Source organism: Amblyomma americanum, chromosome 1 (genome assembly GCF_052857255.1).
Source record: "Amblyomma americanum isolate KBUSLIRL-KWMA chromosome 1, ASM5285725v1, whole genome shotgun sequence".
NCBI classification, from domain to species: Eukaryota; Metazoa; Arthropoda; class Arachnida; order Ixodida; family Ixodidae; genus Amblyomma; species Amblyomma americanum.
The window spans coordinates 228,566,439-228,637,792 of record NC_135497.1 but is presented as its reverse complement, the minus strand read 5'-3'; the positions used below and the strand labels follow the sequence as shown (position 1 = coordinate 228,637,792).

Genomic DNA, 71,354 nt, shown 5'->3' with positions numbered 1-71,354 from the left:
CCTGCCAGTAGCCGGAGCGCAAATCCAAAGAGGAGAAATACTCGGCTCCCTGTAAACAGTCCAAGGCGTCGTCGATTCGCGGCAAAGGATAGACATCTTTGCGCGTGATTTTGTTAAGCCTACGGTAATCGACGCAAAACCGGATGGAACCATCTTTCTTGGTGACCAAAACAACCGGAGAAGCCCATGGACTGTTAGATGGCTGTATGACGCCCCGGCGAAGCATGTCGTCCACGTTGTCAGCAATGACTTGGCGCTCAGAGGCCGACACGCGATAAGGACGCTGTCGTAAAGGTGCGTTTGTACCAGTGTCGATTGCGTGCGTAACGACAGACGTGCGACCCAGAGCAGTGTGAGGAAGGTCGAAGGCAGAAGTGAAGTTCTGTAGAAGAGCAGCGAGTTGATCGCGTTGTGCGGGTGGGAGATCTGCGTCAATAGCTTGTTGAAGAACATCGGGTGGTGTCGAAGCGGTCGCTGTATCGCAAGAGCTGAGCACATTAACGTCTAATGAAGTAGGCGTTGCAGGAAGAGTATTTACAAGCGCGGGATCAAGTTCTTCAATACGACCGAGACACTCGCCGCGTAGCAGGACGGACGGGCACGAAAATGGATTTGAGACGTACATTGCACTAAGGCCATCTTCGATCTTGAGGACCGCAAATGGAAGCAGGAGGCAGGGATGGCGTGAAGCGGCGTCGGAAGGTGTGAAGAAGACAGTCGAACTAATAACGCTTTCACAGGAGAGTGGAACGAGGGCAGCAGAAAATGGAGGAATGTCTGTGTCACTGGCGACGAGGAGTTTTGCAGGCCGGGTAGGGACGTCACACAAGACGGTATCACAAAGAGGTAAAAAGGAAACTTCCGCGCGGGCGCAGTCAATAACGGCATGATGAGTGGAAAGGAAATCGTAGCCCAGGATGATGTCGTGTGAGCAGCGAGACAGTACAATAAACTCGATGGTGTATAAGACGTCTTCGATGAGAACACGGGCCGTGCACGCCGCTGAGGGATGAATGCGCTGTGATGAGGCGGTGCGAAGCGAAAAGTCGGAAAGTGCGGTGGTCACCTTACGAAGACGACGGCAAAGAGCTTCACTGATGACTGATACGGCAGCGCCCGTGTCGACTAGAGCGAGTACTGCGACGCCGTCGACAAACACTTGAATTACGTTAGTGGGAGAACACCGAGGACTTGAAGAGTTCGAACCAAGCGCAGTTCTTGCCCCGGGAACTGCGACTGTTAGTTTCCCTCAACGGTGCCGGTAGAACGTCGGAGTGGGGACGGGGAACGGCGACGAGGGGAAGGTGATCGGCGAGCTGTGTACGTTTGATTGTCACGAGATACAAATTCGGAACTGGGCGGATTTCTCGGCGAGGGCTGGTCTGTATTGTAGGAGTAGTTCCATAGTTCAGGTCGAGAAGGTGGAAGGCGTTGGCGGCAAAGGCGTGCGACATGGCCCGGCAGCCCGCAAGAGTAGCAGATTGGTCGGTTGTTCGCGGTACGCCAAGGGTTCGTAGGGCGTTGGCGTACCCTTGGAATAGGGACATGGAATGCAGACCCAGGCAAAGGCGAAGGAAGGTTGGAAGGAGCGGCCTGGTAGGAAAGAGATGCTGATGGCATGAGCGGCCTGGCCGCAACTTGGGCGTAAGTCAGTGGTGCCGTTACTTGCGCTGGCACGGGGCTGGGCGGCAGCACAGGGCTGGGCGGGAGCATGGAGCTGGGAGGAAGAACGTCAGCGATGTGATCTTGAACGGCACGCCGTATGGTAGGGGCCAAAGACGGAGCCATGTCAGGAACAAGGCGGCCACTATCCTGTAACTGAGGGACCAGCGATAGCTGGCGGGCGACCTCTTCTCGAACGAAGGCTTTGATTTGCTGAAGTAAAGGGCTGTCCTCTGATGGGGTAGAACCGCCCAGCGCAAGTGTAGAGATGGCGTCGTCTCTAACACCGGACCGCCGGGTAGAAGCGCGCTTCTTACGAAGCACGTCGTAGCTCTGGCAAAGCTTGATCACGTCACTCACCGTGGCAGGATTTTTTACCCAGAGCATTTGGCACGCGTCGTCAGAGATGCCTTTCATGATGTTCTCGATCTTATCCGCTTCAGTCATTAGCGGATCGACACGCTTGCATAGGTCCACGATGTCCTCTATATAACTAGTGAACGACTCATCGACTTGCTGAGTGCGCTCACGCAAGCGTTGTTCTGCCCGGAGCTTGCGAACTGCAGGGCGGCCGAACACTTCTGCAAAATTCTTTTTAAATGCAGACCAAGATGGCAGGTCTGCCTCATGGTTGCGAAACCAGAGGTTCGCCACGTCAGTCAGATAAAAGATTACATTGCTTAGCTTGATAGCGTCGTCCCATCTGTTGTAGCTACTGACGCGCTCATATGCCGCCAACCAATCGTCGACGTCCTGGTCGGCTGTGCCACTGAAGAAGCACGGATCACGCTGCCGTAGAGCTCCAGAACACAGCACGGTGGTTGGGAGGGGCGACGATGTCGTGGCAGTGTCATCCGGCATGCTGGAAGCAGAGGGTAACGTGCGGCTTCTTAGTTCCAGGGTGGACGGGAACGTACCCAGCAGCACCTGCACCAATTGTAGGGGTGTGTTTATTCGGTGAACCCAGATGATTCCAGCCGCTCAGGGGAGACTCGCAGCGAAGCGTCAGGCGTGGCGAAAGAGCAAGGCAGCGAACAACTTCTTCGTCCTTGAGAGCGGCAGCACGCGACGCATGTCAGTGGTTATATCGATGAAGATTACCACACTACAATATATATATATATATATATATATATATATGAATTCAACGCAGCCTTCTGTCCAGCGCCTTCTCACGCCACAGCGAACGCTCAAACATACGCGTTACACCCCCGTTTTATTTTCTTGTGACTAAGTGTGGAGATAAGACTCCTAGGAGCCGGCCGATGGAAATTAAGGGGGGACGTCTTGAGGTAGGAGCCCTGGCGCGCCGCACCCATGGTACAGCAGACCGCGCGTGCGCCACAATACGGCATGGGAGGCGAGATCAAGGTGATCAAGGCACAAGTAATCCGGTGGGGGTGGGTTGGGAGTCAGCGACGCGAGCACAACACAAACTATACCGCTGCGACAGGACGGCAATGTAGGTAGAGCAGGTTAATCCATGGGCACTCGCAGCAAGAGTCTGGTGAGCTTCCGAAGATCTCTTCCGCCTATGACCGCAGTGGACGGCCACGCTGCCACCAACAACACGCCACAGTCGTCGGAGGCGCTGAGGGATGCAGAGTGCGCGCTAGGAGTCGCCCATTGCCTTGAAATCCGCTGCCGCGAACGACGCCTGTAAGAGCGCCATTATGGTGTAGGGCTGTGAAGCTGCACAAAAGACTTGCGATGCGCTCGCGCCGTTGCACCAGTTCCAAAAAGAATTGTATTGGCACGTCGAGGTGCGCGGGAAAGCTGCTATGAATCCGTAGCAACGAAGTTCACGACAGCCCAGTGATGAGAGCAAGAGCTGCCGCGCGCTGGGGCTTGCGCTTTTCTCTAAGTTTTTTTTTTAGCCTTTAGCTACTTTCTTTTTTTATTGCCTTTAAGCCCGGTAAAGCGTTGCTGGTCCGGGCTCCCTCTCTCTTTCATTTTTGTATTTTTTCTGAGAGGACCAATAAAAGGGTAAAAGGGCTTGAGCGCGAGCGGCTAGAGGCTGCGCGAATACGTGTGCGCAAGATGGCTTCCGTCCAGCGAGGAAGCCGGGCGAGCGACGGGAGGCCATTACTGCGCCTCTGCTAGACAGCGGCGCAACGAGGACTCCTGGTAGTTGGAGATGCCTGCAGGGACCGCCGCACCGCCGTGCTGAAGTTGGAAACACTATAGAAGACGGGCACGTTGGTGACCGCCGCTCCCGGCGGTGCGATGAAAATGCAGACCGCCGTCGCCTGCCTGCCTGCAGCCTGGAGCCGACGGCCCACGAGAGAGATGCGGGGTGAAATGCGCTTCCTTCGGCTGTTCGAACAAAACTGTCTGATCACTCAAAACGGCGAGTGAAAGCGCAAAACCTTCTCTCCCCGTAGCTTTTGGCGCGAGGGAGAGAGAAAAAGGAGCGAGAAGTCAATTTGTATTTTTTGTTGAAAAACACTGGTCCCAAAACGTTTTCCCAGTTACTATTTCTGGGACCAAAATGCTATGATTTGTTTTTGTTTCTGCTTAACACCCTCGAAAAAACGTTTCTAGGCTATTAATGGGCGCACTGCCCTTTTGCTTGTGTTTCTGTGTCCTGCCTCTACGGCCTGGAAATGTTCTATAAATGTTGTACTGGGACTGAGACATCCCATCCTTTCTGGGCGCACCTGGGGAGGTACGTTGTTTGCTGGGCATGGACTTGCTTGGCCCTTTTCCAACGTCAACGTCTGGAAATAAGTGGATCATCATAGCGACCGACTGAGCCGCTACGCCGAGGCGGAAGCCCTACCGAACGGAACAGCAGCAGAAGTCGCCAAATTTTTCGTGAGGGCATTCTTCTTCGCCACGGCGCCCCCGATGTGCTCATCACGGACAGAGGAACAGCATTTACGGCGGAACTCACGCAAGCCATCCTGCGCTACAGCCAAACCAGCCACCGGAGGACAACTGCATACCATCCGCAGACCAACGGACTGACCGAGCGCCTGAATAAAACCATCGCCGATATGCTCGCCATGTATGTAGATGCCGAACACAAAACCTGGGATGCCGTCCTGCCTTACGTCGTCTTCGCCTACAACACCGCAGTGCAGGAGACCACTCAGATGACGTCTTTTAGGCTCGTCCATGGCAGGGAGGCCACGACCACGCTAGACGCCATGCTGCCCAACGTTACAGAAGAGAACGTCGACGTTGCCGCCTACCTTAAACGCGCAGAAGAAGCTTGAAGGCTTGCCCGATTACGGATCAAAGATCAGCAGCGCTCCGACGCCAGACGCTACAACCTACGAAGACGCAACGCGGAATTCAAGTCAGGAGACCAAGTCTGGGTTTGGACGCCCATTCGCCGCCGTGGATTGAGTGAAAAGCTTCTGCACCCCTATTTCGGCCCGTACAAGGTTCTTCGTCGGCTAGGTGAACTAGATTAGGAAGTCATCGATCCCTGAAGCAATGACTGCATCCCAGCGACGCCGCGTACGACCAGAATTGTCCATGCAGTCCGTCTGAAGCCGTATTATGCGCGCTAAAGGACGCTGCATTTCCATACTCTATTTTCGCAAGATCCGTTTTATCTCTTACTAGTCGCATTACTTGTTTTAATGCATCGGGTCGATGCTTCTTTGAGAGGGGAGTAATGCCGCGAATATTTGCAGTGTTTGTTCGTTCTTCAAATCTGCCGCCACACCACTATATCGCTTTGTTTGCGACGCAAGACGCGACTAGATTTATCTCGATTGATCGCAGCCAGGCAGAGCTGATTCTACGTTGTTCCGGAATGTTCTAGTAACTTTGCAGGCTTTATCTCGAAAGTTCGCTATCAGCTTTAAATTGAGCACGGCCGACAGCGGCGGGCATTCTAGCTGTTCGACGACCGCCGAGCACGCTTGTAGCCGGCTTATCACTGCTATTCCTCATTTACATCAACGATCTTCAATAAACATAAATGTCAAATTGACTGTTCGTGGACGACTGTGTAATATACAGCCCCATTCGTAATCCCACTGATAGTCACCTACTACAAAAAGATATTGACACAATAGCCACATGGAGCGACAGATGGCTCATGCCTTTGAACCTGGACTAATACAAACTGTGGTTGTTCTCTCACAAACGCGCAGTAATTCATCATTCATACAATATTAACTCAGTCCCAATTGCCCCAACAATATCATATAGGTACCTTGGATTACATCTGACATCTTCACTATCTTCGGTAAACCATGTCCGAAGAATATGTTCCGATGCCTCCCGTGTCTTAGGTTATCCCCGACGCAACCTCAAGTCCGCATCTCCCGAAGTAAAAAAAACTTGATTACCTAACATTTGTTCATCCCAAACTTGAATTTCGCTCATCCATCTGGCATCCCTTTCAAGCATACCTCACCGCAGAATTTGAGGCCATCCAAAACCGCGCGACCCGTTTTATCACCTCTGAATGCAAAAGAAATTAGCATCACTGCACTCAAACGTTCTATCTCCCTCCCCACACTTGACACGCCGCATAATCTCACGCCTAGGTTTGCCTACTGCACAGCTTTTTCTACCATCCGACGTCAAAGCACCCCCTGCTGAAACCACCGATTAGAACTTCCAGTCGCCTTAGCCACAGCCAGCATCAACAGCCACACGTATACTTTAGCAATGAATAGTTTTTTTCCTGACGCAATAGGCCATTGGAATGCTCTGCCCAATGACATAGTTTCATGCAACGATCGCGAATCATTTCACGCAAAATTCACCAGTAATTTTCAGATCACGTGAACGTTTTGTTGGCCTGTATTTTTTGCTTACCTTATTTGTAATCACTCGATCCTCTGTTTTATTTTGTAGCATACTTACAGTTGCAGTGTTGCGTTCATTGTGCCTATGTTTTCATCATGCTTGCATTTACACAAAACCAATGGTAAGCCCCTCATGTAATGCCCTCGGGCCTTTGGATGAAATAAATGAAATGAAATGAAAATAAAAGGGAGGTGGCAGCATCGATCGTGGATGTAGCGAAGAAGCCTAAAGATGGAGGTTCGCCGTCGAGGTCACGATTTAGCGGTCAGTTTCTCGTCTCTCTACCTGCAAAAGTTGGCTAGCGTAGGTGTACATTCTTGTTCATTAAATAAAGAAATTCTGAGGAAACAGCTTGCACTGTTGCCCATGTCAGCCCTGCTGCCACCATTTTAAGTTGCGCAGGTGCAAATTGGCCCTCTCCCTAAAAGCCAGCTGCACCGTTGCGTCGCAGAAGAGCAGCTGTAATTTTTACGTGTTTGATCTTTGATGTCAACATAATCTTGGGAGCCGGCTATTCCTCCTAGCACCAAAAAAAATGACATGAAAAAATCAAGTAAGTCTAGTCTAGTCCCGTGGATTCTTTCTGCGCAAATGAATTATGGGCATACAAAACCTTCCCACAGAACACACAGTTCATGACAAATTTCAAACACTTGCACACTGTCTTAGAATTTTTGTAACAGGCAGTGTTTCTTTATTAGTCGAAGTTGTATGCATCAGTGAGCCTTTGCCTATGTGTAACATACCTTCAGTATAGTGTAGATGTGGGTGCCCTCCTTCAGCCTCCTTGCAGGAATATGTCTCAACGTCGGCACGGCGTATTCTGCTAAAGAGCTCCATATGAAACTGGTGCCCAAGTGTAATCTATGTATATCTTCACAGAGCAGCTGGTGCTAACTGAAATTACTGTTAGGGTTTTTGAAGACAAGCACAAAAAAGACACGTAGATGGGACAGGCATTAACTTGCAACTTTAGTAAAATCCACCACGTCGAATATATAGGAGGCAATCACCACTATCAGTCAATGAGCATGCGCAAAGAGCACAATCAAACGAACATGCACCGCTTGGAAAGTAAGAAAAGCACGGTGATGTGGGGACAAACGAACAAGGAGACAACACCTGCTCAAACTTATAATCACTGCTGAAGCGCACTTTTTGAAAGGGGCCCCGAAACCAATAATCAGTGCATTGTTTTGCCTGTTGGTTGCATAGAATGAGTTATAGTGATGCTATTAGCATCGGTCGTACCGCGTATACTTGTTTTTAATATTTTAATTAGCTTGCAAAAACAAATTCATGGCGCTGACGGTGTCACCATACAGTGGCGGTTTTTAGCAGTGGGCATATCATTGGGAGGGAGCTTGATGATTGGACAAACAGTAAATATATTGCAAATTGTGTCAATGATAGAGATACGTTTTGTCAAGTTTTGCATTTTATATTAAATCAACAAAACAAACTTGTTTGCCTTAGACAAAAAACGCTGTAAAGCAAGTAAAACAAAAATACACCACCAGAGGCTCTGGCTATTTTTTGCTTCCAAGGAGTTTGCGCCTCTCTCTACGCATCCTACGACCACGGCCGCTGGGTGCCTCGCTTTGCATCAAGCGGCCGTGCTACGACCTAGCACTTATGGCTACTCTCTATACGGCTTTGCCAAATCGATCCGATCGAGCCGTTGCACTCTACAAGCGTTCGTTTCAGTCCAAAGGAAGGATGAAAAGAAAAAAAGCTATTCGTTTCACATTTAGCAGTGCACATCGTCTTATGGAAGATCACTGGGCGGCGGCGCCAGATGGCGCTACGTTCCCGTCAACAGTAGTGTTACTGTATATTGGAGCATATACAGGAACACTAGTCAACAGCACACGCGCCTTGCTCGCCGTGACCAATCAGCGGATTTCTAGTGGCGGGCCATGGTCCGTGGTAAGCAGTAGCGGTATGCGCTACGCTAAAGGTATCTAGTATCTTGCGCAAGCCGTCACTCCATCGCAGTATCTCGCTCTCGAGTTCGAATCCGTAAGTCACGGAACGTCACTGATCAGTGTTCCCTTCTGCACCGTCGACGTGACGATGAAGCATCACTGGTTCAGCTGGGCGTTCACGTGGTTGTTGTAACCATGAAAATGACGCTACCGGCCTTGGCTAGAACGAGTTACAGCGATCAGGCAACAATGGTGTGCAATCTTCCGGCCGCGACGTGCTCAGATAGGCAGTTTTCATTGGTCCCGCCCAGTGTCGTCATTGGCAGAGTGAAATGGGAATGTTGATCCTAGGCTACTAATGCGGCAAACCCCTGTTGGAGGTACCAAAAACTCGATGCCAAAAGTAAGGGCATAGCAGAAAGCACAGAGAAATACTGCATGGAGATAGCTAACGACCCTATAACTACGACGAGGATAGGACACAGCGTCTGCAAAGATGCCACGCCTGACCTAGCCTTCTCAAAAAACGTGAATATCCAATGGGAAAATACAATTGAGACCTTCGGGAGTGACCACTTCATCCTTAGCTTAGAAAGAGCCGCAGGAGAAATGAAGAGATACCTAGAGACTGCTAAAATCATAGACTGGGAAGGTTTCAGAAACCACAGAGACGAAGCCACAAAACAGATAACCAACATAGAAGAATGGTGCACGGAGCTTACGAAGGCCAGACAAAAATACACGAAGATAATCGCTTGCACGGAACAAAACCCAGACGTAGACAGCCACCTTATTCACCTAAGGGAAGCACGAAGAAGTATTGTAAGGAGATGAAGGCAGCAAAAATACAACAGGAAACTCAGGCTGGAGATTGCCGAACTAACCAGGAAGGCATAAGAGCACACAGACAATATCGCCACGCAAAACTGGCAACAGTTCACGGAAACACATAAAGGAACACTAGGCATGGCCTGAACTTGGAATATACTAAGAGATAGACCCAACAAAAACCAAACAAAACGGAAAGCGGCAAGTCCATGAAAAGACTAATCCACACTTCCCTGGATTGGAAGGCCAACTAACACAGGCACAGAGGGAGAAATACTATAGCACAACCACGCACTCAAAGAAAGACCAAGAATGCACAGGAGAAGACAACCCCCGAGATGGATAGGCCAATCACCGAGGAGGAAGAAAGGGCAGCCATTGGGGAAGCCAAAAAGAATACGGCAGCCGGAAAGGACGCTACCATTAGAAACATATGGGACACACGGATATTGCTGAACTTACCAAGTACCTAAACGAAACCTGGGAAAAAGGAATCATGCTGGCGGAATGGAAACATGCAGAGGTAATTATGATACCCAAGCCGGGCAAGACTCCAAATCAAAAACCTAAGACCAATCTCCCTAACCTTCTGCCTAGGGAAGATTTACGAGAGTGGTCAATGAAAGGATCACAAACTACATGGGGGACAAGGAATATTACCCTGATGCCATGTTTGGCTTCAGAAGGGGACTGTCCACGCAAGACGTACTCCTATAATTAAAGGAGGAAGTCCTCACTGAAATACCAAGAACTGGAGAACACATAGTACTAGCACTCGACATAAAGGGAGCCTTCGATAACATGGGACATGTGGGCATCATGGAAGGTCTCAATAACATAAACTGCGGAAACAGCCTTTCGATATGTCAAAGCCTTCTCGATGAAACGAACAGCTACGATAGGCGTCGGAAACACGAGATCTGAGAGCTTCACGGTGGCAAACAAGGGCACCCAGCAAGGCTCAGTAATATCACCGCTACTATTCAGCGTAGCGATGATAGGACTCATGAAAGTGCTCGACGAAATAGAAAAAATCAGCTACGCAATGTATGCAGATTACATAACAATATGGACAACCACAGGCTCCCTAGCAGCAAAAGAGAGCGGCTACAAAGAGCGATCGACAATACTGAACAATACGCCAGGGCCAGAGGACTATCATGCTCAGCAGAAAAATTAGAATATGTAAGAATCAAAAAAGGTAAATGAAAATACGACTCCCAAATCACCCTGAAATGAGACAATACCTGAGAAAAAAGAAGTCAGAGTGCTTGGAATGTGGCTGCAAAACACAGGACGATTTAGCAAAACCATCGCCTCTCTTGACAGTACAACAGAGCAAGTCGCCAGAATCGTGCAAAGAGTCGGCAGTAAAAAGAAGGGGATGAGAGAACAGGACACCCCGAGACTCACAGACAGCCTTGTCACGAGCAGGGTAACGTACAGCTTCCCCTACCACAAACTAAACAAGGAAGAGACTCTACAAATCGACACCATACTACGGAAAGCGTACAAAACGGCACTCAAACTTCCAATGTCAACACCAACCGAAAAGCTAATGGCAGTGGGAGTATCGAACACCTTCAATGAACTATGAGAAGTGCAACACAGTGCACAATTAGACAGACTCAGTCAAACCAGAACGGGAAGACACCTAATGGAGAAATAAGGGCTACCCCTGGGACAAGGAACAGATTAATAATGAAGACAGAAACAACATCTGGGTAAGACCCATACCCAGACACATGGACTCCAATATACACAATGAAAGACGACAAGCGAGAGTCCAAGCACTCAGAAAGGAATTCAGCGACAATCCCAGTGTAGTCTACACGGACGCAGCAAAGTACTGATACCAACGCAAAATGATCGCCGTTGTAACAGATGAAGGAGGGAAAGAAATAACCAGTGCAACGATAAACAACCCAAGCATAGAGGCAGCTGAAGAAGCCGCCATTGCTCTGGCAATATCGCATGGCAACGCAACAGGATAAAACCTCACTATAGTGATGGACTCCAAACAAGCATGCAGAAACTACACAAGAGGCAGGATCGACAGCATCGCCAACCGTACATATTTTACACAGGACGAGAAGATGTGCACATAAACACTAAACATAGTATAGTATGGGTTCCGGGACATGAGGGGCAACGTGGCAGCAGACGAGCTAGCTCGAGGGTACGTCAACCGAGCAGACTCAACACTGCACCACAGGCACCTTTGACCCTGTTACCCCCACGTACTCAGACATAGCCGATCATTACAGGGGTCAGCAGAAACACTACCCAGTCCCACACAAAAGGTTAACCAAAGAGGAGGCGGTAGACTGGCGCAGACTACAAACCGGTACCTACCCGCACCTGCACAAACTACACAATATGTAGACGAATGTCCGTGGTGCCAGGGTAAACCTACACCAGACCATGTCACATGGACCTGCCGTAAGGCAGACTTGGAGCCTAGAATAGACCACCCGAGTGTGATGCAGTGGGAGCACTTGCCGGCCAGCCAGGGCGAGGAAGTGCAACGATTTCTCATGCGGCATCCTGGACCAAGGATCGACCACGGCGCCCAGTGACCCGTAAGGGTCAAGAACTCTTTAAATTTGTCACAAATAAAGCTTTTCCCATCCATCCATCCAAATGGGAATGGGAAGCCCTGCGAAAATCGAGTTGAGGGCAGCATTTTGTTTGCTTAATTGTACTTGGAAGTTGCTTCATTGAATAACTCCCGTTCCTGTGCATCAATTCCTGTAATTCTTTTTGAGTCAGCATCTGTGCGACATAAAGAATCCATCTGAAGTATAGCCGGCATCCGTTCAAGCAGTGTTTCGCAGCCCCTTTAAAGGTTTTCGTAAAAGTTCAAAGCCTAACAAATAAAGTGGCTAAAATGAAGATAAGAAAATTAGATCGAGCAAAAGGAGAAAGGCAAAAGGAGTGTACAAGGCTCCACGCTAAGGCAAACATGTGGGCAAGAGAGGTGGAATGACAATGGGGAATAGGAAATACAGTTTTGAAGGTGCAAAAACATACCTAGTAAAAATAAAAACAAAAACTGGAGTGTACAAGGCTCCATGCTAAAACAAAAATGTGGGCTGGAAGAAGGTGAAATTTAATTACCATGGGCAAATGGGTTATGCAATTATGAGAATAACAAGAGAAGTAAAAGCAAATAAAATGCCAGGCAATAAAAGCCTGAAAACGGGAAGGAAATGTGAAACCATTCCAGTTCACAACACCAGGAAAGGGTGCTTGTGGAACGCACTCTTGGACATATGGATAACACCTACAGGTTTGGTTTGGTTTATGTAGGTTTAACGTCCCAAAGCGACTAACACCTACAGGTAGCCATCCAGGAATTCAACCTAAGTAAATTAATAGAAGGCGTGCTGACGCACTCCTGCCCAGCCTTTCTTATAAAATACATCACTCTCCGTTTTTCCTTTAGATGCTCTTAAGAATTGTGTTATCTATTTTTAGATAGCACCTGTTCTCTTGCTCTGTTTCACATGCTTTGCAATGGTCTGCAATGTTCCTTCCTGATTTGTTAAGTACGCATAATCTATGTCCTCTCGCCCTCTCACTAAAGAATCTTCCTGTCAGCCCAACATGTAATGCAACAGTAGCTTGGTCCATGCAGTGATTTTAAGACCAGGCTTCTAGCTTTGACGATGGTGGCAGACATCTTGTGTTGTGCATGCAGCCCTCTGTAAGAGAAATGACATGTTTTATTTCCCCGATGGCCTGCATATGCCAAAGCATCATTGGAGTTTTTCCTGGGATACTGCAAATCTGGACACATTCAAAAATAAATTTTCCGGATTTTTTTGTTTTGCTTTTATGTATGCTTTCTGTATCCCTTGCATCAATGAACTATTACTCATCTTCGAGGCTTTTCAGTTTTCATTCTCTGCAGAAATGCCTGTGAACTGCTAATCCCAAAAGTACACACAAAGGGAAGTAAGACTACTTTTATGCTTCACTTAATTGTGCTATGCACCACTTCCGAGATAATTCCTCCAGCACTGTTCACCAGTTGAATGCGACAACTCATCAGGCTCAAGAAGCAGTACGTGTCCTTAAAAAAAAAAATCTTGTGCCACGCAAACAGCTGTAATTAAACATTCTTGCAAGAGCACTATAAATCACCCTGGAGGAGTGGGGGAGGTGTCTGGTGGCAAGTTACATGCAATGGTCAGATGCTTATATAGTTAAGACGACGACAAAGCTGGCAGTGGCGCGGTCTCTGCCATCGCGCCACTAACAGCTTCGTGCTATGTCATGCACCATCCTTTGAAACTGCAGGAAAAACAGCAATGTAGTGAAGTCACTTGTCACTAAAAAGAAAAGACAGCTAAATTAACAGCTATAAATTAGAAGAATTGTCCAAATGATAAGGCATGCAAAAGAAATGGTAGAATGAAACGAAAGCCAGTAACAACTGTGACACAGCTTCATGCCAACATATAGCAGGATCACCAGATGATAGAGGGTTGTCCTTCAAATAAAGTCCTCTCTCTCTTCGATGGTAGTAATAGAAACAGTACTGTGCCCCAGTCACCCCTGCAAGTTGCATCTGCATAACGTATTCAAAGTGCAACACACACTGCACAATGCAACGACTTAAACCGCATTAAAACATATTGTGGTTGCGCTTCCTTGAATTGCCATACAGTATTATTGTTTCACTGTCACTGATATAGTGCGCACAGTACAGTGAAATCTCATTAATTTGGGTTATTCAAACTGAAAGCGCGGTCCAGGCCGACGCCCATGAAAGTATATGGCGTCGGAAGCCCGTTAATTGGCATGGGCAGGCTCACACCAGTTAATGAGAATGACGGATCGCGTTGAAATTTGACCCACGCAGCCAGCGATTATCCAAAGACCTCCAAAACAAGAAATACATGAACGGTGGTGCCAACGCGCTTTAGGCGTGCACGCTATGGCATGCGCGACGACGAGTCCCCCATTGACAAAATTTAGTTACCCGCCGCGGTGGCTCAGTGGTTAGGGCGCTTGGCTACTGATCCGGAGTACCCGGGTTCGAACCCAAAAGCGGTAGCCGCATTTCGATGGAGGCGAAACGCTAAGGCGCCCGTGTGCTATGCGATGTCAGTGCAAGTTGAAGATCCCCAGGTGGTCGAAATTATTCCGGAGCTCTCCACTACGGCACCTTTCTTCTCTTAGTCCCTAATTTATTCCTTCCCTTACGGCGCGGTTCACGTGTCCGCCGATATGCAAAACAGATACTGCGCCATTTCCTAAATTTCCCCAACAACCAATTTCATTTAGCTCAGCCGCATAGTTCTGGTTTCGTATTTCTTGACTTCACACCATCCTCGGACTTCCGATGGGCACACACATTGGCCAGTCACGCCGTTTCACACGCAGCTTGGCACGTCACTGGTTTATTATATTGGACTGGCGTCATGCCGCTCTAAATATTTCCCACGTCTGCATCCACGTGCATCCTTCAGTCTATCAGTATGCTGAAACGCACTGTTCACAGTCCGTGCAGTGAAGCATCCTCAAAACATGAAGGGGTCGTTTGTGAAGAGGCACCACTGCTACAGCGTCGCACTGCGAAAAGGGCCGCCGTGGAGGCCTTTACGATTTTGGAGCAATTCTTTGACATTCTCGATTGTGTGCGGAAAGCAAAGCACTTGACGAAACCGCGAAAAATCGTCGTTGTCGCTTGGTTTTCATCTCAAATGTAGACAACCGTAGTCAGGTGTCGACTAAAAATTGTTGTGATGCAAACGGTTGTAGGCAATTTTTTGAAGGCCATTTGATAATTCAAACATTTTTTCTGGTTCCTCAAAGGCTAAGTTAACAAGATTTTACTCTACTGCATTTAACACAGCTGAATCTCAATGTTACAAACCATGATTGATCCAGTATCAAGTGAATTCTTGAAAAGCAACCCATTGTTCATCCCAGTGTTCGTTTTGCTGTGGTATTCTGGCTGCTGTGGGCATGTCGGGGTATTCATATACAGAGTAAATGTATGCTCAAGGGATTGTGTAATTGCCTGCAATGCACAGTCTGCAGCAAAAGTCGGATATGCGTATGCTCGGGGATCAAAATATTTGTAGCACTGCCTCGCAACCCGATCCCCTGGTATTATCAGCAGATGGAACATGCTGGTGCCCTCATACCTGGAGGTATTTCAGCCAACTGGCTTTGCTTGCGTGACATCAGTGTAATGCTTTTCCACACACCCACATCCCGAAACGTTTTGTTGACTGTGCTTTTTTTAGATGTGAATATCTAGTGTGCTCAGTGTACAATTTGCATGATATGGAATGTTCAACTCAAACTGAAGCCCCTTTTCAAGGCCTTTGGAGGTAAGAGATCACTGTTTCAACAAATTTATTAACATCATCAATGCTAACCTGGCTGAAATGAATATATAAATACAATACCAACAAAAAAGTGTCGAATCTGGCTTTTTACTCATTTTCTACTCAGCAAGCAGAACAATGGCAAGATCAGAGATCATACCAACATGTACAAATATTTCTTTATTAATCAAGGAGACCTTGTTGCTCACAGCTCAGGGCCACCACCACAATCTTTCAACACAGCAAGTCAGTCTCATGCAATGTGAAAAAGCTGGATATAATGTGCATCTCTTTCATTGCAGCAGCCCAACCTTTCACCATACCTCACTGAACAAGAAATAAACAACACAGTGTGTAAATAGAGAAATTCTGTACAAGCAGCAGCTGTCTACAGTCTATGAGATGCCCACAGACCCTTGATGCAGTAATCACACTTCCTCATTTGGCTCGCCAACCACGACGAGGTCTTCTGTCTCGCCAAGGTCACTGCCCAAATCGTCGTCACTCTCACCAAGATCAGGAACCTGCAGAGGTTGCACGTAAAACAGTGCAAGTGCAAAAGTGTTCCTAAGAGTGCTGCTTTGCACTCAGGCCCAGGAAGTCCCGATACACCTTGTCAAGACCTCCCTTCACACCACGATGCTTGGGTGATAACAGGGAGGATTGAAAGGGTCAAGCAGAAATCATGTTGGCACATCAAGAAGGCAAGTGGCACCAGCATACCATTAAATTTTATGTGGCCATGGTACATGAGACAGACACCACAAGCACGCTTGAAACTGAGAGTGTACCTCACTAATAGTGCCATTAACAACTTTTTGTTCAAACTGCCCTCCTCAGCTGCTACCACCTGGATTCTTTATAAGAACATGAACACTGAACACCTGCTTCACTTCACTCGAACACTTATGCTGGTAACCACCGCAAGTAATTCACATTACCACATTACATCTTTTTTTGCTATATAATGCCTTAATTTTGTTCCCTCAATGCACAGAACTGTGCCAAAAAAAAAAAAAAGTGAGAAGCACCGCAGCACCACATATCCTACACTAAGAGTGAAACGACGATGGGTTGCTCATCTAATATGAACATTGCAACTTGGAAAAGTTGCAGACTGCTTACAATATGCCTGCTTGGCTATCAGAAAGTGCTGTAATGGAATGGAGACAACCAATATTAAGTATTAAGAGAAATGCTGGCTCAGTGATGCAACAATCAGAAAACTGCGCCAACGCAAATATTGCACCTGCTGCAGCAAACAGATGCACACGATGTCAGTAGTAGTAGTAGTAGTAGTAGTAGTAGTAGTAGTAGTAGTAAACAAACAAACTATCTCTCAACCATTAAAGCAGTGGGACTGGCAGCAAACTAAATGAAGCAGTTTTGTCATTAGGGTCTGTTACAGGAAAAAAAGGGAAATGACCTGCAATGAGTTAACTCAATGCAAATAAACACCCAGAGCATGATGATGATGAATTTTTATGGCGCAAAGGCTTCTGCGGCCAAAGAGCGCCATGACAAAAGGTTCATATCTTCTACTCAAGGTGGGGTCACAGACCCACATCCCAAGCTTTTCACTCTAGATAAGCTGAGCACCAGGCAGAGGAAGCTTGTACCCATTGTATCACTGGTAGGTACCCAGCAGCACTGGGGATCGAACCTCACACCTCCCGCATGCGAGTCGAATAAACACCTAGAGCAGCAAGGAAGGAATGCTTCACAGCTCTATGCATTTCTTTCTCCTCAGTGGACTGTGCTGCATTCTTTAGCATGATGTGAAACACAGTTTAAGAATTTCACAATTTGAACAATATGCAACTGCAGAAAGCCACTTACTTCCTGGCATGCCACACCCTTCTCTTACACTGCTCTTATTTGCGCCTTGTCTGCAAGTCCAATACGGAAGGCAGCAGGGATTATTCCATCAATTCTCTCTGTTATAAATTGTCTCTTGAGCATGGCAGTACACTGAGATGCACATTTACCATACCATCCCCATGAGTGCTGCCTTTCCCTTGCAGTAGCTTTTAACCAGCAACAGTGAAGCCAGCAGGCACAACCAACTCGTGAAAGTGCACGTGAAGATTAAAACCTTTCAATGTAGCTAGCTGCAAACTGAAAGCACGACTATTCTTTTGACACATGCACAAAGATTAAATGAATAAGAGACCACTGTTCAACTGCCACAAAGGAGCGGCACCAACCGTTAACTTAAAAGATTATACAGTATTGCAGACCTTTATTATGAAGGCTTTTAAAAATTTCCCTGCCTCAACAGCTGGCTCATTTGTGGTGAAACTGCACACAAAGCCAGGGTATTATGGTAACTTCTGTTTTTTATTAAGTGTGACAACAGTACTTACTTGGTTCAACTGTGCATCATGCAAACCCATAATCGTCTGCGCGGCTGAAAGCTGCCAGCACCAGTTCGAAGAGCAGCGGTGAGAACCCGCGCACCTTGCAACGCTCACTTTGGCACCTTTCATGTCCCGGCACTTTCCTCAGGGGACAACAGTGTGTACCATCACCGCCCTTCAGCAAAAAACTCGGTGCTGGCGGCTTTCAGTTTGTCGATCTGTGTGCAAACGATTACAGGTTTGCACCGTGCATGGCTGAAACAGGCAAGTACCGTTGCCAAACTTGCTGCAAGACAAAAGTTACCACAGCACCCAAGCTCTGTGCGCAGTTTCACCACAAACAAGCTAGCGGTTGAGGCAGGAAAAATTTTTTAATTCTTCACGACAAAGATGCACAATGCTGCAAAATAAGTGAAAAACCTCACATAGCACCTCTCCCGTGAAAACGGTGGGGCAGGCACACCACCTAAACCTATGCCGCGACACTAAATACAAATGCAAAAAAAAAAAAAACATTCTCAGCATATGCACAAATATTACCTCAACACCGCTTTGCTAACTTAATTGAGCCATCAGATAATGGTGCCTGTGATGGTACGAAGCGTTCCAGACGCATGAGGCCAATTAAGCTGCACCAGACCACTTGCATTGTTTGAATGTGAAGATGTGCTCTCACTGCCTAAGAAAAGAGAAACAACAAGCTTGCTGCATCGCATGCCTTTTGTCATCATGCCTTCCCTTCACCACTGTGATCCCCATGTTAAAGGCACAACACTCACCACATCTGGCTCTGCCTGAAAGTTTCAAAAGGCAGAAGACAAACAGTCATTTAAAACTGAGACAGGAAACATTATACAGAAGAACACAGTTGGAAATTTCCTGGTTCGGTAGCAAGAAAGGATGGATGCACCAGAGAGAAGAGATTAAAAAAGCACCAATGCATTCCATGCTGTTAGTGCTACTATGGAATAAGCCATAAGAACCAATATATTCTACAAAATGACACCAGAAAATCAACTAATAAAAACTGACAGTGATGATTTTATATTAGGGCCTCCTAACAGTAGCAAAGATGTCAACAAATCCCTAAATAAAAAAAAAATTATTTGATGAGCATTCATAAATTACAACAAAGTATAGAGACTTGTATATATTAGGCGGCTGGACTTAAAATTCCTCTGCAAACACTACTGGACTATTTGAGCACAAACATCACACACATTTATGGTCAATCCATGAAAGTAGATGTCGAACTGTTTCTCAAAGAGCATTTATCATAATATGCCACTTTACGCAGAATGGTTGTACCCTACCAGGCCAGTAATTTGTGCAGAGGAATTTTTTGAAGTCCAGCTGCCAAATATGCAAGTCTCTGTAGACCCACTAATCCGGTGTCTACTATGAAACTTAAACCTTTCAGCAACCCGTGCAAAAAAATTCCCATAACCTGCAGGTCTTGTAACCAGAAAAACAGTAATTATGCCAAGAGGAATAACCCGTATATGGTAATTATTCTCAAAGCCCCACAGCAGCCACGGTAAACATCAATGAAGAACAGAAAGGTATCCAAGCAGGCAGAAGGCGCAAGCAGTTAAATAAATTGAAGGCAGAAGCACATGCAAAGCAGAGATTTTGAAATGATGTTTATGAGTCAATTTCCATGACACTATGCCAAGCCTATATTGGAAGAGTATGGTGTACCTCCACACCAAGCTCCTTGAACTTGGCCTTCAGCTTGGAGATTCTTGTGTCTTGCTCTGTAAGCATTACCAGAAGATCCTCTTGCTCTTTACGCAGCATCTGCAGCTCTTCCTCGGATGCCTCCTTCTCTTTCTAGAAAGGCACAAATGCATACACTCGTCAGTCGCTGCTCAATGTCCAGTATACTTCGGTGGAAGTTTGCCAGTGTCAGCTTCCCTCTCGCGAAAATTTCTGAAATAATCACTACATCTGATGTTGGCAACATACTGGATTACCACAAGCTTTTAAAAGTCTGTGCTGTAAGATGACAACTAAGGCAAGATAAGCGGCACATCTGCCACCTTCCAATACCCTCAACCCACTACAATCACACTTGAAATAAACAAGTGTTTTCGTTTGACTAAAAGGTGCCTGTACCGCTTGAACACTGTTGTTGTCTACAGTGCACTAGTATCAATGAAACAAAAGAAATAAGAACTACCTACAGAAAAAAAGAAAACTGCCACTAGTGACAATGAATAAGAAAAGGCCCATGCAAATCACCTTACTCAAGAAGGCTTCACTACAATCTGCACCAAGTTTCTATGAAAGAAAAAAAAAAGTAACTTATACAGGCCAATATGCTCCCCATAAGCACTGCACAAAGGTGGGACATTGTATCCTTTGCTGTCAGGAGTTGTTTTTACGGATAGAGCAGAATTTGTACGGTTACTTTGCAGCCGCCCATGAGTCAAAGAAGAACGGTATGCCACACAGCTGAGCTGTGCTGCAGTGCTTTGTGTCAGTGCACCAAAGAGGAATGGTGCCAAATGAAGCACGCACTGTGCAGTGCAGCAAGCATGGCAGCTACCAGCTCTGATCAGCAGACGCCAAAGCAATGCCAGGCAAATCAACCACACAGTATTCAAAATGCTATTCTTTAACTGGCTCTTACGATGTCTCCCTATCACAGTGCGCAAGTAACTAGTATTCTGACTGACTAAGCCAAGGTGCCGAACAGCTCACCTTAAGAACGGTGTTAACCTGGTTTAATGAAGACACCTCTGCTTCAAGGGCTGCGATTCTTTCCTTTGCAGAGTCGAGCTCAGCTTTCAGCACTGGGTCAACCGCAGGGGTAGTAACCACTTCAGAAGATGGTGCACTGGCAGCCTCTGCAGCGAATGCCTGGCTCATCCTCTCAGCCTTCAGAGTTTCCTGCATTGGGAGGGAGCAGACATACTGAGAGAACACCAAAGAACAGAGCCTTTCCTGGCCGTGCAGTTTTAGAAATAATTTGGAAAGCTATGAATATCAGCACATTTGTGATGAACACTGCGAACAACAGAAAAATGATACTAGAAAGAAAATATAAACACAAGTGGGACATCTGTCTACTTCGTCATGTGACATTGACTGAAAAATTACCGGCAGTTCTGTTCAAAGGTTTCTGCCCAGCAGTATCGAGGCTGCAATCAACCAGAATGAAATGCCAGCATGTGAAGACAGTGATACACAGTAGAACTATTGAATTAAGGGATAGTGAGGAGAAACTGAAGTTGGCCTATATTAACAGATTATGGAATTCTAACGACAAAGATGCCACGTTCACTGAAAATGGTGACTTTAAAATCAGGAAAAGGACACAAAATGAAATCCGATGTCTCCATCACTGGCAGATTTTACCAGTAAACTGCGGTGCATCAGCACAATTTTTCTGATTCGGATCCCAGAAGCTAGGATACACTGCCATTCAGTTAAAGATGGTGAGCACGAACTCCATTTTGTTTGAATCGAGTGGCGGGAACTATATTTCAATGCAATTTTGCCGCCAATAAATGATTTCGATGTCACACAAACAACAACATACCCAGAAAAAAACCATGTAATCAATTTTCACCAAGTACAGAAATTGGATGGAGTTGTCCCCAGTTTCCCTTTCAGATTTAAAGCTGAGTGACCACACTCCTATATTGGTACACAAGAGATCTGCAGTCAAAAAAAATGGCACAGAAGGAATGAAAAAGAGACAAAAGGACACTGTACAGCTGCAGTTTCAAAAGGTTCCCAATGACACATACAAATCACAAATCACCAACACACCAGCAATCAAAGTCACCCATTGATTATATCAATGAAGACCACAGCATCCCTCCAAGAAGACCTCGGAATGATCAATATCTTAAGCACTTCACTGCGCTCATTGTACATAACCTATTTTCCTTCTTTTCTTAATGTTCATTTTGTTATTTGGTTCCTTTCTCGTCACTAAAAATGTTTGCGCTTTATTTAATCTTCGTGTCTAACCATGCACAATTGTGTGTGCATTTACACATACTGTATTTACTCGCACAATTTGTGCACCCCCTTTTTGAAGCCTTAATGTAAAGAAATGAAGAGTGTGCAAATTACGCTGGTAAATACGGTATGTGTGCGTGTACACATGTGTGACAATCATTTTACTGTTACCTATAGGCAGAAGCGGCAAAATGTTAACATGATGTTACAGCACTTCTTTACTGCTAAAAACATCATGCCAACATTTTGCCGCCACTGGCCATGGCAAAGATTAAATTATTAATTTAATGCTTTACAATTTGCATCTGGAATGATTGCTTTTGTAAAAAAAAAAAATTGACTGTCACAAAATGAAAACAGAGGGTAGGCAAAGTGGAGGGATGGCGAGATCCAGCATGCACCACTGTTGTGCACAGTTGGCTTCCTAGTTGTTATATCTTCTGAGTAATCACTTTTGCTTAAACTTAAAAAAAAAAATTCTTTCCACTTCAAGACCAAACTGTATTTATCACTCTCTACAAGGGGCTTCGCAGATATGTGCATGCTACCAACGTTCAACACCACTCTGCATGATGCTGCCTCCATAAAACATAGCCCTCAAGTAGGGGTGTGTGAATATTGCCATATGCTCACATTATGCCAGCGCCACCATGTGGCCGAGCAGCATGACTTTGCTCGTGACAGAGCGAGGAAGACGACACTTCCCCTCGTGTGAGTGCTGTTGGCCTGCTTAGCCGTTCGACTGAAAGCCCCTTTTTGAGTTATGCAACGTTTGTCGGCGACAACGTCAAAATTTTTCGGTAAAAAGTTTTGCAGCAAAACTTTTGTTTGAAACGTTGTACATGCCTGTAAAACAATTTCCGTTAGTGTTTTTCATTGCAAATTAGACTACATAATTGTTTTCTTCAGGCCAGCATAAACTATTTAGAGGGAAAAATAAAATTTCCAAATAGAAATGGCGAGTGGAACCTGAAAGGGTTAAGCAAGGCCTAGCATTAGCATGCGTGCACTTTCTGTGAAGGAAAGAACTAGTGAATGAAATTTGAAGACATGACACTGGCCGCAAGTTCAGATGGGCAGAGAATTTTATAATTTCTGAAAGTTCAAAAAGTTTGAATATTTCAAACAGTACAAGTGTGCTGGAAATCAAGTAGCAAATAATATTTACAAACTATTATAAAATTTTAATATTTGCACGCCCTTACGCTCAAGTGTTCGCACTGTGTTGCTGCCTACCCATGGTAGAGAGAAGGCAGGAAGGCTGGATTCTGACAACACAAAACAAATTGAACAAGAAGTGAAAACTCTCTTGCTGAAACATTGGCTAGCAGACTAAGCCATTCCTCTCGCCCCTTGTTCAATTTTTGCGTTGCAAACAATGTTACACAAGGCTTCTTTAGTCCATTAAATTAAATGAAACTGCATTAGATGAGCTAGGCTTGTCCGAAGTGCTTAAGGAGATACGGTTAAAGCAACAATGAGAAACAAGAGAAGCTGTGCAGCAAGCCTTACCATTTCCTGCAGCACTTGTTCATGTTGCTTCCTGAGGTCTTCAAGTTCCCTTTTGGTCTGGTCCAGCTCGGGGCTGGGGCTCTTGCTGTCTCCTTGCCCACCACCGGCTGCCACTACGCATGGCATTACAAGTTTAGACGCTTGGGATAGCTGCGTCTCCGTGCCACTTCAACTTCACATTCAATTCGGGGTCGCATGGCCCCTTTAGTCAATCCTTACCCCTCTGTGCTTTGAGGAGGGCATTCTGATCCTTGAGCTGCTGCATAGTTTCCATCATCTCCTTGAGCTCACAAGTGCTCTCCTGATGCTCTCGCCGCAGTGTCTCTAGCTCAGAGGTCATGGACTTAATCCTCTCATCCTGGAGACAATGAGAACCGCACGTAATACCATGCATATGGTGCTTTCCCACTCACGGAAGGCACAATCACTACAAAATCAATATGTTACAGCATTACTGCCAACAACTTTGAATGAAACTATACAAGCCAAAACCAGGTCATGAAAAACCCATGCATGAGCACTTGCAGCAGGTGCTATGGCAGCAAAAAAGAAGTATGCCGCAGAAACATCATGGCACTGTGCTAGGATATGCCTAGCATGCCGAAACCGCACATCTGAACTACCTCGCAAGCAGAAAACACAGGCTACTTTGCACAAAAAATAATAGTCAGACACAGTCCTGCCTCCAGCATGTCTTGAACTTGTTTATCAAATACAAACAGAATGTGCTGAGAAAAAGGGATCACGACCACAAAGAAATGGACAGGGGCTCTACTTTTCCTTCATCTTCCATCACAATAAATTTTCCAATATGAACCAGAAACCCACCCAACTTTTAGTAGTATTGGCTACGGCACGTGGTCAATGTGATTTGTAGTGTTTCCAAAATGGCACTAATACGATTGTGCACAAACGTCCAGAAACATCTGGTGGGCACATAGTGGAGCTGTTTCTTTCTGATATGTAGGTACCGTAAAAACCGGAATATAGGTCGAACTGTTTTTCAAAAAACCATGGTGAAAAGTCGACCCCCGTCTTATATACCGGTCATTGGCGGAAAAAATACGGAAGTCTTGCAACAATGGGTGGCTGAAGGCAACAGCCTCCATCACCATCGCCATCAGCAGCAGTGCCGCCATTTTGCGTTTCAGTAGATGCAAAGTGGAAGCTAACGGCAATTTACCGTCGCCTTCAAGAAAAACACGATTGAGTACGAGGAAGCTCACGGGAACCTGGCGGCACAGCGCGAATTTGGAGTATCCGAAAAGAGCATTCAGTACTGGCGGAGGCAGAAGCTGCGTATTACAACTTGCAGCAACCAGAAGAAAACATCATTTCGTAGGCAGACCGTAGTGTATCGAGAATAGGAAGGAAACGTTGCGCTGCGAGCAAGATCGCTGCCTGTGACTGCCGAATGCATCCGCGTGAAAGCGGCAGAGATCGCGCGTGCCTCTAGACTCACGAGGGCGCAATTCAAAGGCTCGCCATCCTGGTTGCGGCGATTCATGAAGAGGAGGGCTTTGCTCTACGGCGCCGTACTTGCCTGTGCCAGAAACACGCGGGCCGATTGGTGCGCGATATTGTTGAAAAATTTGCCGGGTGTACATACAAGCAGCATTTAAATGAAATTAAATACTGTCACCATTGTGCAACCTCTCAAGTCGCATTTGTTTCAAAGTAAGGATGTCTTTCGGTACTTTTCCCATTGAAAAAGATTTTTCATTTTTAGAATTGGTTAGTTAGGGGGTCGACCTATATTCCGGTCCGACCTATAGTCCGGTTTTTACAGTATGTATATATAACAGGTGTTTCAGGGAAGCCCGTGACAAATATTCAAATACAGGCTTTTTGAAGCTAAAAGATGGCTTCTGCGGCATAGCAATACCAGTGCAGGCGACATCAGAAAACAGGTGAATCTAAATTTAGTAAACATGATTACCATTGGCACTGTAGCTCAATACATTTTTGACGAATACGAAAATCATGCGTCACCAGTGTAGACACGCAGCGACACCTACTAGTGAACGTTTCCTCATGGCGCACATGCCATGTGAGCCCTGCCCTGCCTAGGCTGGAGCAGAGCAGTGGTGAACCCAGCAGCACAAGCGGGACAGAGGTGGACACGTGTCGTGTGCACCACGGAGTGCCGCATTTTGATGGGCACTACTCTGCAGGCACGGCAAGCACAAAATTTTCGAATTCTGCAAGAAATGCCCAACACTTGTTCAGGCACGGCACTGAGGGTAACTGCATTTTCGCAATCCTAAAAACTGATATGGTTATCACTAATGGCTAGTTACAAATCTCTAATTGCAACCACATGCCTCTCTGTAATAGTTAAAAGTTCAATACATATTTTAGTAAAGGCGCGCTCACACTAGCGGGAAGCTTCCCGCAGCGGCACAGCGTCAACGTCGACGCTGCCTCGCAGCTCCTCAGAATGACGCTCACACTGCGCGCGTTTTCTTGCTGCGGTTGTCTTGGAATGTGGAGAGAGGAGGCGCTGAGGGAGGACCCGAACGAGCAGAAAGAGAAGGGGATAGTCACGTGACACTAGAGAAGACTGGAAAGCGCACCCTTTTCTCGCGTCGTCGTCGTCGGCAAAGCAGCCGCCGAGTGCCCGGCCGGCCGGCCGGACGCGCGCAGCCTCCGCCTCCGCCGACGGGGTCACTGAACTGGGACCGACGTCACGGTTCACGGTCGGCACCCATTGGCTGTTCTCGTCAGCGGCACGGGAAAAATAGGTACCGAACCCATCGCTCTGCGGGACGGCACAGCAGGCTGTCCGCGGGAGAAAAACCGGCTTGTGCGGGAAGCGGCGCGCGCAAAACGTCCTGCGTTGCGCGTTTTCCCGCTAATGTGAGCGCGCCTTAAGCCAGCCAACTAGTTACCATGATTTACCTGTTGTCTGAAGTCTGCCAACCCTTATATTGCTACGCCACAGCAGCCATCTTTTTGGCTCAAAAACCTATTTTTAAAAATTAGTTGCGGGCTTCCCATAAACACCAGTGCGTACACTTATGTTCATGACGAAACTTGTAGGTGCAAACTTTACAAGCACAGAGAAAAAGAGGACACAGGACATGCCTCCAACTAGCCCAGCTCTCTATCCTGTCGAACTATATTTATCTCTTTAATAACAAGTATTAGTGAAGGTACTGCAGGAAGACAAATGATAACGCTACGGCTAAAACAGAAAAACAAAGCACTAGAGTGCACAGCCTCAATAGTAGAGGCTGCGAATAAGTAGGCATACAAAATTGCCCCAAAGAAAAAAAAAAAAAGGAAGGATATTAAAACAGAAGAACCAGAGGAGATGGGATGTTCCAATACAGGAACATTACATCAGGTGCCTCGCTCATACTTAAAACTCCCTCTGGCAGAAAACAAACACATGCATACAGGAAAACAGATACTACTATGGAAGCCAATTGGTGGTCTGTCTTCCCTTTCTACACACAGCTACGCCTAAATGCCTAATACAGCTGGCTATTTTGCCCAATTTGCAGGCAGCGAGGCCCAATTACTGACGTAGTTGCTTGGGCTGCCATCCTGGCTGTTTATGTTGTGTGCTGAAACCTGTTCTGCTTGTGGCACTCTTTCCCTCAGAAGCTGCCCAGCAATCTCTCACTGGCATTCACTCACTCCTGAGCAAGAACCCCTCCGCTCCCAGACAACTCACAAAATCAATGCACAGCTTTGCCTGTGTCTCATCACTCTTCCCCCTTCAACCAATTAAGATGTCCAGACCAGAGTGTCATGTTTAGCTTGGCAAGGCAAGTCCTAAATCTAACAACCTTGCCTAAGGTTTGTGACTAGTTTTTTTGAAAGCGTTCACCCTCACACTGCGACAAATACAGAGTAGCACAGAGATTACGCATTAAGTACTTCATGAAATAAATTGTTTAACCAACCCTACACCTGAAGCCTATCTGCATCTTGTGAATGAGTAGACATGCCCACTCCAGCTGAGCTTCACATTGCAGAGTGAGCACAAACTATGCACCTCTTTGGACCCTAACCAAACTGGCTGTGGGCTCCCCACAGATGAAACCTGGCATATAACGATGCCCTGCCTTACCTGGTCCCTTATAACACCCTTGTATTGTAGCAGCAATGAATGCTGTTCTGCTGTCATGTTGGACTCTGGCCCATTCTGCAAATCTTTCGGCCGTGGTTGCACTGCCTTTATTATTGTGCCTGGAACAGAAAGCCGAAAGGTTCCCTGAAGTTTCACTACACAAATTGGCGTGCCACATGAGTCCCGTCGTGTTTCAGGTTTAAGCTTGCAATAATGCAGCCACAGCTGTTCAGCTGTGCTCGAGGCATAGCTGGACCACTGTTATCATGATATCACAGCACATGTGGCTAGATGCCAAGGTATCCTTGTCAGATGGCTCCCTGTACCTGCATCTGTTTGCCTAGGATATGTAATTTTACACTGCAACATATTTCTCAAACCTGACTGCATGCTAAAATGTGTGCACTGAAGTCAGTCGCTCAAAGTTCGACATATCAGAACATGTAAAATTAGAATGTGCCAATGATCATACAAAATATTCAACCTGACCAACTAGAACTTGTAGACATTCACTGAGAAAGCACTGCACATGTGAACCTTTCTGCACTATTGCCACAGGGCTCACTAAAGCAAAATGGAAGCATAATTATGCCATAAAATTAATATATGAGGAGTCAATGCATTAAAAAAATTTGAAATTAGTAATGCCAGCACATCATGATACTAGGTGCTGTGAGCCTTTTAACGTCACCATTCTATTGTAGTAATGATGTCCATTAAAAGACCTCAATGTGCACACACAGGAATAAATGTTCTGCGTTTTCCAAGACAGCCAGACTGCATGGTTTGCTTGTCAGCTGTGTAGTGGAGCCCTTATGGCACACCTCAAGCTCTATATCTCTAAGGTAAAAAGAACCTTTGTTATCACTTTTCAGCACCTTTTGGTCTTTAAGTCATAAGGGCTTGCTCCAACGTATGGCTAAGATGCAAACCATATGGCCTGATTATTTTTGAAAAATTTGGTGCCATATGGCAAAATGGCATAAGCACCAAACATTCTACAATGTCATCTGCTTCTTCAGGAAAGCAAACTACACTAAAGCACCCTGCACTAAAAACCCCTAGCATAGATTACTTCAAGGATTTTATGTGCATTTGAGGTATGCCACACAATTCAATTACAAATTACAAGTCCGAATGCAAAGTGCACCAACAGACATCAAACAAGTGGAATGTTAGACCCTGCTTTAATGTTCCGTTGCACGTTACTGAAAAGTGCCATGCAGGCAGCAATGGAGTCGTAGTTTTAACAACAAAAGAAATGTTACTATCCATACGTGTATTTTAGGCAAAAGTTCAAACAGAAGCTCTTATATGCACCACGCAAAATTTGAATAAACAAACAAAAAATACTATGACTGAGCCTTTCCTAGTGCAGAGATATGACTTATCCAACCGCATGTTTCTTCTCACTCAGCCAGGATCGTTACCTTCAAGGGACTTGAACAGGCGGCAGAACTCGTAGTCAAAAAACACTTCTGAGGGGTGCTTGTACTTCAGCTGTGGTTTTTGCGCTGCTTGACTATAGCACTCCTGCTTGGAGATTGCGACCAGCTTGTCCACAAATGTGTCCAGGCCCACACGCTTCATCAGCAGCTGGCAGAGGCTCTCTCTGTGCGTCAGGAAGAAACGGAAAAAAGCCAGCCTTGGTAAGCTCCCCTCAGCGATTGCTGGCAATGGCATAATCAATGGCTGTGCCAAGAACACTACCCCCCACCCAACTAGCATGGCCACTTTTGCATTCTACCTCACTTGAAGTTCAGCAACCATGGCTATGTTTCTTTGTTATTGCTAGACCACCAGCAGAATAGGACACCTTTAAAATACTGTAAAACTAGTTTGCATTCAAAAGTGTCTGAAGCAGATGTGCCACACTTCGCTAAAAATCATCACGATACCACAAGTATGCATACATTATGCACAACATTTGGTGTAATTGCAATATAATAACAAATAACGTGTTAGAGAAAGCTGAATAACATACACCAGGCCGTAAGCCACCAATATTTGAAGAGAACAGAAATTATTGCTCTTGAACTGCCACCTTGCTTTCTTAACCCAAGGTTTATACTTAGCAGTCTTTCTGGTCAAAAACTATTTTTATGAATTTCTGACATCATGAAGGAGCCCATCCATAGCCATGTACAAATGCTGAGCAAGTCATCTGTGCCACACCCCGGCATTTACTACTCATTTAGCAAATTTGACTCTGCAATGAGGCACTCAAAGCCTTCCTCTGGGCACTCAGGACAATTTGCTATATATTCTGCAGTAAAACATCACCTCTTTTCTTCCACATTTAACTAACTTGCAAGTTTAACTAACACTTCACGTAAATTTCCTCTAGCCCTGATGGAGATAACTGTCCTTCTTACAAACATCATATCTGATGATGATTATTATGCATTTTTATGGTGCAAAGGCAGCTTCGACCAAAGAGCACCATAGCACAAGGTATTCTTTTTCACACAGGATGGGGTCGAAGACCCATTTCCCAAGCATTTCATTCCAGATAAGCTGAGCACTAGGCCAGGGGAAAGCTTGTACCCACTGTATCACCGGTGAGCACCCGGCAGCATTAGGGATCGAACCCCGCAGCTCCCACATGTGAGGCAGATGTTCAAACCACTCACCACCGCTGCAGTACAAATGCCATATTTACTGTGACTGAACGTGCATAAGCCAATACTGTAAAATGCAAAAGTCAGAAACATCCCCATGGTTGGCTATGGCACTGAAGAATAAAAGTAGACCTTATATATCTCTGTGGGTGAAAAAAATAAAAAATGCAAAAAAAATCTGTGCTGAAAGAGCCCTCAAGAGCTAGTGCTACATCTCAAACACAATTACCTTGCCGTCACAAATACCTTATCAATCTAATAATGATATTAATCTTACTCTTGCCTCTACTAATTTTACCTTTGGACTTGGTAAACATAATTTAAAACAGGCTTCAATACATGCAAAAAAAACTAGCATATACCACAGTGACCAACCCAAACTAGAATACACATCTGCCATTTGGGATCCCGAACAAGCTACCATCACTAACATTGAAGCCGCGCAAATAAGTTCTGCGCGTTTCATTTTTTCAGATTATTCACATTACACCAGACCAGCATCACCTCATTAAAGAAAAACTTGGGACACGCACGCACGCACACACACTCTTAAGCATCGTCTTGAACAGTAAGACGCAATAGCGTTAATGGGCCCCTCATGTGCTTAGGATCCTCAGAGTACTCACACAACAATTGGCGTCTCATCACACAACACTTCTTTATGCCACATAATCATCTGCTTCGGCATTAGAGATCCCTCCTGCTCCTCTGTTGCCCAGGTTCTGCCTACTACTCATCATTCTCTACTTTACATTCATAGATCGCTGGGAGTCATCACACCACTCCTGGCGCAGTGGTGCAGCGGTTAAGCAATGCGCCACTGCCCCAGCAGGTGGATGTTTCAAACACAGCCACTAGTGGGGCTTGTGAGACCCAGGTTGCTCTTCCCAAGTAACCTCTCATTAATTTAACAGAGGGTAGCAGGTGGCACAGTGACATTTTTTGGTCACAACGCCACCGCCGAAGACGTCACCGATTCCACTGGATTTTCTGCAGAACAGGAGCCTTAACGCTATTGTGTTAATAAAGCTGAGTTAGACAGCTTAGCACTTTTCCATGAACTTTAATGCCATCCTTCCTTACATGATGAATTCTTTCAGATGGCATCCATCATCTTTCCACATCGTGACGATCCATACAAAGCTAAATGCATTGACTGCTGCTTATCCCATTAAGCATGTTCTTTCTTACTGCACACAATAACTGCACGGAACGCCTTGTCCCAAAATCTGAGCCAACCAAGTTTCATGAACTTATTCACGCACATGTCACCACTTCGTTTTTTTTTTCCCAGTTGTACTTTTGAGCGCTTTTACCAGCGTTGTCTTTTGCTCTTTGCTTTTTACCCGAAATGCTTACTGTTTTAGACTTATTTTGTTCATTAAATATATTTCACAAAAAGCCATAAGCTCAGAGGCTGACTGGGCCCAGAAGAATTGGTGGGTGCTGTCCAACATTTCACCAAAAGAGATGCCTGCTTAACTTGCACTTACAAAATGAATTTGACGGTCACAGATGCAAACTGCCATATCTGTTTACTTAATTCATGCTTAAAATACCACGAAGGAATTATTATTATGAGGAGGTAACATAGGTCACACCAGCTATCCAGGAAGTACTGAAAGAAAATCACAAACATCCAACATAGATAACTGCAACAAGCATTATTTAAGAAACAAGAGCTCACTCACACTATAACCACTGCCATCACCCGGGTGAAGTCGACAAAAGGACAAAACACTCTTCCAGTGATCTCCCATTACTCGCAATTCCGCCCCCAAATTTTTATGATCTCATCACTGGACCCTATTCTCCGTAGCGCTCCTGCTCCTCCTTGTAACTAACTTTCTAATTTTGCATTCTCTAAGCATTTCTTGCTGGCATTGTAAATTAATCACGCATTTTACAATTCTAAATCCTTTAAAACAGCACTGACTAATGATCTATTTATTTTTAAAAGCGGAATTAATGTTAAAAATTCCCTGCAGTACAAACCCAGTTGAAACAACAATGCAAATGGAAGCATCATGTCACTAGTGAGTCCAAAACAAAAAAACTATCAATGATGAATTTTTGTGTCCTATCCACAACTGGGATACAAGCAGATGCTAAAATGGAAGGTGCAAGAGTAATTACAGAGCATGTGCTTCTTCCATATGCACCAAAATTTCAGTATATAAGCATGTGAGCATTCCACCTGACTGAAAATACAGCTGATGTAGCTGGGTATCAAACCCACAACCTCATGCTTAGCAGCAGAATTCCACAGCAGCTGAGTCACTATGGCGAGCGCACTCCAATGCAAATGTACATGCCATGCACATAGCTATGCTGTGCCCGCGCTAGTGCCACTTATTTTTATGAGCTTATGTCTGGGTCTGATTGATGTGCAGGAGTAAGGTTAACATATTTGGAACAGGAAGATGTGCACATTAATATAATGCAAACATGTCAAACACAAGAGCAGCATGCAGGTAACGCATGACCATATATCAGTTTCCTGAAGATTTTTGCAGCAAAAAATTAAAAGGTCCATATTAAAAGATGACCAAAAAAATCTGCCACTTGTTTCATAGCATATTTTTGAATGCCCTTCTACCTTCTAAATAAGCAGGAGAGAACAACTGAAGTCCCTTGCAGCAATATACACCATTACCAGGCCATGTCCAGTTCAACCCTACCAGGACAAACAAGCAATAAAAGACTGCAGTATATTAAACTTGTAACATCCCAAGTCAACTAAGTATATCTGTTGTGGAAATTTTGGCAGTGCCAGTTGCAACGGGCGTGTCAATTATGAAGGGCAGTCACATGCCATAGTCGACTAACGAAGATATCTGGGCAAGCTGACACAGATTCATTCCGATGTTTCTCTTTTGCATATTTTTATTCATATATTTATTTATTCTTATTTGCGCACCATGTACAGCTCTTAACGTATACAGTAGAATCTCAGTAGTACAATTATGGTTGATATGAATTTGCAAACTTCCCTGACTGGAGTGCATTGTGTACAATGTGCAGAATTTCAGACGTACCACCACATGCTCTCTCGCGCTATTACAGATGACATGAACGTGGTCACCTTGATTTCACCCACGAGCACTAAGCGCTGCCCTCGCATCGCAAACACCGCAATTGCCAGTCACACAGCACGCATCGCAAGCACTGAGTGGTAGCCCTCAGTCCGCATGTTACTGCCACCGCATGGCTGTATATGAATCCCGTCATCCAAATACAGATCTATGTGAAAGCACTTTCCGTGGTCCTGCATGCGGATGCTCATTTCTGGACGATACGAACATTTTCTGTACCCCATTAGATCTGTATCATTGAGATTCTACTGCGTATACCTTTCCTGACGTGCAAAAACAATTTCAGCTGTGGATCAACGCTTGCCTGTGTGTGTTCCCTTCCTTCTGTGCCCCGTTTTTTTTATGTTGCACTGCTTTTTACTGTGAATAAGTACCCAATTATCTGTTACCAAGTTAGCTCTGGTATTCTTTCGCCCGTGAGCCATCATTTAAGTTTCCCTGTAGCATAGAGTAGCTATCAATTATCTTTGCACTGCTTGTAAACACAGGCCCAAGTTCCCCTCACACCGCCATTATGATGAAACCTGCAATTAACAGTTTAGCCACTATACTATTTGTTAGCCCTGTAGGTAATGAATAAACAATTAAACTGTTAATGAAATGCTCACCTAGTGAAGCTAGGAACAGAATCATCATTGAACTCTATGCAGATTCCTAGAAGAAATGCACACAGGCCTTGAACTAAATCTTCATGTTCATCACCTTCTGCAAGGCCAACTTGGGAAGTAAGCTGCAAACAAGGTAAGGACAACAAACAACCTAGTTACCCCTCCCTCATGCTTGGTTTCGTTTTTTTTTTTTTCAATCACTCTATTTTTATGCTCTGTGTACACTTGATCACTGCTATGTTTGAAACATTTTCATATGTTAATTTTTTCAGTAATTTGCACAATCAATTCAACTATGCCTTATACATGTTACGTATAGGGTCCTTCGTTTTCGGGTTTAATTTTTTCCAGAATTTGGGGGGGTTAAAAATTGGGCGATATTTTTCGAGGTCAAATTCGGGTGAAATTTGAGTTATTGAGAAAAAATTCCTATATTTAAGGCTTTCTCAGGTCATTTTATGCAGCACAAGACAGTTTACTATAGCAGTTCGATTTTCTGCTAGACATAAAATGCCTTTTTTGCTCATTATTACATAAACAACATGGAGATCGCAGGTTCTGCAAATTAAGATATTTTTTCCAAATCTCCTACAAACATTTCATCGCATACGATACCAATCTCCTAAAAAGCACTCCCATGTCTGGGTAAGACCGCAACCTGCCTTTATTTATACAGTGTGAATCATTCAAAATCATATCGACGATTTTAAATGTGAAAGGCCCTTGGATCAGGGTTTTGCTAGCATGGGTAGCACTTCATACAGTGACTCCAATAAGATGCCTTGTCAGTAGCCATGTTTTGGCCTCTTCAAACTTATCCTCAAATTTGCCCACCTCAAGAAAACAAGCATTAAAACAGGTTTAAGATCCCTAGCTGACAGAAGACACCTCTCTAGATTAAGCACTGGACCCCGACAAGTTTTTCTTGCAGTCTTCAACTTTGTGAACTCATTTTAGGGCAGAAATTGGGTTAAACCCAATTTTCAAGATACATGTTTGGGGTGCAAGAATCTGGTCAAATTTTTGCCCGAAAACGAAGGGCCCTAGTTGCACAGAGGCAGATGTGGGCCTCAAATCAAATGTGAAGTGGTGCTCCAGGTCATTTCAGCCCCAACTGAGGACATGCACATTTCCTCTAATGCTAATGCATTAATTTTACACTGACAAGCTCAATCATGTTACGCTCAAATGTCTGTCAAATATAATTTGCACGTATAAAGGCAAGAATGTCAGCAACTTAATGCACACCTAACGGCTCCTCCAAGGCCTCACCCATTAAGTATGCCTCAGAAAATCAGCTAGACGCAATTTTCAAGTGGGTCAGGAGCTACAGGAACCAGCCAATAAGCAGAAAGAGGTTAGAAAGCTCTCCTGCTCTTTTACTCACAAAAATTCACCACGCATAGAAGTTCTACATTCTCAATAATGTCTTTCCTTTTAAACTCTTATACAGCTTTCAAAAAGCTATTTCGGCAAGTAAGGGCTTTGTGGTGCCACTACGCCCTATACTGAGCCAATTTAGTGAGCACATGATGGATCTTGTGACAGCTGTATATTTTGTAATAACTCCAGACAAAAAAAATTAAAGGATACATAGGGGATGTTTGTCGGGATGTTGAGGAAGCTTGTCACAGCCAGGGTGCAGTTTGCCAGCCAAGTGCTCATAAGCATGAGCAGGCCTAACCGGGTTTGCAGTTTCCCACCCTGCATGTGCCACAGAAAGAAAGAAGCATTAACAGAAGAAGCCTAAAACCCTGCCATTCCAGTTTACTTGATTCCAGGCAACCATAATTTTACTACTGCAGCAGCTGTGCAGATAACTTTTCCTACCTTTCTGTGCATCTGGGAAAGAAAAAAAAACAAAAACAAAACTTAGGTCAGGAGAAAAGAATAGTTAGGCTAGCTTTTCCCCGGCCTAAAAACGTTAGCCCCCACAAAAAGCAAGTATGACACCTACACAATTGCCTTCCACACTAGTACAGTTGCTGCTACCCATCATGGTAGCAGAAAACACTGCTTCATGGCAATGGCTACTGCATTCCTTCACTTATTTAACAATCCACTGCTGGAGAATCCTTTGTTTACTGGACCTGGTTTATTAGCCCTAAAAAAACAAAAAAAAACAATTATTAAGAAAAAAAGAGGGGGGGGGGGGGGCTGAATCAGCCCAGTACTATCAGATTTAGAGAGGTGCAGGCTACTGGTGGCATGGCTTCTTAAAGTGCATCAAGAATGAACTGGGTTGCCACGTTGCGAACAGCAATATGAAGGAAAGTAAAAACCTGCATTTCTGGCTCGGCCATACCGTATTTACTCACGTAATGAACCCACCTCCCACTTTCGATGTTGAGAATTTACTTTCTTTTTAACCTAGCATAAAAAAACATGTACCTGACCTTCAGGGACGGTGTTCAGCACATTCGCTCTATCTTGCCGCGATTGGCTGGCACCGTCGACTATCACAAAATCGTCAGAACAAGCAGTGATACAGCAAACATTTTGTGAAGTGAACAATGCTAAGCACCAATGACACGAACGCGGGTGATGCGGGGAGAAGACTCACTGACTGTGTGCTTTTGTTGATGATGGATGAATGGATGGATGGGTAGGCAGGCAGGAGGGCATATGATAGGAAATTTCGACTCAAAATCTGCTGAAAGTTTTTCCCCCTGCATAATGAACGCTGCCCCCAAATTGACATCAACTTTTCTGGAAAAAAAAGTGGGTTCATTACGCGAGTAAATGCAGTATGTGCTGAAGGGATGCATCATTTCTTGCAAATATCTTTGAGAAACTTGCTCATCAACCAATGCAAGGCAAAACACACACTTTTGAATTTTCAAAATCTGCTCTCAGAGCACTGTCGCGTAAATGATATCAATATAAAACCAATAGCAACAGAACTGAAAGTGTGCAAAAAAAGAAAAAAAGCTATTCGCTTTACAAACAACGCCTTCCGGAAAACATCTGTAAATGCATCATTAACTGCAGTAGTTGAAATAAATCGTGTGTCGCGAAACAATTAATGGACATTACAAGGCGGATTTTGCTGATATATCTTTTTCATCTGGGTATGCTAAAGGGCAGCATCACAACCTTACAATAACCCTTCTCACAAAAATAATTCTCGTTTAAGTATTTACTTTATTATCAAGAACAGTTACTGAGTTGGACAAACTAGCAAAAAAATGAAGTATTTTAGCCAACCCATCTCACTGTAAATTTGTAAGTTATAGTTTGGTTTTTCTTTGTGTTGAAAACGAAAATTGGTTTTTGAGGAAAGGAAATGAGCAGTAATTACCTCACATTTGGGTGGACACCCAAATCGCACCTTAAGAGAAGGGAGGAAGGTGGAATTGAGAAAGAAGAAAGAAAAAGAGGTGCAGTGGAGGGCTCCGGAACAATTTCGACCACCTGGGGATTTTTAACATGCACTGACATCGCACAGCACACATTTTGCCTATTTAATACTTCCAAGCAGCCTTGCCTTGTATCTTCTTGTACTTGTATCATGTTATCTTTTATTGTCCTTGCTTCTTTTTACCTTGACTGCCTGTTGACCTGTAGTCTTCATTTGCTCCTCCTTTTTGTATTTTATCTTTTATTGTATTCTCACCCTGCTAAAATCCCTTCATGGGATTGCACTATAAATAAAAACAAAATCCCTAGACAACTTTTCAATACAGACAACCTCTTTCGTTTTCCCCTCAGCTCAGGCCCACTTCTCACCTGCTGCAGGATGCCAGTGCACTGCCGCATAAGGGAGACAGGTGGATTGCCCACACTTGTGGCAAGCTGCACACGTAGCAGCTGCTCCTTCTGCGTTGGGTTGTCAACAAGTGCGTGTGACAGGGCCACGGCCGCAAACCAATTGCTGAGTGGGTCCGTGCTGAAAAGACCTCCACACAACAGCTGGCCAGCTGTCACACTTGTCACTGGCAAAGGAGAGGAAGCAAAGGCATGCGGCAGGGCGCCATTAGAGAGCACCAGGGAGTTCCCCCAAGGTGGGCGGCAGTGGTTTTGCCGCCCACCAGTCTGGTTGGCCGCCCATGTCTATGATCACTGCCAATCACCTGCCCACCACTTGATTAGGTCATGGCTGTAAAAGAGGGCACCTAACTTGACAATGTACAACGCACAGAATCGTCCAGCTCAGTACACTCCCCCCTTGCTGGTAGAAATTGCTGCAACGTAAACACCTCCGCACAGGCTGCGGGGCATACAAGAAAGCATTTAAGTGCGACTTCATTACCGCTTGCGCTGATGCCACACCTCTGCCTGTGGTGTGGGCAGGAGCAACCTTTTTTTCGCGTTGTTCTTCTTTCTAGCTTGGCATTTAGGTGCAATCGCCCTTGTGAGAATGAGAAAGCAGCAGACACTGACCAAGCTGCTTGCACTTCCTGCGCGCTCTCCACAAAAATGAAACTATACACCGCAAGAGACAGCGAGCGGGAACTGCTGTACAAGCTGCTATGGTGTGAGTAGGCTCTGAGGCTTTCATTTATTTCATCACTTTTCTCTAGTCCCCTGTAGCTTATGGTGTAGTCCAATCCACGACCCGGAGTAGCTCTCCGAATCAGTGAAGGAGCAAGATGTCTAGGGAGTCTGGGGACCGTACTGTTGCGGTAGAGTAAAAAAATCCAAGCTCTGAATCCAAATCGTCTATTCAAACAGGTGGTTTAGTTTCACGGAGCAAACTTGCTCCATATCATCGAACGAAATATGCTATTAGATGAGTTTTCCGATTCTGATAGACGAGAATTGTACTGGACTAAAGTAGCAGCCACGACAACAGCCCAGGAACACACATTTTTCATAGCTCTGCTCCTTCCCTGCCACTGCTGCATTAATTTTCACATTAATAAGACACCTCAGACTCAAGACCAAGCCTACAATAAGAGGCGATTCCCCCCTCCAGCCCCCAACACTAGACAGCACACTAGCCAGGACCCGCACATATCCACTGCCAAACAGCCAAAGCAGCAGGAAGACTAAGGTGGAGTTAAGGGCTGGACATAAAAAAAACTTTTACTGCCAAAGATCACATGACCATTTCATGCAAACACTCGAATACCTGAAAATGGGACACTTTCTTTCAAGCTACACACACATACTCCACCACTGTTTGTATATTTTAAATGCTCTTGACATAAAGGATAATGCAAAAAATGTCAACTGTTTTCTAATAACAGCACTCTAACACTGTACCTAATACGCAAAGAAAGAGCTCCTGATATCTGAATATAAGCTGTGCTCTCAGTCACAACAGAGCACAATTTTCATAAAATGACCAATTAAATGTATTGCCAATATATATAATTGACTCAAACAAGGACTTCATCCCTAAATCTAATCTTTTTCCACTTACTTATTCAGGACTACAATATGCGGTAAAAATTGTGTACCTATTTTACCACTGGTCTTAATTCATACCTCAGAGTTTTTTACACAAGGTTACAAAGATTATTTAGAGATAGATACTTGATAAGTCAGCAAGAACCCTAAAAAATGCTTGTGGACTTACTTGCTAAGCAGCCTTTTAACTTCAGCATTTAAGCCTGCTCAATGGAAATATATAACAAGGTCATAGATGAAACACTTTCAGCTTCTAAATGTGAGGCCACCAACTTACTGTCTGCACACGTTGGTAGAAGAGTTTGAATGATCTGTGCTTGGCCAAGCTCATTCTTGTAAAGAAAACACTGGAAACAGTAGAGGACGGCACAGCGCAGGACAAACGGCTGCTTTTCGTTGACCATAGACATTAGCAAGACGACAATGGCAGGCCTGTGTTAAGAAACAAAAGATACAAATGCTGGATGAAAGGCTTGAGGAGTAAGCTTAGCACACATACTTGTGAGCACACTCAAAGACATTTTTCTATTCACAAAGCTCAGAAAATTCTTATAATGCAAGAATTTAAAAGCAAACCGTCACTTCAAGTCTACACACCTAATGAGTTGCCTCTAATACTGCTGCTCTCTCAGCATGAACGGTTAAGAGGGCTCACCAGCTACGAGGCAACACAGATGTGAACTTTTTTTGTCGATGGATGGCAGTACTTAAGTACCACAAAAAGGAGGGAACCCCTCCAGGTATGTAAATTCTGCCGCGACATCTCCTCGACGGCAGCATGAAAGTATTAGTTCTTCTGCGAAGCGAACAAAAAGTAGGGCCTAGAACTTTCTCTGTATATCCTGCTATAGCAGGGAGACCGAAGCACAAAAGAATAACCCGTCTCAAGGGGTGGTGGTCACAGAATGGACCTTTTTCCAGTAACCCGCCACTCAGCTGCCAGAAGGAAAAGTATGTTTTCCGGTTTGGGTCCCCCTAAGCTCCCTGGCATCTTTTCTGCGAAAATACATTTACAATGATAGGGTGGGGTATACAACCTGTAATTAGAAGCAGTGTTGGTTTAGCCTAGCCAGAACAGGTGAGTGTGAGTCATCTTTTGACACACCTTGGGAACACCTCCCCTTCCGCACTTTGGCCGGCTATTCCGTATTCCGCGTATTCCTCCGTCGCCACACGCAATACACGCCTGGTGGCCATGTACGAGTGTGGACGCCGATTCGACGACGCGGCCTCTGTGAAAAGCTTTTTGCGCTCTCATTGTTTATGCTGCCAGTGTTTATTTTGCATTGTCTTTGCTGCTGTTGATCTTACATTTAGTTTAGGCATCCGGCCGATGCTTCTTTGACAAAAGGAATGCCGCGAAACTGTTGTATTACTTGTTTGTTCGAGTTCAAAATCGTTGGCGCGTGGGAATTGCACTTTGTTATGCGAGATGCGATCAGTGTTATCTAGAAAGAATGCAGCCAGGCGCAACTATTTCGATATTATTCTGGGTTGTTGTAGTTGTTTTTAGCGCCTTATCTTGAAGGTTCCTCTTCAATGACCACCGAGCACGTTTGTTGCTATCGGCGTCGCCGAATTCTTCAGTTTATTTATGGGCGATAGTCACTTTAGCAACTAAATTACTGCTGAAATACTTCGTTTCATGTCTCCTTCACTGCTTATAATTTCACCACGAAACAAATCAGACTTGGGTAAAAGGGTGAGATGTGTGGTTTGCAAAAGCACGGAGATTGTCCTGTTGCTATTCGTGGCGACTTTGAACACGAATTTCGTCATTGCACAAGGGACTACCTACTGTTCTGGACAAAGTTGCTAGTAGTGGTTTATTGTTAAAAATAACAAAAATTGCAATTTAATAGAAGATGGCCACAGCAGCCACGCCAACCGCATGTGCTCTTTCTGAACACAAAATTGGCAGTGCACCTGAATTGTCATGACGTCAGGGTTTTGAAAGCGAAAATTCCACATCTACTATGGTTTCCGAAAAAGTCTCATTATGAGCTCTGCTTTTTTATGTTATTTTATATATTTTATATATTATATTATATATTTTATATTTCTTATATATATTTTATATATTATATACTTTTATGTATTATATATTTTATATATGTACTTATATAGCGCCCCTTCTGAGCGTTTTTCTGATTGAAAGGTGCAACTTTTGGAAGCGTAGTGCAGGAGGCGCGACTAGGTGTGGCGCATACCGAGGCGTATCTAATTGGGAGAATAAAGACGGTTGGGGAACGCTTGACACAGGCGAAACCGGTTCAGAAGCAAAACTGGATGATTTTGCCAGCCAGGCCATGAACGTTTGACATCACAATATTTACACCACAGAGATGTCTATTCTGGAGTAGGGGCTCGGAAATCCGCGAGCTCCTTTCTGCAGATAAGGTGCAACCATGCTTACCCGTGTACAGTGGACAGCACCTGCACTGATAACGCGAACATTCTGGCAGAGATATGCCTGGTCACGAGGAGAATTGGGGAAAAAGAGCGACGCTCGACCAAAGATTTGTTAGAGAACCGATGTTTCGAAGCCGATCCGACACATTCTGGTTTCGCTAGCTTGGAGCCAAAGCCGAATGTTGGCTTCGACCGGTTCTCATGACGTTGCAGTGCAGCAGGGGCTGAGCAGGAAAAGGAAGGAGACGGTCCTTTCTCCCCTTGATGTGGGCTGTTGCATTGGCATACATGGTTGTCCGCGAGTATAGCGTGAAATCGCAGGTGATTGGTAAGTGCCTCAGTGAAAGGAGGTTAATCGCCACGTCATGACAATAAGTCTACGCCATTAGCCCTGTTTACGTGAACCCGATAGCGTAGGATCGATTCGGGGGTCGGGTTGAGCATGGTCAGTCCAACTCAACCACTGCGTGTTTACATGAACTCGATTTTAGCGATTCGAGACTGGTTCAGCTGTAGCGACACCAAGCGTCGAGCAAGCAGTAGCTGCCTCCAAGATTGAGGCACGCCATCGCTGTATTGGAGGTGCGGCGGCGCACGTGGAAAGCAAGTTAGCATTTATCCCCTTCCCTCTCAATAACCCTACTTTTCGACTCTACAGCGTTTACAAGCACATCGGGTCAGGATCGAGTTGAGTCACCTACCCCTTGCGGCGGAATTGACTGGACCCGACCCGTCGACTCCCGGCTCGGCGTGCGTACCAGTACCGGTTTTCAAACAACCAGGCGTGTGGGTTCATGTAAGCGCCGGCCGCTATCGGCTCAAGGCCTCCTATAAGGAATACTTGCAGCTTCATTCTTGACTTGTATCGACGCCTGGGTCACTGCGCTCTTGCGCTGGGCAAGGAACAATGCTGTTCTCCCACACTGTCCAGAATAGGGAGCCCCATGCATCCTGTGTTTTGGCACTAACAATGCCTTATTTTGTGGCTGCCGGGAGGGGAAAGGGGGGGCACTTTTGGTGTGGCCTTGCATTTCACTTCCTTTCCGCACCGAGAGCTCGAGCAAAAAAGAAACGCAGAAATCCTTTCCGTATACAGCCCAAGCAAGAAAAAAGGAAAGGAAGAGCTCAGGTCCGTCTAAGTTCTGAGTAAAAACCTTCGCGCACGAACACAGACAACCAAAAGGCTGGTGGTAGAGTGTAGTAGCGACAAAATATTCTGACGCCAGATGGAGCCACGTCGCGCTAGTTAAATTTGGCGCGAATTTCAAATCACCGCAGAAAATACAACTTCCAGAGCCTGTAAAACGCAAATACTACGCTCGATATGAATGAAAATTGCGGCCTGACAATCAAGAAAGAAAAAGGGAGGAGATGTTGCGGACGAAATTCTGATATTTGGCTGTTTTTTCACGAGATGACATGAAAGACCGACATATCTAAAAGTGCAATTTTTCTGAATATTTACCTCTGATTTGTAAAAAAATGAAACTTAAAAATATCTGTCTGCAAAATTTCTTCTATTCACTAAAGAAGAAAACGCTGCCACAGACCTCAAGAAAATCGAGCCATTTTTAGACACGCTACAGCTTCAGAAAGTTCCCATGTATTTCCTATGGACACTGTCACTGGTGAACCCTCTTAAACTGAGACCTTCTGCTTCCATCCTTACAGGCATCTCCTGACAAATATGCAATAGGCTCTGAAACTTCTGTTACTTATGTTGGGTTCGATCCTGGCCACGCCAGTCGCATTTTCGATGGAGGTGAAATTATCCAGAGCCCTCCACTATGGCGTCCCTCATAGCCCGAGTCGCTTTGGGACATTAAACCTCATAAACCGACCATCTGTTACTTATGTGTGTATGTTACTTAGTGTCACCTGTCCTCACGAAAGTGGTAAGATGCACAACTACTAGCAACTGGTACAACTGACACCTTAGAGTAGCTAAAGCCACAAAAAATTTGGTTGCTGAACGTTTTTGACAACAATTACAAAAGTGAGTACATAGAAGCATTGTTTAGTTACCGTAACCAATTAACTCAAAACAAAAAGAAATGAATGAGGTGTGCCTAAACTTCAGTTTTTCGACATGTGTGAACACACATCTTCACAACTTCCTGTGTTGCTAACTTTCTTCCATTTAACCTAACCTTGAAACTGGAAAGACCACAAGAAAACTGAAGTGACTGATGCAAGTCAATGAACTAACAGGGTTTGGAAACAGTTAATCACATGTGATCAACAATAATAAGAATGCTAACGGACTTGCCCAACAAAATTTTGTAACAGCAATACACACGCTCACAACTGTTAGCACTTCCACAGTTTAACTACAAATAAATTGTAACTAAATACAGTTATAGTAGTAATAAAACTATTACTCTTCTTCCTGAAGTTTATTACAACAAAAATAACCAACCAAAAGCCTACCCTTTTGCTAGCACCCCTTTATTTGACATTTATGCAGCACAGCACATCACAATTTCTAATTGAAATTTAAATAGTAAAAATGACATACCGAGGAGGGTTGGAAGGTGCATTCACAGAAGCAAAATACTCCTGGTTACTGTGATGACCTCTTATGACCTCTGCCACTGTGTTTATCGTCTGAAAAATTAAATTTTCCCATCGTAAATACTAGTCTAAAGAGAAGCGAGGAATAAAATTCTTTGTTGAAAGGAAGCCCCTAGACTTCAACAGATCATAGAAAATTAAGAGGAATGAACACTAACAAATATACACTTTGGTAAGAAAAAATTTCCGAACTCCCAGTTGAAAAACTACAAAATTTCATGCACAATGACTGTCGCACAAAAAAAAAAAATTAAGCATCTACAAAACAGTTTCTCGTACTAGTTAGTATCTGTATGAAGGTGTCAAGGCCCCACAATAGCTGAAGAATTCACACAACTGAACAAATTTACAAAAGCCTCATCTCGTGATGTCACAAAGATTTTTTTTTTGCTTTTGTCTTTGCCTTCAAGGTTCTAAGCAGCCACATAAATGAAATAAAAAATATTCATATCAGAACAGCAAAACAAGTAAAAAACTAAAAACAAAAGACTGTTTTTAAGGAATTTATTTCCACACCAAACCACCTCACTAGACTTTTTTATAATAAAAAGTTGATTCTTCTGGTAGCATTGCTTTAAGTCGGGGGTCCTAAATCTTTTTGACCTTAGGGAACCCAGCAGCTTTAAAAAGGTGCTAGGAAATCTCTGTCTTGGCTTATGCCCCTTCCTACCTAAAATGCATGTAAAAAAAGAACTTGCAGACATGCAGCCCCTCAAAAAAAAAAAAAGCCTCAATCCAGTTAACGACTGGCTGTATAGTGAAACAGTCTGCTGTAAATAATTAAAATATGATTAGACCCAAAATAAACAGGTGAAAGAAAGATAAGGTGTGAAGCATACATGAATTAACCCTTTCTGGCACAGCAATTCCAAATGGAATCACTAACTTTAAAGAACAGCAGACTTTATACAAGGAAGAAACTGTTTTTATGGCAGATCCAGCATTTAGCTATCTATCTAGTACTTACATTAGCAACCTTTCACCTCACAGACAAACACTGCTGCATAGAAAGAAGTATAAAAACTGCTTACGGCTCTGCTGCCACTATCTATGGATACCACTGCCTTCCTTGACAGTGTGCAAAAAAAGAAACAGTGTTTGTTTTTCCCTGGTCATATGGAGGTGGATTAGCAGGCCTCACACTATTCATTCAAAATAAATTCTTTCATAAAAACTAATTTAAAGGGCTAGAAGGGTTGACAAATTTTTACAATTCCAAACGGAATCATTGGGAGGTGGAGGCCCTAAAGTGGAATGCGCCCCACGACCATGTATGAGTTCCTGTGACCACTTTTGTTGTCTAAACATCGCCTTTTCTGACTTTTCTGCGCTCAATATGGAAGAAGAAACGCTATTTCCTCCAAAGAAATTGACTCCATTCAGAACATGCGACTTTTAGAGTCTAAAAGAAGAAGTAGAAAGAAAGACGTAATCATTGCAAGAACACTACAAAAATAAGTAAACCATGAAAGAGATGAACCTGCAAGTGATTTCGGCCATCACATAAATCTGAAATCTGCAAGACAACGAAAGACCGACCAGCTGCGCAATGACGCTGCCAGTTGAAAACCACCAACAAACTCGCCAGAAGAAAAAACCTGAAGGCACAGCATGGTAACTACTCACAAAGACAGAATACACAGAACAATGCAAATCCCCACAATAAGAAGCACTACCTTTGCCACATTATTACTTTAAAAAATTGCACAGTGACTCGAGCTTTCAGAATTCTATTTTATAAATTTTAGTTCAAGCAGAAAGTTGCACACTGTCAGTTACGAATGCAAATTGCGAAGGCCCTCCTCACAGCATTAAAATTGGAAACAAAAAAAATGTGGTCGCCCTGCCTCTCGCACACTACCTACCAGCAGAACCAGCGCTTCGTCAAGACCGCACACTGGCCAACACATCATGACAAAAGCAAGATGCGTATAGTGTTATACTCGTGACATCAACGTGACAAGTACTGAATATATACCTCTACATGTACAAGGACTAGCACTGTTCCAAATGAACTCATCCGATTATGCAGGTCACACCCACCAGGTCCCAATGATTCCATTTGGAATCACAGGAGAAAAAAATGAATAAAGAAGAGACTGTGCCCGTATTTTTTTACTTTTGTGAACTGTCCTCTTCCTAAACACACAAATCGCTGTGTGCCAATTTTTTATTGCAAAGAGTCTTAATTTGGGCCTTAAATGAATAACTCTTTCACTACCACATTTTGAACCTAACATAAAAAGTTCAAGTCGGCACTCCCGGACAAGCTGTGCCACTTAGTTTGTTTCTATAACGCCATCTGTTTGGTTTCAGTTTTCCTCCTTCATTTTCTAATGGGAGGTAACGTGATAAACAAAACTTTGACTGGACGTAGTGCGCCAGTCGGCGACCATGGCATCCCCACTGTGTCGCGCACTCTTCAAAGGCGAAAGGCTACACTGAGCACTTTTGTCAAGCCTTACGATGTGTGCTTTTTTTACAGCAGCATTGGTGAGCTAGACAACCACGTGAAATAGTCAAATTTCAGTTTCGATTGCAAAACATCATCTCAGAGGCCTGGGACATCAGCGCGTGCTCGCACATGTTTCGTTTTACCGTTCACATTGTATTTTATGTAGTGTGCTTGATTTGTATGATGAGAGCAGTTTTACTTGGTGCTAGAGGGTCTTCACAACACACTGCCAAGGTATTTTACCAAATGCGCCAGTAGACTTTTGATTATGATGATGTTAAAAGAAGGCAACACCCCTCTTCATTCATACAACCCGTTCGCTACTCACAGAAAAAAAAAAGATATGTAGAAAAGAAGGAACTGCAAGCTCTGCTATAAAAAAACAAGAACAGAACTCTGAACAAGTGCAATGTGCAGCACATTTCAGATCAATCTCCACTTCATATCCACACGTGACTGCTTTCTCTACTGGCACAGCTGTCATATTCCCAAACTTGAAAGGCCACAAAAAGTGCAGCTGAAAATCACAAGAATGGAAAGTGCAGTGTATTATGTACCGAGCTAGAAATCACCAAGAATGGTAGCTAGGAACATGTGCAACATTTTGTATTTTTCAATTTTCTTGTAATCAACTACTGGCTCAGTGCAGCAGCTTACTTATGTTTGCTTGTATTATATTTTTGTTACCTTCATATTTAACCAATAAATTTTGGAAAAGTTTTGCGCACACAACTCTGCCGCTTTTTTCGGTCGGAAGTGTAACCAGTAAGCTACAGTTTGATGTATTACAATGAGCAGTGCATTTAGCACTTCCTGAAGAAATAAGTTTTATTTTAAAACACTCAAACTCGGGTCATTTTTTCGCGGGACCGAAAGAGTTAAAGTGCTTTGGGAGCCAAAAAAGCTTTCCAAGGATACAAAAGGGTTCCGCAGAATCCAGTTTGAGAACTCGCGACTTATATAATGATGTAACCTGTGCAATTAACTCCTTCATACAGTGGTGAAAACCACATACCATCCTTTTCAAAAGTCTTCAGGCCACTAGGTTTACACCTGGGCCATGTAGCAGAAGTGTAGTGGCATTCCTAGCACTTCAACACTCTGAAGGGCTAAGGAAAAATGCTAGCCTCATCCTACAGATATTTGAAGCCCTGGAGATGCTACACGAGCTGCACTAAAAGGTCGTAGATATAAATTCCATGGCCTTGAAACTTGTGAAAAGGTCAGCACATAAAGGCCAACATTGATCTGTGACGTAACCAAGATGCAGTGGTGCTGCTGTTGCCAGCTGGGATGACTGGGGTAAAACTGGGGACGAAAAGTAGGCTTAGCGCCCATAGGAATACATGGAACCAAAAGTTATCAAAATGGTTTTCTGATTTCACATTGCACCTACAATGTAATCCCTTCGTGAAGAAACACCAAGTTCATCCTAGAACAGATCCTGAAAGTATGAAGCATCATTTTGAAGGCGATAAATTTTTTAAACAGTGTGTTAAGTGCACATGGAGGTGATTCCCAGCTGGGGCACGGAACGGAAGCACGGCCCTTTGAAACACATGTAAGCAAAACTTTCAGAAATATTTTTCTCGTTTCACAGAGTACCCATGCAGGCTGCTGTTTGTGAACAGCTGGAGAGTGCTTTGAAGAAGAATGTGACAGAGTATGTTAAGTCATTTCAAAGCTATCTTTTAAAGTGCCATGATAGATGTGTGTTGTGAAGCCGCACATACCCCTAAAAGGGGCTCTATCCACCGAGTGTTTCCCTGAATTGTGAAATCTATTCATGTCGTCCGACATGCTTCCGCGTGCGCTACATTTGTTCACTAATACAGACATTCAAACTAGACAGCGTTAACTGAAAAGGCAGTTCTCAAATGCCATTGAAAGCACACGAAATAGAACCACGCATTGTAGCAGACAGCGCCACAGACGATACCCTTGGCTGCCTCCAGCTCCGGCGTCGGTGAACGCCACCGATGTATGCAATCACACTGTTATTCGTCTGCTACAGAGCGCAGTTTCTTTATCATGCTGTTTGAGGACTGTCTTCAATGTAAACCTTGTTATCGTTTGAATGGCAGTGTTTGTGAGGGAATGCAGCGTGCGCGGCAGAAGTGTCAGACTACACGATTTGCCTACGCGATTTGGGGAAACACTCAGCGGATAGAGTGCCTTTTGGGGGCATGTCCGGCTTCATAACGCACATTAATCGTGGAATTTCAAAAAATGAGAGTTTTAATGCCATTAAACCAAGTACGACATGCGAAACCACCTGGTTTCGAATTAGCTTGACTACTGCCTAAGCACTGCCTTCACATGCCCTTCGCATTCACTTGACTCTCGCCTAGACATTGCCTTACATTCTCCTCCAAGACAATTTCTTTTAAACTTCGTACCATGTGACCTTCCCCTAGCCACACTGTATACAAGTAATTTCATCTCAAAGGTGAAGGGTCAAAGGTCGAGGCTTCAGAGACCCATTGGCTTTTTCAGGATTGCTAGTGAAGTAGTGCTTTTGCACTAAAAGGTAGCTTCAAAATGACGACGGGTACTTTGTCACACTCTTCAAAGCACTCACCCACTGTTAACGAATCACCGCCTCCATGGGTGCGCTGTCAATCAAGCAATATAATTTGGCAAGTTTTGCTTACGTGTTTCAATGGGTCGCGCAACCACCTCATACCCCAAGCGGTGGGAGACTTGCATGCACACATTTTGCAGTGTTTTAAAAATACATTGCCTTCGAAATGACACTTCATACTATCAGAATCTGTTCTAGGAAGAACTTGGTTCTTATTCACGAAGAGACGACATCATAGATGCACTGTGAAATCGGAAAACTGCTTTGAAAACTTTTGCTTGCATGTATTCCTACTGGCGCTAAAGCCTACTTTTCACCCCCAGGTGAGTGCGGCTGCCGCAAACACTCCCTTTGTTTGTAAACACAGTGTGGGTCCCATAGAGAAACAACAGCACACAGAACAAGAAATTGATTACGCACAGCACAGTGGTCACAAACTGTGGTCATCAGCTTCTCTTCACATTTCTTGCGTTGTTGTTTCCCCTTGCAAGATATACGAACTTACCCGTCTCTGCCTTAAATCCATTATATATGCACACCTCTGGGCACATGTGCATGTACACACAGCCCAGAGATACAAGAGCAACAAGCTAAAACAGAATCATCAAACTCATGGTTCACGTTACATACTAGCAAGATTTCAGTGGCCAAGGATATTCTATGCTACCAAAGTAACACCTATGAAGGTAATGTCTCGACAAATTCAAAAGTTTTCAGTTTTAAATACACAGATGCATGGCATGCACACAACCACAACATGGGCCACTGCACAAAGCAATGCTACCAGTGAAGGACACCAGGGCTAAGAGTGCACGGAGGAGAAAGAAGCATGAGCTGACCTCTGTGAGAATATCAGCAGGGACACCAACGGCCATAAGGATGTTGCAGAGTTGCTCAAGCAGGCCGGACTGGTTCATGGCTTTCTGGCAGGATGAGGTGACATTGAGTGGGGCACTGGGTGACACAAGCGAGCGCACGACCTGAAGCATGTGGAAGATGTTGGACACCTTCTGGGGCGACCACCCACCCCCACTCTGCTGCGCATCTGAGGAGCCCTCCTGCTGCTGCTGGGTATGGTGGTAGTTGAAAAAGGGGCTGAGCCGCTGGATGTAGCTGCCCTCCTTGAAGAAGTTCTGGTTCGAGTTGTTATTCTTGAGCAGGTGCAGCAGAACCACAAGGCAGTCCTCCACCACCACACCTGAGTAGTCACCACAGCACCCAAGACCCAAGAGTATCAATACCTTCCAAAAGCCACATGGTCTTTAGCAGATGCCAGATTAAAAAATGTGGGCTGCACTGGCAAGCATTTAGTAACCGCAGATAGTGTACAAGATTAACTTCTTCTGGCAAACAATGTAATGCACAAGTAAGGTTGAGTGAAATATTTGAGAAGGCTCCGGTTTCAAGAGTTTGCTGTAGCCAAATTTGCTTTTCAAATTCAATGTCCTTCTTTCTGCATTTGAGACACCAGGAGTTCCACAAAAGAAGACCATCCCGACTAATACAGCCACCTACTTGAAATATGATCCATCCCCAAATAAACAGCGCATGTTTCCCCTCAGCCACCCACTGCTCTTCTGCTTCTCTCAAAAGGACACACATCGACTCTCTTCTGCACATAAAAGTTCTGTCTATGCCACCAAAAGGAAATACTCCACTTCCAAAAAGAGCAGCAGAAGAAAAGATTGTGTACTGACTCTTTAGATATTACTGCTATGAAAAACGCGCATTCGTAGTGGAATAAAATGCCAAGCTTGCCATTGCCTCAGAGTGCAGCCTAAAGGACACAGACCTTTTGACATGTGACTGATCATTTTTCCCAAGTGCTCGTATGTATTAAGGTTGATTACTTTCTCAAATCACTGCAAGAACTTAATTAGGTAATGTTACCAGGCAGCTCCTTTCGCACATGGCAAATATCAGATGCTCACAAGATATGCAACTCTGGTTATCTCACCTCCATCACTACAGCCTTCATCAATGATTATGTCCAGGAGACGATCAAAGGCATTCTCAAATGCAACAATCTTCTGAATGTTGGCATTAGCTTTCGTCAGGTGAGAAAGCAAAAGCAGAGCCTAGAAGAGAGAGAGAGAGAGGAAAAAAAAACAGGTTGTATTGGAAAGCATTCACAGGTCCCAAAACAATTTATCTGCTATCAGTAAATTTTACCAGAAAATATTTGCACAATACAAGTTTCGGTAATATTCATTCCCCACTTGCACACACGCCAACAAAGAGAATCGATCCACCACGTATTATGCTTTTAAAGGAGTTGGTGACTGATTATTTTGTTCCAAAAGAAAAACTCAAAACGAATCTTGGTGCTACAGTTACAGCCCCCCAAAATAAAAAGGAATTCAGCTGCTGGAATGCTACGTAGCCCTACAAAAGTGAAGTCAAATGTGGCAACAAAAAAATGCTCTTTTTCCTGTTTCTAAAGAGAGGATTTGTGCACTCAGGATTCCCTCCTCAGGCCAAATGGTCTACCAACCTTTGTAATTCGAATTTTTTAAAAGGTAGTGCCACGATTTGCAGACAGTGTCCTATTTGTGGAAAAAAAGCAACTTTTTTTCTCCCCCAAAAAATGTGCCTGCCTTCATTTATCACGCTCAGAGTTGAGCATATTTTGGTCAGGAATAGCATGACCCATATGCACTGCCCTTCGCAGAGATACTACCTCGCTACATGCAACTTTATTTTATTTCCCCGGATAAAAATTGACCTCTAAGAGCTATATTTTTCTGATATGGGCAGAGTAAAACAAAATAATGACAATACAGTAGAATCTCGATGATACAAACACGGTTGATACTAATGTCGGGACGATACGAATTCATAAAATTCCTCAACCGGAGGGTATTCTGCACAATGTGCAAAATTTCGGATCATCCGAACACTCTCCCGCGCCACTACTGATGATATAAACACATGAGCCGTGACCGCATCCTCGAGCACTAAGCTAACTGCCCGCACACTGCCCTCACCATGGTCGCTAGTCGTGTGATACGGATCGCGAGCAGTGAGCGATGATGCACAGGCAGCACATCGCCGACACCGCGATCACTAGTCGCACTGCACGCACAGGGAGCAGTGAGCGGCGGTGCATGGCTGCACGTCACTGACATCACACTCTTACGGCCAACACATTGTTCATGTCGCGAGTGAGCTTGGGCCCGCGGCCCGCATGTCATTCATGTTACGAGTGAGCGTGGGCGCGCAACCCGCACATTGTTCGTTGTGAGTGAGCGTAGGCGTGCGGCCCACACATTGCCTATGTCGGGCGAGCCAGCTGCGCTGTACATACCGCGATTAGTGAGCAGTGGCTGCATGTCTGTAAATAATTCCCGTCAACAGTAAAGAGACCTCTGTGAATCTATTTCCCGTGCTTCTGCTTATGAATTTTGTTCGGTTTGGATGATGCAAAATTTCGGATAACACGAATTTTTTCCTAACCTTGTGAGATGCGCATCACCGAGATTCTACTGTAGTAGTAACCGGCTTCAATATAAATATACAGTAGAACCCCTCTATAGTAAAGTGACTCGGACGAGCAAAAATCTTTGCTATATCAGGGTCTTTACTAATATCAGTTGTTGGTGATGGCATGGCTCTGAGGATGCTCTCTGGTAATTAACTGGCTACTTACTAAACACGGTGCTGGTATATAAAAGAAACACATAGATATCTTCCATCCTGCTCTTCGTGCCCCTTTATTTGATGATTATTTATTTTCAGTTATCACATTTCGTGTTATCATGCTTTCGATTTTGTTTACATCTTGAGCAAGTACCACATTTGCACAAAATACAATGCGGCTACGAATATAATGCGAAGTTTGATTTCATGTGAAAACAAAAGTTTTGCGTGAACACAGCGTTATTTTCCCAAGCCTCAGCGTCGTTCAAGATGAAATAGTAAAACACGTGACACAGTTGAGGCGCGGCAGCACCGCTCGCGTTGCGCCGCCACGCCACCATTTTTTGCCGCCGCTTCCTTGTGCTTCCCGCTGCTGTGCAGCAGGAATTTTGCTGTGAATTTTCGCCTTTTCTTCCCTTCCCTAGTCTTTACGGCATTTTTAATGTTTTTCCTTTATCAGCGACCTGTGCCTCCTTCTTTCTGCATTCATATCTGGCTTTTTTTTTCCCGTGCGTGCCGCACGCTTTGCCTCACGGCCCCAGGGACCTGGATTCTCCTCAGAGCTTCGGAGCTTGGTGGTGAAGCTATCTCAAAGAACACCGTTGTATCATTTTTGGTATGCATTTACAACCGAATATCAGTCTCGCGCGTGCCGCGTTGTCATCATTCCGTGGGAGGTACATTGCCATGGCCAGAAGCTCTTTACTATATCCGTTTTTTTTTAAACTTTACTATGACCGAACAAAAATGTACAGTTGTCTATGGGGAGTGAAATGGGACCGCAGTTTCGCTTTACTGCTATATCCGAGTTTACTAAAGAGGAGTTCTACTGTACTTAAAATATTCTTTCTATGTACGAAAAAACCATGTCAATGAGTACTGCCTCAAATGGCGAGTACTTTGGTTAATGTTAAGCTTGAACATGTAAAAATATATACAGGGTGATCCAAAAGTCATAGAAATAGTTTATGGCTTATGGTTTATGAAGCTTGACAGACCAAAGCGACTCGGCTATAAGGAACGCTATAGTGGAGGGCTCCGGATAATTTCAACCGCCTTGGGTTCTTTAACATGCACCGACATCAAACAGTACATGAGCCTGCAGCATTTCACCTCTATCGAAATGCGACAGCCGTAGCCAGGATCAAGCCCGTGTCTTTAGGGTGAGCAGTCGAGCATCATAAACTAATGAGCCACCGTTTCTCAGAATTGCATATAAAAAGAGGAAATTTTTTAATAAAACAAAACTACATATTTTTGGGTCTTTTTCAAACCCCCCCGGGATTTGAACTATATTCTACTCAGTTTTAAGGGACCAGTGACCTTTGACACCAAAATCATTTTCAGCTCAAAAACAAAACCATACGCCAAGCATAATGTGCAGATGATTATTGAATGCCCTGCTAGCCAACGACCATAGATGACTGAGTGGAATTTGTATTTTGCACATCAATAATATAGCCTGTCTGCTAATTTTCATGTCCCTTACAATAAATGGGAGACCCAAAGTAGATTATGATGAAAGCTTTTAATAAATTCATCTGTTGTAACTGCCATAATTAACATTTGCAATAAGTGTGGCAAACAGCTAGGTTTGACATTTTTGTTAACAACATTTGAACTAAATACAATACTTAAACAGTGACTTTGTGCAACAGAAAATTCAAATCTTCCTGAAGACCAAAAACTTACATATATATTCTATGCAGCTTCAATGCAAAGAAATGCCACTGCATGAAGGTTGGACAACAGAGTTATTGCTTCAAAGTAACAGCATATTCATATTCAAGGGAACGCATTGAGTGATCACAGTATAAAAAACAGCTGTAAACTTGCAAGAATTACACCTTTTATCTTGCACTAACCAGTCATGCCACTACAAAAGAAAAAACCCTGCCAATACAATGGCCAGAAAAAGGGATGAATGGCTTGATGCTTATAACTTTGTGTTAGGTGATGATGTACAACCAAAGTGCTTTAAAGTGCTCCATCCAACTTTTATTCTTAGTAAAAAAATGCATTATCTAGCTCTTTCTGGCAATGCTGATGTTCGTACAGTAGCAAAAGACGCAGTTATTGCCAGGAAAATCGGATATTAAAATTTTTTTCGACACGACTCCAATTTTTAACACTCGCATAAAAAAGGACTCAGTGGTAACTGTTTGCAAGTGAACGGCAGTGCTGCCTAGCCCCACGGATCGGCACGCAAAAACCTGTCTTCATGCACCACAGTTTGCTTACGAAAACGCCCGGGGATGGCGATACCGGAATTTAATTTTTTTTTACTTTTCTACAAAAGGATACAATTTAAAAAAAAAAAAAAGCTGGTAACAACTGACCATGGTCCACAGCACAAGTATTACTCAGCTGAAGAATGACAGTAAACAAAATTAGCTTTTTAATGTTTGACTATATCAAACAAGCTACATGCATCAAAATTCTCGAGATTATAATTTAATCTTTGGATTCTTGTTTAGGTGACATGAAAAGCTTTAACAAAGAACTACTTTTTTTGCTGCGGAGAAATTCTGTGTGGCGGTCCTGAATGTGGGCAGAGCTTCACTGCAGAGTTAACTTAATCTGTTTTCATCTTTGTCATTAAAACGTAGTAATATGTCGATACAGGCCAATTTCAATTTGTCCTCAGTTTTCCTTTAATGCAAAGCCAAAATAATGGCTAACATTAAAGTGAAGGCATTCAGCAGCCAGATCTGTTTTACTGTAAAAATCTACAGCTGTGTGTGACCATCAAATGGCAGTTAATAAATACAACAGTCATTACAACAAAGACAAATTTGGCTCCTATCAGTGTAATGGGTAATGATAGTGACAGCTGCAAAACCCAAGGCAAGCAAAGAGGTCGCATGGGGACATCATGTAAAGCAAGTTAGCCAGTCGGCTATATACCAGTGTCAGTTGCGCATTAGCAATGAGGTCATATCTCCTAACATCTGAAGTTTGCTAATGCCATTATTTTATGAGTCTGTCCCGAATGACCAGATTTAACATGTTTAAAAGTCATGATAATGATAATGCCTGGAAACTACTTGACAATTGGTAACTTAATGTGAAACTCGTTCAAAAGAACAAAATATAGTTTAAAAATATCCGTCCCATTCATCATTATAATTGCTTGACAAAAGAAGGCCTGTTTTGCTTAGTAGGCTAAAAAAGCAGCCAAGAATTAACTGCTCATGAACCAGCCATTTTCAATATATAAGTAACCGCAAAAATCATGCCTACTGCATCAGTAGTTTGCAGAGATTTCTTGAATAACATAAATACATTATTATAGCTACTTCAAAGCATTCTGTTTCTGAAAAAAATAATATGCTGCTCAACATAACGAATTGGCACAAGAGTATACATTCTGCAAGTGAAATTCTGGCAAATATTCAATTGTGAATGGTATTAATGTAGATGGCACTATGTTCATCCATGTAGCACTACACAACTGGCATTAAAGCTTAAGGAATGAGGCACTTAATGTCATTTCTTGTGCACATGCAGCATAGGTGTACGACAATATGAAGAAAAAAAATGCAAAAAGAAAAAAAGAGTACAAGTAAGAAAGAGGCAAAAAGAAAAGTACCTGTGCGTCCAATAACCCCCTACTTATACATCCCTCCTCCCTCCCCTATCCTTGTTTCTTAATCTGCTGCTTCAATGAAGCCCTGTAGCATGGTTAGCATCATCTGCATTTTCATAATTAGCCAAGGCCAAAATCTGACCCTCTTTCCTGAAGGTCAAGTTCTGCCACTTCCAAGCAAAAAACAAAAAGCACACTTAGCAAGCAGAACACAAACATTAGATAACTCTTACAGTATTTAACAGCTAGCTCTGTTTTGACAGTGTTTCTACAGTTTTTCAACAATTGCAGGTAACATCTGTTAAAGCTACCATGCACGATACAGTATTAACTACAGTATCCATAATCAGCTATGAGTTAGCATGAAGCAATTTAAATTTCGCCACCTTTGTGCCAGAGCCTCACCACAGCAACTGCTGAAGCTAGTTCTTAGAAGCAAGAACTAATTAATAACTACATATTAATGTTGATATGCCATCAGCTATGCGACACTACAGACAACTCACATCATTGCGAATGACCTCTCGGCTGTCCGAAAGCAAGTCCATAAGCCTGGATACACCCATAGGACTGGTAAGGACACACTCCTGAACCTCCTTGGCACGATGAACTAGCAGACCAGTCAATAGCCGCACAGCTGGCCATCTTACTCTGAAGTCAAACTCCTGCGATCCAAAGAGAAGCATACGATTCGGTCAACCCCCACTATTTGAGTGCTCAAACAGAAGCTTGCACAAAAGAAACGATGGAAGACAAGAGCATGGTACACCCTCAGAACAGCCCGCACCAGTTGTTGACCTAAAGAATGTGATGCAATACTTTTGCAGTGGACAGGCTAGACAGGTGCAGCCCTCATTAACGCAATCAGTTTGAAACCTTAACCCACATGCTTTAGACCAACTGGTGCGTCACCCGTCATTCCCCTCAGATGTGTTTCAGACCCATCAGTCACTACCTACAGCTGTTTTGTGGAGTCACCAAGAGGCGCTACAAGAGGTCTTGCATTTGTGCTTCACGTGAGCTGCTTAAGACTTGAGCAACTAAAGGAACAGATCAGATTCACTACACACTGCTAGCTAGATAAATGGTGATAAAGGAATTCAAGTCCTTGTTGAAAACTTGAAAGGTTTTAGATGGTTTTTACTTGGTACAGCAAAACATCCAAGTAGCCAATGCTTAAAACGTACAGTATGCATCATACTTATCACGAACACGAGAAATAAATTAACCGGCTCTTAACATCGAGAAAAGTAGGTTTCATCGTGTGGAAGGAGAGCGGCTTCAGTCTTCTCCTCTCGAGCTCCCTGAGCATTTTTTTTTTTGCTTGGCGGTAAAATCTACTTTTCTGGAGTAAAAAATCGGTTTAAACACCTGTCGTGTTCCCTCTAAGCATGACACATACTGTACATAAGCAGGTTTCATAAGAGACAAATGCAACATATAATTACAACACCACAGTGAAAAAGAAAAAAGGTTACAGTATATTGCTTGAATCTGAGAATTAATTTTCACTGTAAAGTGACCAAGGCAATTAACTAAGGAAAGCGCACATTTTGCCATCTGCAATATCAATGACCGCCACTACAATTGATTACTCATGAGGTTCTAGTTGTGACCAGCACTGAAGCATACCAGACACTTGAACAACTTTCCCAGTCACCACTATAAAGGCAAAAACCTCTATCACTCCAGCCTCCCCACCTGAGCACAATTTTTTTATTTCCTGTACAGGTTAATAAGTCTTCACAAACATATGAGCATACTTTTTCAGCATGGGGCAACCGTGACCAATGTAGCGCTACTTAAGGTCTGCTATCTCATTATGCACAGTGTACACCGTCAGTGGCTCAAAGTGACTGCACCTCAGCCATAATTAAGATACAAAATCCATCAGATACAAAAATAGTTTCCTTCTGCATTAACTTTTCCCAAAAAGATGTGATTTCCATGCTACATGAAACGGCTGACTTTAAAATGAAGCGCACCTGGAGTGACATGACTGACTTGTACGCCACAATACAGCAGACGTGAAGCAATTAACTTCCCAAGGTTACTCCAAGAAATGACGCAAGCTCTGCAACTCAGCCACACATGTACACTAAAAGGGTACCAAAGCCTGAACCATGCAGGAGTAAAATATGCCTGGTTTCTTGTTTTTTCTCTTTGGCCAAAACACTGCATTTTGGCCAGTAGCTTACAAGTTCCGGCCTGACTTACCTCCATGAGGTCCAAAAGAAGGGTGACATTCTCAGGTTTTTTAATGTATATTTCCGTGAACTGTTCTCCTAGTTCTCGGCCTGCATTTTCATCCTGAGAATCCTCTGCATAAGAAAATGAAATTACAAGAGATGATAATGCCAACACATTATTACAAGTGGCTTGTCACAGAGCTGAGTAACACAATACAATTTTACTCTTCACTAGAGGTAGAGATAAAATAAATGGACAAGGAGAGATGCTTCCAAACATTTCTCTGGACACAGCCTTCAGAACTTTAACACAAGTAAGCATGTGACAAGGCTTACGCCAGGGTATTTGCATCAGCCATTCCACAGTAATTGACAATACAGATCCATAACTAGCTCTTCCCGAATTTCTTCTGACTGCTAAATAGTTTATGAGTAAAGAAATTTTGACGCCGATGACGGCTCGTATTCTCGTAAGCTGCTATGGTGACAACAGCAATGTACACGTTTACAAAGGAAACGGCTGCATTTACAAGCACGTTACCTTCATTTTCCTCAGCACCCGATATGACGAGAGAAAGAGCGTCCAGGGCGTAGCCAATGATCTCGCCGTCCCCTCTGTCAGTTTCCAGAATGTGGATCAGGGCGTCCATGCCCTGAGCGCCGACTTCCACTCTAAATTTCTGAAATAAGTACACACAACATCCACTGGAACTCACGGTTTCTGTTTCCCACACGACGACACCAAAATGAGCCCAAAGATTGGTTACCTTCGCCAAAGCCTTGAGAGCGCGACAGGCATCTCTTCGGTCTTCTAAAAGTGTCGATGTTTGAACTCTGTTGACTAGACGCTCAACCTATAGGAAGAAAGATTGCATTAGCTGTCTATAGGTTTCGGTTCACGGTGTGATGGTTCGTTAGCTAACAAACAGCTTTCCAGACAGCACGGTGAAGCGCCTATAGGCGCTTATTCTTCGTGGTCCTTACAAGCGTTTCGTGAAACAAAATTTCTGCCAGCAGCGAAAGCACATGAACGACATCTAAGAAGGAATGCATCTTCGCCGAAACCTGTGCTCAGCGCTTATAACTCTAGGTTCCAGAAGAACCAGCAAATTTGCAATGCTGAAATATTCTTAGCAGAATAGCAAAGCAGAATAGCAAAGCAGAACAGCAAAGATCAGCTGCACACAGCGGTATTATTAGCTCGAAAATAACGAAAATATCGTCAATATTGACATGAGAAAAACATGCAAGCACGCAAACCAGCGAAGCCGGGCTCGCCAGTACGACAGACCAGCTCGATCCTGCTGAGCACATCACGTTGACATGCTACGGCCGAAATGCGGAATACGTTGAAACTCGATTTTCTTACCGTTTCGGCTCCAGTGGGAGCGTGAGCGCCAGGCTGTCCACCAAGCACGGTTTTCAAGCCCGACTTGAACAGCTCCATTTTGCACCTATGGCGTGGCGCTGACAACTTCCGGCGTGCGATGCGCCCTCTAAGAAATTAGAAGTACATTTCCTTTTTAATTTCTCACTTTCGGTTTTTGTTTTCAGTCTTTGGTTTTGTTAGTTTTGCTTGTACTGGATCTTTTCAAGCTTATATGCGACATGTCGGACGTGAAATGGTTGTAGGAAAGAAAGCACAATTATTTTTGCCAAATGCGTAAGTTATCTGCTTTATATATGTATTTTTTTCCAGATAGCATTTGCCTCACTTTGGTTGCCTTGGTTACTCTACTCTCTCTCTCTCTAATCGCGCGAGATACGGGCTGAAAAACTTGGCGCTGGTGGTGTTGCGGCGCTGTTCAGCAGCAGTCGCATTCATCCTGTCCAGACGAAAGTACCGCGAAGTCGCAATGGGATTTTGCGCGTTCTCTTGGGCCGTGTTAAGCGTGTGCCTCAGCGTTGCGCTTTCCAGTGCAGACTTCAGCGACGGGATCGTATATCCGAGCGCACATGACGGGAGCGGTTCGCAGGCCTTCCCCATCGTCATGTGGCACGGGCTCGGCGACTCTTGCTGCAATCCGCTGAGCTTGGGTCGATTTAAAAAGTTCCTCGAAGAGTCTATCCCTGGCGTGTACGTCCACTCCCTGCAGATCGGCAGCAACATGATCGATGAAATCGGCGACAGCTACTTCATGAACACCAACGAGCAAGTTGCGAAGGCCTGCGAGATCATTGCTAACGACACGAAGCTATCCGGCGGCTACAACGCAATCGGGTTTTCTCAAGGCGGTCAGTTCATGAGGGCAGTGGCGCAGAGGTGCCCGGAGCCGCCGCTGCGGAACCTTATCTCACTGGGCGGGCAGCACCAGGGCGTCTTTGGGCTACCCAGGTGCCCGGGGGAAAGCTCGTCGCTTTGCGAGTACGCTCGGAAGCTGTTGAACATCGGAGCCTACTGGGACGTTGTGCAGGACCATTTAGTTCCCGCCCAGTACTGGCACGACCCTTTCAACCACAAGACGTACACCGCGAAGAGCCTCTTCCTCGCTGACATCAACAACGAGCGCGTCAAGAATGAAACCTACAAAGCCAACCTGCTAAAATTGATGAACCTCGTGCTCGTGCAGTTCCAGAACGACACAGTAGTCGACCCCAAGGCATCCAGCTGGTTCGACTACTATCGTGAAAATGATGACAAGACAATAGTGCCTTTGCGCGACCAGGACATCTACACCGAAGACTGGATTGGTCTCAAGCAGCTCGACCAGAGCGGCAGGCTCCACTTTTTGTCTACGCTCGGAGACCACCTTCAATTCACGACGGAGTGGTTTACTGAGAACATACTCAAACCGTACCTGCTGTGAGCAGATTACGTTTTTCATTGTCGTCTAGCGAGAAAACTCTAGCAGCGTATTGTTTGCCCCTCCGTCTGACAGCGATAAGTGATATGTGTTATCAGCATTATACTTTCTCTTCTTGATGAGTGAACCTCTGCCACGCTTTACGCCGGCTTAATCTCCATTGCCTTGGTGGATATTACGGAAAAAAATAAAATTTTACTCCAGAATAAGCTTATTTTCACTTTTCTCTTCACAAAAGCCTCATATTACACTAATTTCTCGCTTCTTCGATCACAAATTTACAGCTTTTTATTTAAAAGACCCATCACCGGGAAATGACAGCCCGCACGTAGGTGAAGTGGCGCGGTAAATTTTGTTAAAGTCATTGAGGTGCATCCATACAGTAGTCCTGTCGGGCGACAAGCCTAGTGTAACGCAAGGGAGGTGCAGAGGCGGCCGAAGTGCAGATGTGGGTGATGTGAACAATTTCCTTTTAGCGTGCCCGCGCTTTTGTGACGAGCGTGAGACACTCCTGGGTAACCTGAGAAGATTAAACGTTCCATTGGACGACGTACGTCTCTCGCATTGTGTACCCTGAGGGCCCCCGAAATGAGTGACGATTATCGTCCAAATCGCTCTTGAGATGCACAATCATTCAAATAAGTGACTCAGGCGGAGCGATTGCCTACAAGCCACTGTAAGGCAAATCCCGCCTGTACATACACACACCCACATCACCACCGTAACAGCTCACAAATATTTTTTCAGAGGGTGCGGCGCCCCCCCTCCCTCCCAGTCTCCGATTGCTTGCACTCAAGTCAGATTTCTGATAATTGAAACACTTCAGTTCTAGGACTCCTTTAATGCAAATCACAGTGGGGCTGAGCTACTTAGCTTCGTAGCCAGTTGTATAGCATTTCGCACATGAGTAACCTAAACTAGTCATGTCCCAACAGAAGTCGACTGTCTGACCCGTGTACATCATGAATAGCCAAATTCAAACAAAATATGTACAAACTTTTTTAATGCAATTGATCACTCCTCATGCGTAAAGCTTCCCCTTTCACTTCGTTTTCTATTGCCATGAATATTTGCACCATTTGTCCGTTCGCACTCAACACCGCCGGCACGTGACTTTATCATTTTGTTTTGTAATGCGAGGTGCGACCAGACTTATCTCCTGTAAGGAATCTGTAGATGCCCGCGGCTTTGTGGGAACCATCCGTCCTGGTTGGATGGATGGATGGATGGATGGATGGATGGATAAATACGGCTGAACCCTTTAAATCGGGCGATGGCTCAAGCCACCTCGCCACGACTTACGAAGTTTTACTCCTGTCTGTATTTTAGCCACCAATCAGATAACCTTCGCTTGGTTACTTCTACCCGCTTAAAATCTACTTTCCCTTCACTGTCCTTAAACCCCAATACCTTGGATAAATCAGCCCCACTGCTTTCCACTGTAGGGTGAAGCTCTTTACAGAAAAGTACCAAGTGTTCGGCCGTTTCCTCCTCCTATCCGCACGCAACGCACAACGTGTCTATCTCGTGGTACCTGACCCAATATGTCTGAGTCCGCAAAACTCCCGTCCTGGCCTCAAACAACTAAGAGCTTCCCCTACAATTATCATAGATATTTTCTTTGGCAATTTCCTGCTTAAAGATCCTGTATGTTCCCAGTGGCGATTTCGTCAGCATCCCTGTTTTCCACAGAGCTCTCTCTATTTCTTTAACCTTTTTCTTAATCGATAATTGCTGATTTGTCCCCCTACTTCTGTCCAGATATTTGCTTGTCAATTTTCTAGTTCGCTTTCTCCGTTTAGTGTCAACATTCCTTATGTACAGGTATCTGAAAACTTTCCTAGCCCACTGCTTTTCCCCCATTTTTCTCAATCGCTCCTCAAATGCTATCTTACTGCTATCTTCCCTGCTCTCGAACGACGCCCATCCCATATCACCCTGTACCCCTTGATTTGGTGTAAACTGCAATGTGCTCTCAAAGCTAGCCTCCCTACGCCACGTTCTTTAATTTCTAACCTTGCTTGAACATCTGGTATCATGCACAGGACCTCATTACCGAAAGTCAGGCTAGGAACCATCACCCCTTTCCAGATCCCTCTTACTACTTCGCTCGGTGATGCGGAGCGGCGATTTCCCCTCGCTAATCCCCGTAGGGCAAGGCGAGGCAGACGAACAGTGACCCTGGTGAAGGCACCATAGCCCCCCCCCCCTCCCCCCCCCCCCCATCTTTGCGAAGACCGCCTAGGTTGGAATGTCGGCAGAGGTTTTTTTTTTTTTTTTGAAGCGCTAAAAACCGCCGTGCGAGACGGGTCCGAACGCTCGCGCTTGACCGAAAGTAATTAAGCATAGCGTACGGTCAGGTGCCCAGGTGGAAATTTCGCAAGTGGTCCCACTTGAAGTGGGTTATTGGACAGGGACCACTTGGGCAAGTGGGACCACTTGGGCGAATGGGACCACTTGGGCAAGTGGGACCACTTCACAAACGAGACAAAAGGAACTACCAGGTTAAAAAAATTGGAAATTTCAATTACACCTAGTTGGATATTTCAGTTGGTCCCAACTGTGTTTTGAAACTAGTTCCAAATAATTTTTAAGGTGAAAAAAAAACTGATATGTGAGGACTGCACGGCAGCGCTCAGCCTGGTACCCACGTTTTCACAGGAGAATTGCGTATGCCGTCATGGAAATGGACACATAGTAGGTAGTAAGTGGATGAAAGGGGAAGAGGAAAGGAAAGTGCACGGGCCTGTGACTGATGTTATCGACCGCCACCACTGCTGGCGAGCAGATAGAGAGGAGAAGGATATGTGGAGTTTCAGAGGAAAGAGGAAAAGGGGAGTATAAAGATGCGGGAGACGCAGTCGTATCAGTCAGCTGCCTTAGTCTAGCAATAGCCGTCCAGGCCCGTCTCCTCCAGGAAGGCGAGGAAGGTCCCTGTAGCAGGCAGCCAGCTTTGCCTGGTGGATGGCAAAGGCGGGGCAATCGAAAAGGAGGTGATCGGTGATCTCCTCTGTATGGCCGCAGCGGGAGCAGTCTGCAGTGAGGGCCAAACCCTTGCGATGGAGCCTAGCCCCGGTACAAGAACATCCGATGCGGAGCCGGAGGAGGAGGGACCTCTGCCGTCTGGTGATCCCCTTATCTGGCAGGTGTTGAGGGGGTGTCCCTTGGGCAACCCTTGGGTCGGGGTGCTCCATTAGCAGCTGCCGCTCCGTGATGGTTTTGGCAACATCCAGGGGCACCACAGCAGTAGAGCAGGGGTACGGCTTCCGTGGGCAGCCCTGGCCAGGACATCTGCTGCCTCATTGCCTGGTACTCCGACGTGGCTGGGGATCCAGGCCAGGGAGATAGAGCAGCCACGGGAACAGATGCTGTTGAATCTGACGGCCAGCTTGCGTACAACGGGCAGCCGGCCCCATGGCTCTTGCAGAAGCTGGTGGGCCACCCTGGAGTCGCTCAGAATGGCCGCAGACTGCAGTGCGGGGTGGGACTCCAGGATGTCGGCAGCAAGGTGGAGGGCCGCCAGCTCTGCTGTGGTCGAGCTGGCCACGAACGGAAGCCTGGCCTGCCGGCTTTCTCCCAACGAAGGTGCAGTGCAGGCAGCTGCGGCAGACGGGCAGGCACCCATGAGGACCGACCCGTCCGTGTATAGCTGCGTGCAGCCGGCCAAGTCCTCCTCCAGGGTCGCTGCTTCCTCCTGCCGGAGGCAAACTGCAGGGGTGAGGCGCTTCGGCTTGGCTCCACGTGGTGGCATGAGTACCCGGAACAGATGGCCCAGGTCCGGTCGGGGAGGGGGAGGAAGGTGCTCTGGCTGCCCTCCCACCAGCTGCTCGAGCTCCTGGGCAACCTTCCCCATTCGCGAATGAGGATGACCGAGGAGGCGCTCCAGGAGGGGACGTCCGTCCGGGGCGAGGTGCAGACGCTCAACATGGTGGAGTGCCGTCCGCTGGGCCTGCAGCACCATGGGCCACACGCCGGCCTCTGCAGGTGTGGCCGGGACCTGGGAGCCAAGGGGGAGTCCCAGGCACAGACGGACGAAATTGACACTTTTTCTTCTGTGGTTGAAGGAAGGATGAAAAGTGGGAAGACACGGGCTTGTCCACTGGAGGGCTAGCCTCCCCGCCCACTGACGGCGTGTCGTAGGAGGAGGAAGAATAAAAAGAATGAAAGGAGAGGGTAGGCGCGCAGTGGCAATGATCATGTCAGGTGACATGTGCTGCCCCCTCAGGCCTAGAGGCGGCCAGAGAGACCGGTGACCTCCAGGAAGGAGAGGAGGTGCCGGAAGGCCTTGGCAGGATGGTGGCCGCCGGGAAACAAGGTGGTCCGCTGAGCTGCAGGGGAGGCCGAAGGAGCGGTAACCCGCCTCCATGATTGTCCTTGAGGGCACCAGGGCCCCCACATAAGAGATGGTGGGCCGTCTCTGGGTAATTGCAGAGGGTACACACACACACACACACACACACACACACACACACACACACACACACACACACACACACACACACACACACTATGGCTGAACATTGGTAAAACTGAGAGATGGTGGGCCGTCTCTGGGTAATTGCAGAGGGTACACACACACACACACACACACACACACACACACACACACACACACACACACACACACACACACACACACACACACACTATGGCTGAACATTGGTAAAACTGGCTCCACATCCACACACATCTGCTCCCGTATATATACCCCACTTAGGACACTCTCATACTAGGGCTAGTTGCGCTTGCCCATTGAGCGCAGTTATTACATATAAATTCGACCGCAGTGACTGAGCAAATGGTGGATGCAATTCAGTAGGTTAAGCTGCAGATAGTTTTTATTTTAAGAATCGTCTTAATCTTGCCTTGTTTGTCGAATATGCATATGTTTGTATGGATTGTGGCCCAGCTGTGGCCAGTTACAGCCTAGTGGTACCACTTGAAAGCAAGTGGGACCACTTGTAAAACCACTTGCTTTGAAGTGGCACCACTTGAAAGCAAGTGGGACCATTTGTCCGGCACAAGAAACCGTTGTTCAGAATACCGAGTGGACAAACCCGACAAACCCGCTGCGGTGGCTCAGTGGTTAGGGCGCTCGGCTACTGATCAGGAGCGCCCGGGTTCGAACCCGACCGCGGCGGCTGCGTTTTAAAGGAGGCAAAACGCTAAGGCGTCCGTGTGCTGTGCGATGTCAGTGCACGTTAAAGATCCCCAGGTGGTCGAAATTATTCTGGAGCCCTCCACTACGACAACTCTTTCTTCTTTCACTCCCTCCTTCATCCCTTCCCTTACGGCGCGGTTCAGGTGTACAACAATATATGAGACAGATACTGCGCCATTTCCTTTCCCCCAAAACCAATTATTATTATTAACCCGTCATCGCCTATTTACATGGATTGGCAAGAACATAAAGCCTGTCGTGGCGTTTCGGTGAGACAAGAAATTAATTAAAAAAAAACGATGGCCGATTCGCGTAGTCAGGCCAAATACGAATTAGGTGCGCTAGCAGTTCGGTTATGCATGCTTTCGGTTCCGGCGTTCAGACCCGGTGTTCACGGATGGCAGTTGTTCGGATACCGAATTTTTGTTTTATTTATTAAATACTGCCTACTGCCTCTTGGCAGTCAAAGCAGGAGTAGATACATTGTTCTTGAAGCATTCGCGAGTTGCTAGCTTTGACAGCGGCAAGGAAACACAAAACATGCGATTGACAATCAGCAAAGAGGGAATGCGCACAATCAACAAAAAGAAAAAGAATTTACACTTAGAAAGGCCAATGGCAAAGCAAAAAGCGTTGCAAAGAAATACTTGCTACATCATAGATAAGGTGACACGGCCGTTACAAAAGATTCAACAGAAGTCATTGCAGCAACTTCATACGGTAAGGCGTTCCAGACGGCTTTGGTTCTAGGAAAGGATGAAAATAGCATTATTTTTAACCTGCGGCATTATGATTGTCCTGCTATGCTTGCCTCTCGTTTTCTTGTATTCGTTGAAATGCATGTATGAAATTTGATTTTGACATGGTTGTTGACAATGCTGTAGTTTACGGCGCATTTCTAGTGTCGGGAGCCCCAGCTTGAATTCTAAGGTCTGAAAAGGAGATACTGCTGCGGTAAGCGTTATAGATAAATCTAAGTGCTTTCTTTTGTACCCCTTCAATGTGATTTATGTTTCTCTTAGTATAAGGGCCCCACACAGTGTCGGCGTAATCAAGCAATGGCCTAACGAGCGTCGTGAAGGCTGTAAGTTTTGTCGCACTAGTGCAGTGCTTCATGCGGCGTTTCAATAACCGCAGCTTTTTTAGTGACGCCGAAACAACATAGCGAACTTGCGTGTTCCACGTTAACTTGGAGTCAATTATAACGCCAAAATATTTAAAATTGTCAACCCGCTTGATATCTGCATTATTAATTTTGTACGTATACATTAACGGATTTTTCTTTCTAGTGATCATCATATGAGCACATTTTGTGCCGTTTAGGTTCATACGCCAAGATTGGCACCAGTTGCTAATTGCAGAAAGGTAATCACGTAGGGCAGTCTGATCTTGCACAGATTCTGGTACACGATACAGTCATCGGCGAAGAACCGCCATTGTACAAAGTAATCCAAAGGCAGGTTATTTAAACAAATCAGGAAAAGAAGAGGTCCTTGCGGTACTGCGGATAATACGGGGGCAGATGATGAATTCGAATTTTCGCTGCAGACACACTGTTTTCGATCGGATAAGTAAGAATCAAGCCAGCTCAGAATTTGTTCATTGTTGTAATACACTTTTTAACTTCACCATTAGCCTTTTGTGACAGACTCAATCAAATGCCTTTTCGAAGTCGAGGAACAGTATATCAGTTTGCCCGCCCCCATCCAGAGCTACCATGAGATCATTAGTAGTGTGTAGTGGTTGCGTAACCATGGGTTAATGTCCATGTACGCCGAATTGTTCATTTTCTCCCGTCATAGGTCCCTGGGAGTCTTCCTATAACACTCCTGGCAGTGGTGTAGCGGTCAAGCGAAGCGCTACTACCTTTCTACGGCAAGTGCTGTCAATGATGGGACGTGCCGACCCAGGTTGGCCTTCCCGACAGCTTCTCACGAGTAAATGAGCTGCCGCCTAACATGGTGGGCAGGTTGCTATATTGAGGAGCTTAACAGTAATAGTTAAAAAAGTTACCTATTTAGTTAGCCTACCCGCTAGTTAGCACGTCTTAGCTGTATTCTGATGTACTACGCCGCTGACAATGCTGTGCTGAAAAAAAGCGCTCTCCTCACTTAAAAAGACTATTTTTAAAAATTGAGTAAAGACCTAGGTGAAACGCCCTCTATAAGGCACTTCGTTTAGAGTTTTATTTTTTCCCGAATTCGATGGGTGAAAATCGGGCGATATTTTTTTTTGGTTCAGATCCGGGTACAAATCGGTTTTTCAGCGAAAATTTCAATATTTTGTGTTTTTCGGGTCGTTTTATTTATTTATTTTTTGGAGCCAAGCTAGTTTACTGCAAGCGCTCGTTGTTGTGCGGGACACAAAATTCCCCATCTTTTGCTCAATATTTCACACACAACATAGAAATGACTTTCCAGCTACTAGCAGCACTTTGCGTGTATTTTAGAACTGCCTGCCTTGCATACACTGCGAAAACAGTCATTAAGCAACGGGTAAGAGCCCTGCAGCAGGACGTCGCTATAGCGTGGATATCGCTTAATACAATGATGCAGAATAAATGCTTGGTCAGTACCTGTGTTTTGGCCTCTCGCTCCTGAAAATTACTTTTCGAACTCGTCTTCAAATTAAGCCACATCGCGAATGACAAGCATTCAAAGAAGTTTAAGGCCACCATTTGAACTAACACTCCTTTAGAATAACTACAAGGTATCTTCTAATTTTCGTACGGAGTCTTCAGCTTTGTTAGAAAAAAACGTGCGTACTCTATGCCCTTTCATATACATACATATATATTGTCACGCGGGAATTCGGGAGATCACTGATCACAAGAGACAGCGGCGGGTTTCGGCGAACGTCTTGACCACAGCTCCAGCTCGCTCCAGATCGCAAATAATTCGATCGCGTGCTTCAGGTCAGCGCTAGGCGAACATGCGGAATGCACTGTGTCACTGGCCCCCCGGAAAGAAAAAGCATCGTACCGATGCGTAGCCTGTGTGTTTAAAAAAGTTCACTAGGGGAAGCATGATGTGCGCGCGAAAGTCCAACTCTACCGCTACCGCTCGTAGTAAGGATTGAGACGGACAACGTGTACCACCTCAGGGTGCAGGGATAACCAAGACTTCTGAAAGCCGTCAGGAACGACCTCATAGTTGAGGTCTCCAATTGGCCTGATCACTTTGTAGGGTCCAAAATACCGGCAGGGGAGCTTTTCGCTTAGTCCGCGTCGGCGAATGGGAAACCAGACCCACACACAGTCTCCTGATGTGTATCGAGCATCACGGCGGCGGAGGTTATAGTGTTGAGCATCTCGGCATTGTTGGTCGAGAATCCGCACTCTGGTCAGCTGACGAGCCTCTTCAACGAGGTGCAGGAAGGTGTGAAGATCCGCATTCGGGTCGACGTCGTCCACATGCGGTAACATGGCGTCCAGCATCGTGGTCACGTCGCGGCCGTAAACGAGACGGAACGGTGGCATGTTTGTAGTTTCCTGTACGGCCGTATTGTATGCGAAGGTGACGTATGGGAGCACTTCGTCCCATGTTCTGTGCTGAACGTCGACATACATTGAGAGCATGTCACCTAACGTTTTTTTAAATCGTTCCGTTAAACCATTCGTCTGAGGGTGGTATAGGATGTCGTCTTTTGTGGTCTGTATGACTGTGGCGTAAAACCTGCTGCAGGAGGTCAGCCATGAATGCTGTACCCCTGTCGGTGATTAGGATCTGCGGTGCACCGTGACGCAAAACGATCTGATGGACGAAAAATTTCGCCATGTCAAGGGCTGTGGCGCTTGGCAGAGCTGATGTTTCTGCGTATCGTGTCAGGTAGTCAGTTGCAACGATGATCCACTTGTTTTCCGAATGAGAAAGAGGGAATGGGCCCAGCATGTCCATCCCGATCTGCTGGAAAGGCCGCGATGGTTGTGCTATAGGCTTCAAGAATCCAGCTGGTTTTGTTGAGGGCACTTTGCGACGCTGACAGCCTCGGCACGTTCTGACTTAGTGTGCAACGTCCGACTGAAGGCGGCACCAGTAATACTTCTCTTTGATCCTTGCAAGCGTGCGGGCTACACCCAAATGTCCAGAAGTCGGTTCATCGTGTGAAGCTTGAAGGATTTCGTCACGTAGGCTCGTCGGTATGACAATAAGGTATTGCTGATTGTTTGCGGCGAAATTTTTCTTCACGAGGACACCATGGCGAACGCAGAGTGACGCTACCGAGCGCTTGAAAGCCTTCGGGACAGTCGAACGGGTACCGTTAAGAAACTCCATGAGGTGCCGAAGTTCCGGGTCGGCATATTGTTTTTCAGCGAGGCTCGTTGCACTGATCGCATTTAAGACGATGTCGTCGTCGTATGACCGTTCTCCGTTGGGGATTCGACCGGGGCGCGCGAGAGGCAATCGGCGTCCGCGTGCTTCGGCCGGACTTGTACGCCACTGTCATGTCGTATTCTTGGAGGCGCAGACTCCATCTGGCAAGGCGGATCTGACGGATCTTTGGGGGTCGCGAGCCAACACAAGACATGATGATCCGTGACTACAGTAAAACGTTTTCCATAAAGGTAAGTTCGAAATTTCGATGTCCACACTATCGCTAGACACACTTTCTCAGTTGCTGAGTAGATAGCTTCAGCGTGAGACAAAGAGCTGCTGGCGTAAGCGATGACTCGTTATCGACTGCTGTGGATTTGAACCAGAACGGCACCCAGGCCTACGTTGCTTGCGTCACTATGGAGCTCCGTATCCGCGTTTTCGTCGAACTGAGCCAGAACTGGAGATGCTTGCAGGTGGCGTAGA

General features: G+C 45.1%; 2 protein-coding genes across 3 annotated transcripts; one reads left to right on the top strand and one right to left on the bottom strand.

Moving 5' to 3' along the window:
* Nucleotides 1–15,702: 15,702 nt before the first annotated feature.
* On the bottom strand, nt 15,703–60,105 carry p115 (General vesicular transport factor p115). Of its 2 annotated transcripts, XM_077648633.1 has the most exons (20): nt 59,960–60,105; nt 59,358–59,444; nt 59,132–59,270; nt 58,619–58,722; nt 56,908–57,066; nt 51,131–51,251; nt 50,013–50,371; nt 44,079–44,167; nt 39,426–39,580; nt 37,523–37,728; nt 35,387–35,497; nt 33,794–33,915; nt 28,900–29,081; nt 27,470–27,588; nt 23,608–23,746; nt 23,389–23,501; nt 20,608–20,796; nt 19,603–19,734; nt 18,681–18,695; nt 15,833–16,065 (listed from the first exon to the last, which is right to left on the bottom strand). In XM_077648633.1, exons 1-20 carry the CDS (start codon nt 60,035–60,037, stop codon nt 15,970–15,972), a joined length of 2,715 nt encoding a protein of 904 aa, XP_077504759.1. In that variant the 5' UTR covers nt 60,038–60,105; the 3' UTR covers nt 15,833–15,969. The 2 variants fall into 2 exon arrangements, with proteins under 2 accessions (XP_077504760.1, XP_077504759.1); XM_077648634.1 differs by lacking the exon at nt 18,681–18,695 and having other exon boundaries at nt 15,703–16,065.
* A 262-nt stretch (nt 60,106–60,367) lies between these two features.
* Nucleotides 60,368–61,603, top strand: LOC144114731 (palmitoyl-protein thioesterase 1-like). Its single transcript, XM_077648635.1, has one exon. It carries the CDS (start codon nt 60,447–60,449, stop codon nt 61,395–61,397), a length of 951 nt encoding a protein of 316 aa, XP_077504761.1. The 5' UTR covers nt 60,368–60,446; the 3' UTR covers nt 61,398–61,603.
* The last annotated feature ends 9,751 nt before the right edge of the window (nt 61,604–71,354 follow it).

What these genes read in the sequence shown, in the direction of transcription:
- p115 (XM_077648633.1), bottom strand. Translation starts at nt 60,037, where the DNA reads ATGGAGCTGTTCAAGTCGGGCTTGAAAACCGTGCTTGGTGGACAGCCT. An exon ending in CCTGTTCAAGTCCCTTGAAG is followed by an intron (nt 27,589 to 28,899) that starts GTAACGATCCTG and finishes TTTCTGTTCCAG; the next exon opens with GCACAATAATAAAGGCAGTG. An exon ending in CCTCCTCAAAGCACAGAGGG is followed by an intron (nt 23,502 to 23,607) that starts GTAAGGATTGAC and finishes TGCCATGCGTAG; the next exon opens with TGGCAGCCGGTGGTGGGCAA.
- LOC144114731 (XM_077648635.1), top strand. Translation starts at nt 60,447, where the DNA reads ATGGGATTTTGCGCGTTCTCTTGGGCCGTGTTAAGCGTGTGCCTCAGC.